The sequence below is a fragment of the Lactuca virosa genome, chromosome 4, assembly GCF_052849685.1.
Source record: "Lactuca virosa cultivar CGN04683 chromosome 4, Lactuca_virosa_CGN04683_v6, whole genome shotgun sequence".
Lineage (NCBI taxonomy): Eukaryota > Viridiplantae > Streptophyta > Magnoliopsida > Asterales > Asteraceae > Lactuca > Lactuca virosa.
In genome coordinates this window covers 493,270,584-493,333,864 of record NC_136429.1, presented here as the reverse complement: position 1 = coordinate 493,333,864, position 63,281 = coordinate 493,270,584, and the positions used below count along the sequence as shown (strand labels likewise).

General features: G+C 35.8%; 1 protein-coding gene and 2 long non-coding RNA genes across 4 annotated transcripts; 1 reads left to right on the top strand and 2 right to left on the bottom strand.

Annotated features, from left to right (window-relative positions):
* Window positions 1–42,577: 42,577 nt before the first annotated feature.
* Window positions 42,578–43,447, bottom strand: LOC145169388 (uncharacterized). The gene is made up of 3 exons (XR_013742463.1): window positions 43,274–43,447; window positions 42,785–43,162; window positions 42,578–42,673 (listed from the first exon to the last, which is right to left on the bottom strand). It is a non-coding gene; the product is annotated as an uncharacterized LOC145169388 (long non-coding RNA).
* A 2,521-nt stretch (window positions 43,448–45,968) lies between these two features.
* On the top strand, window positions 45,969–51,318 carry LOC145109308 (uncharacterized). 2 transcript variants are annotated; one of them, XR_013708928.1, is made up of 4 exons: window positions 45,969–47,483; window positions 47,848–48,038; window positions 50,539–50,619; window positions 51,127–51,318. It is a non-coding gene; the product is annotated as an uncharacterized LOC145109308 (long non-coding RNA). The 2 variants fall into 2 exon arrangements; XR_013708927.1 differs by having other exon boundaries at window positions 51,123–51,318.
* Window positions 51,319–52,409: 1,091 nt separating this feature from the next.
* LOC145106955 (uncharacterized) lies at window positions 52,410–53,607 on the bottom strand. The gene is made up of 4 exons (XM_079043866.1): window positions 53,584–53,607; window positions 53,468–53,530; window positions 53,309–53,351; window positions 52,410–52,636 (listed from the first exon to the last, which is right to left on the bottom strand). The coding sequence occupies exons 1-4, from the start codon at window positions 53,605–53,607 to the stop codon at window positions 52,410–52,412; spliced, it is 357 nt and encodes a 118-aa protein (XP_078899992.1).
* Window positions 53,608–63,281: the final 9,674 nt, after the last annotated feature.

The following is a 63,281-nucleotide window of genomic DNA, read 5'->3' as shown; positions in this document are numbered from 1 at the left end:
GATCCTACGTTAGAGCCACAACCAAACATGGAACAGGAAAGAAAGCATAGATCAAGAGTTCTCAGGCTATCCTACATGACCACAGACAGTCCTTACGACACTCCACTAGATGATAACCAGCAAGCACATATAACATACAGTTCTACAGATCACTACAGCAAAGCAACATACTCGATACCAGGATACAGATCTAAGGGATCACCACAACATATCAACATATTCGATATCAAGATACAGATCTAACAGATCACTACAGCCTAGCAGCATACTCGATACCAGGATACAAATCTAACATATCACTACAATATAGTAGCATACTAAGTATCAATAATCCAAGTAATGCATGACCGTATATACTCAGAGGTGAGATAGACATCCGGACAGGTGATCCTACTCTGGAACCACAACCAAACAAGGAACAGGTAAAAGAGCCTATATCAAGAGTCCTCACTCTATCCAACATGACTATATATAGTCCCTAAGGCATCCCTCTACTAACAGATAACCAAAACTAGTGGGTTGGCATTGGTGCCTTCGACCCACGGTTATAGTGAGGCAAAACTCACTTGAAATGAAGAAACCTGAGAACATTGTGATACGCTCCCTGATACACTACTTGCTCCCGTAGACCCACTAACATCATAACCATATAAAATCTTAATCACCAATCAAAACCCTCAAGTTTGACCTAAAGTCAAACTTGGTCAAAAAGTCAACGGTTAACAGAGTCAACAAAAATCAAAGTCCAAGGTTGGTTGAGTACGCCCTGCGTACCCAACTTACACCATGCATACATGGGACTGGTTAGTTCGCCCACCATATGAAAATTATGCCCAATGTACTCGAGTTGGTTCCATCCTTTCCATTAAGCACTTAATCCCTTAAGGACTTTTCACCCAAACTCAGATCTAGCCTTAAAACATTGTCTTAAGTCATAAAGTTTCCACCTTTATGACTTTCCATGGCTAGGGAAGGTCCAAAAGCTAAAATCCTAACTTATTAATCCATTAAGACATCACAACTCGCGTACGCCCAACGTACGAGGCTAACCCAAAAATCGTCATAACTTCAAACGGTCGTAACTTCTTCGTTTCAACTCCGTTTTCAATGTTCTTTATATCCATGGAAAGGTTTTAAAGTGGTCTAAAATATTATTTAAATATCTTGGACAAATAACTTCTCAAACAAAAATCCATATTTCATGTAAGAACTCGGCTTATGACTTTTTCGTTTTTACCTTTCGACCCAAAACACAATTTAAGGGTTAGATATCTTAACCATAATTACCTCCTTCCACATGGTCTAATATTTACCTCCTTAAGGCCCAAAGCTTTTACACAATCAAATTCTGGCCCATGGCCCTGAAATAAGAAACGACAGCAAATAGGATGTTACAATTATCACCCACTTGAATTAAATTTCGTCCTCAAAATCAGATTTCGTCCTCGAAATCAACTCTCGCTTCCATTTCATGATGAAACCCCTCACTTCAACCAAACTAACCGAGAACCCGCAGATTTGATTGGCTCGAAACCTCCTCGGCCAAACGTCGACATGCTAATCCCGCACATAAGTGCACCATCACGACGAGAACCAACTGTCACGTACCAAACTAGGTCATGCTCCTACTTGGCTCCAACAACCCTGCTAGGATATCTACTAACAACACTCAGGCTTAACCATGATCCACTAACCGAAAATGGCACTCGGACCTACCTCCGATCCACTAACCAACAACAACACTCGAGCCTACCCCTGATCCATTAACTAACAACAACACTCAGCCAATAAAGTTAACTGATCCTACCAGGTCTTCGGGTCATGACTCAGACCTGTAAGCCCCTATCAAACAAGAACAGACAAGGAATCCCTCATCACATCCCTCAACCTGGGCTCCTAACACCCTAAATTCTAAAGCATAAGCATGCCTTAGATATGATTCCACAACTAAAACTAATACAGCTTGAAGGGAAATCCAACAACTGACGATGATCTTGACATGAAACCGAAAGATTCAACAGCTACGTGGAAGTCTTGAACTTGGAGAAATCTGACTGAGAACCGAAACTTGGCACAAGGTCTTCCTGATACGAGGTTCCACTCTCCCCACTTGAAATATACTAGAATTTGACAACTTCACAGTCCTTTGGTTCCATACTACTTGATCCCAAATATTGATTTCCACATACACAGGAGAATCTAAACCCACACAACATTCAAAAATTCCATCACACATACAATCGTGGACAAGATAATTAATCCTGTCATGATAATAATTCAATTAAAACATATCAAACAAGGAAATTTCATTCAATTTATCATCCAAGGTTACAACCGAACTTCTAAACATAAACAGGAAGTACATATAAATACCAATACAACATCAATAGCTAAATAGAAGAACTGCTAAATCAAATATCGGTCTTCAAGACTCCGACTGTCCCATGACGACCATCGGGTAACTGCCAAGATAGGGGTTAGGGATTTAACACCTCATCGAAAACGAGAAAAGGACAACAAGCTCTGATGTAGCCTTCCTAGCCGGAATGGAAACAAACTCACACACTTCTCCTGAAATCTCTACCAAAATGGCCTTCCTCGCCACACTTGTGACATACAAAAGATCTGCACCTCCCTTTAGCTGATCCTGAACTCTGGCCGGCGGACTTGAACCGCTTTGCTATAGGCTGGGCTGAACTAGAGCCTGACGTTGCTCCATTTCCTTGGTCTCTATCTCAATCTCTCTCCTCCTCGCGACACCCTGACGCTCAGCGAGGGTACTGTATCGCTGGGTGGACAAACTGCCGAATATCTGTCTGGAGCATACTCAAGTACCGAGTCATCTGAGCCTACTCATAGGCAGCAAACTCAGGGCAGAAGAGAGCGCTCTCCATAAACATATTGGTGATCTATGTCACTGTCTCAGTAGTCTGCCTCAAATCTAAATACTCCTGAGCCAACCTCTTCCTCTCCAATAAGGGAACATACCTCGCATGGAACATCTCCGAGAACTACTCCCAGGTAACAACATCTCTCTGCTCAGAAGTGTAAGCACTAGTCCCCAATCTCCACCAATCCTTTGCCCCCACCCTGAGAAGGTTCAGGGTGCACTTAACCTTCTGTTCAGCAAGGCAAGAGCATGTGAAGAAAAAACCCTCCACATAAGACAACCATCTTATCGCTACAATCGGGTCCCCTACCCCCATCAAACTCTGGGGGCTTCGTATTGCCGAAGTCCCGGTATTGGAAAGATCTCTCCCCTCGAATCCTTGTCGCAGAAACTGCCGTGGTGGCTACAACAACAACAATATCCAAAAGAGCAGCGTACCGATCATCAAAAATCTCAATCATGGTGGTCTTGATAGACCCAAACATCTCTAACATAGACCTTCGAACAGCAGCATCCACCTTAGTGGTGACGATCTCCCGATTCTGATCATTAGTTAACCTTGGCCTATCCTGGCCACTCGCTCTAGACCCGGAACCAGATCCTCTGGAAAACACCATACTGAAAATAAACCAGAATATATTAGAATGCCACGTTACACATTGCTACAATCACAAGACTAGACTCAATTCCTCAGTATTTGTGATTCCTTGCTACGCGTACGGGTCCTGTGCTTTCAGTAGTACGGGCCCATACTACCCTTCCACACCTACCCGTATTTGTTTCAAGGATCATCACAACCGCCCAACACAAATACCACAACTAGGATATGCATACATCTTATCCTCACTCTCTCGTGGGTGGCTAAACACTACACATCTGGTTGGCTACTCACGCATATACTCAGCCATGAAACTTCTACCAACCCTGCAACACTCGTGTATGCTAATCATACATAACACTGGATCCTATAGATAGTTGAATACTTGATTCTACCATAAGCCCGCAACCAAATAAAGAATAGGAAATAAGACAAAACCAAACATTCTCAGGCAATAAAGTCTTAGTTATGTATGACTACGATGCATACACTAAGCAACTATAGTAATGATGTCAATTTCATACAAGAGGCACTCCTAGGCTATCAGGCATCATACATCATGCAATTCTATCATGCAATTCCTAAAGATCCCTAGCCTATCACTAGCATGATGTTCTATCATAAACATCATATCAACAAAATGAAGAAATCAACACATATAACAAGTATGGGTATTTTGGGAACCACTCTCCTGTTCAAGATCTGGTTGACTATACACACCACATCTTCCTGTAAAACCAAAGTTAGATCAAGTTCCACGTTCTTGATCCCAAGCCAACAATCAAACAAGAACATGACAAGAGACTGAGCCCATGTCCTTAATCAAACACTTTTATTATACATAATTTATCAAAAACCTTTTGCAAAATCTCTTGGATCCTTGTTTGAGACTACACAAGTGTTCCTCCAATTTTCTCAAACCAGGACTCTGATACCAACTTGTTGTTGGATTAGTGTCTAAGCCCGTAACTATATTTGGTATGTACTTGACCCGGTTGTGCATGGTCTTTTTGGGTTGCCTTCACCAAAGCAACTTGATAGGATGATTTATGGAGAAAGAGGATTAATTATGATTTATTAATATATTATATGAATAATATATTTTAGGAGAAATCATATTTTTTAATTAATATTAGTCAAGAATTAATTAAGAATTAGTTTTGTGACTAAAAGACATTAATTAAACTTATGGGACTGGAATTGTAATTATAAGATAGTTGCAATTGGGCTATGGATCATCTTGGAACATAGGTTGGACGAATTCTATGGGAAGCCCATAAGGAATTCATCCAAGGGGTGTTCTAAAGGGAGTCCATGGGCTGCTTAGGGCCTAAGCAGTCAAATTAAGGTTTCCTAGCTGATAACCCTAATTGCCTCACTATATAAATACCCCTATAGCCCCAAAAACGAGTGGAACTCTTTTGGAAGAACCCTAGGACAATTTTGGTGCTTCTCCTCCTTCTCTTTAGTCATCCTCTTTCTTGTGGTGTTTGTAAGCCAATAGCGGAGTGACACTTGTGACTCTAAGCTCCAAAGACAAGAAGATTCAAGCAATTGAAGAAGAGGTAATCATCTAGATCTGTATTCTTATGTCTATTTCGAAATATATCACTAGATCTAGGGTTTGTAAGTCTTGGATGAATTGCATGTACAATAGAGAAACCTAGATCCAAGCTTTAGGGTTTGATTGAGCACATAGGATGTTCTTTTTGCTAAAAGCCATCAGTGGTATCAGAGCCATGATTGGTTTCGATTTTATTGATGCTTTGTGTTTCATTCATTCTTAGAAAATCGATTTTTTGCTCCTCTGACTGACAAACTCCTCGAGTCCCAAAGTGAACTCGTCGAGTAGGATGAACTCGGCGAGTCCCTATGGGAACTCGGCGAGTCATGCTGCCAGAAAGAGGAATTCTCGGGATTTCATGCCTATTTTGCTGTGGGATAATTGCCAAATCGTTTTTTATTGATAAATTACGAATTTTATTGATATTGGATGATTATCCTTACCAAAATAAAAGATAATTTCAAATTAATCAAATGTTTACTTCCTTATATGATAAATGTTATTTTTTTGGATTATTTGATCATTATCTTGCATGAAATTGAATTAGGTCATAATTAGATAATCACCAATTAATTGTTTAATTGCCTTATTTGTATTTTGATCTAATAGTTTTGAAAGGTTTCAAAACTTGCCCTCAAGTTTTGGAATTTAAATTTTTGATTAAAAAGTTTAATTTTGAAATATTTAAATTCTAAACCCTAATGATTTGAAATGTTTCAAAACTTGCCCTCAAGTTTTGGAATTTATTTTTAATTAAAAGTTTAATTTTAAAATGTTAAATTCTAAAACCTTAATTTTTGAAAAAGTTCAAATTGCACCCTTATGGTTTTATTAAATTAATTAAGTGTATAATTAAAAGAGAGTTAATAAATCCATAGTGATATGGTTTACATTTAATTAAATTAAAAGTGTAATTTATTAAATTAGACCACCTAGTATTTTAAAAGTGTAAAATACACCCTTATACTATATATAACATTAAAAGTCTAATATTATATATGTATAACTTAAACTGGTAGTCTTACCGTTAGTAGGCCTCATTCACGAAGCTGATCTATAAGGGGGGTATAAGGTTATGGCCTATAAAATGGTCGTTTAATGGGTGTCCACTCTCACCCACCACTTCCTTGATTGGTGGAGGGTCGTTAGCCAAACGGGTAGGATAGGGCAAACCCTTTCCATTAAAAGTATAATGAATTATAAAGTAACTAAATGTTTTTACAAAATTCCCAATCTTAGTTACTTTAGGCAAAAGTGAATTTGATGCAATTCCATGAAATTACACTTTGTACCCTTGCTAAGACGTTAGTGGAGCGTGTGTGGTTAACCGGCACACTAAATGGGTTCTAAGCAAAGCTAGCGAAGGGTGACTCGATGTTTGTCATAGTTCGGTGAAGCGTGTGTGGTTAACCGGCACATCGAATACGTGACTGTAACATTGGGGGAACCATGTAAGTTTGCATGGTTATTCACACCCTGTTTTGTGATCCTCGGCATCCCAGTCACAAATCGAGGGGCATATCGAGATTTAAACATGCCATTGAAAAGTTCAATGAATCTCAAAGGATCTAGGAGTTTTCAATACATTTAAAACTTAATCTTTTTTTTTCGTTTTTCATGGTGGAAAATTAGTGAATCGTCATTCACTTACCTTCAAATGTTCTGCAATTTGGGTTACGGCATCCCTCTCCCAAGTTGTAGAGTATTGTGTTGGGTCCTAGCCTTAATATCTCATTTGGGTGTTTTATTAAGGACTCAGTCAATCAACTAACTTGATTTTTCTACCGTTTTGTAGATGTCAAAGTATGACAACTATGGTCTTCCCAAATCCCATGGAACAAGCCTTCTATATGAAGATGATATTCCACGATTCGATCGAGGAACAAGAGATCATGCTTCACTTCCTCCACCTACTCCTATTGTTCTCCTTAACCCACAAGTTCAAAGGCTTGAAAAGTTCAAGCTCACTCAAGCCCTTTTGGCAAGTAAACATGAAGAAGGAAAGTCAATGTGTGCACACGTCTTAGAGATGAAGTCACACATTGATAGGTTAAGAATGTTGGGAGTCGTTGTCTGTGAGGAGCTGGCTGTTGACTGGGTTCTTCAGTCGCTTCCTAACTCATATAGTGAGTTCGTAAGAGAGTACTATATGATAGACCACGATGTGACCCTCATCGATCTCACCTATTTGCTTATTGATGTTGAATCATCAATGATTTGGCGCACTGGAGAAGTAAAGTTGATTGGTGGATCTACCTTCCAAACCTCTATGGACATAGGCAATGGCAACAAAAGGCATGCCATGGTCGAAAAGTTTGAGCATAAGAGAAAGGCAAAGTCTGAAGTAGTTCCGTGTGCTGTTCCAAAAGAGTCAATTTGCTTTTATTGCCAAGAGAAGGGGCATTGGAGACGAAGCTGCCCAATCTGCCTGAGAGATCTAAGAGATGGGAGAGTCAAGACGTTTGGCTCTACTTCAGGTAAAATCCACTATCTAACTCCATTAAGTTCCTATTCATTGATTCTTAATACATAATGTGATAAGATTACATTTGAATGTTTTGCAGGATCAGAGAAAAGAGAGGAAGCTTGATGGAAGAGCAAGATGAGTCTGATCACGAAGAAATGGATCACGATCGCATGGATTCGAAGATCAGATTTTGAGCTTAGAAAGTTATGATAGATTTGTTAGGAATATTTGATTACATAGTTTTTCAGTTGATGTTGCATTATAAGGACATGTTTTCCGCTGTTTTTTATGAATAAAATAAATTTTTTTGATTTGACTTATTTATATATATCCTTGCAATGAAATCGTTGTGAAAAATTGATGTTTGTGTATTTCTATAAATGGATGTGATTCTTAGTTATGTTATTTATGGAAGTGTCAAATTTCTCTAAGTAAGGAAAGATTCCCATCGCCCAAGTTTCAGTTGGACAGAAGCTTGGAATCATATGATTTGAATCATGTGATGTATGGAAATCTTGGTACTTAGGAAATTAAGACTAATTCCTTGATCACACAAGTATGTGAGTCAAGTGAAGGACTAAAGGACTAGAACACAAGGTTGTGCACTAGTCAAATCCACCACAAATAACAATAAGACTATTCGTCATAATTTACCAAAAGTCTAGTAAATGTGATTATACTTACAAGATTAAGTGTAATTCTGAATCATTGAAAAGTTTCAATGAATGGCAAAACGAATAAGAAGAATCAATGAAGGCAGAAAGATAAAAGGGTTCTCAAATCTAAGAAGAAGGGAGAGTACTTTTGTATTAGGTTTTATGATCGTCTTAATGATTAAGAACCATATCACAATTGATCCTCTAAGGACATCTTAGTGCACTAGTATGGCTAAGAAGAGGAATCGGAAATTGTTGAAATAGTTAAATGAAAAGGATGAGTCATACTTCGTTCCAAAAATCAAGTCTTAGAGTCGTACTCCAAGATTGTGAATTGAGTGACACATCTTAAGAAGTTCTAACACACTCATCAAATGTGAAGTAGAAAATTTGTTTTTCTTACTCTTGCACATTTGAAATTGGTAAATTGTGATGTCTTGGATAAGACAAAGACCAACTAATACCAATTGTGTGTAGTGTTTGTCTTGATAAGAATCCACACTAACTCTTGAATATATGTTTGTCAAGAAATGTTTTCTTGACAAGAGAATCTTATATGTCAAGAGGCCAGTGGGAGTCTAAATGATCTTGAAAAGTTTCAAGAACTAATCAAGAGTAAACCTATCATTAAACACTAGCACGCGACTTGAGGTTTGTAACCTATCGTGTTGACGTATTCTTGTTTCTGTGCCAATCCAGTTGAGTTGATTGTGCATATGAGTTCTACGAGTTCTCAATAGGCTGCATAAGGGCAAACACCTTGTTCAATGAAAGTACATTGACTGGAATAGGTGAACTGCTAAATAACTTGGAAGCAATGGTGGGACCCTTGATGGCAAGAAATTAAGAATGGACAAGTTTTGTCCATAAGAGTTTGAATTTGTCACAAACATTATCTTACGATTATGGTTATGGCAATTCACATGGATAGGAACACATACACTATAAAAATCTAAGTGTCATAAGGTTTCTCTCCTTCATGAAAATGATTGTGAGGAAACGCTTTCACTAAGAGAGATTTTAAGAAGATAGCGATTATGTAAATTGCATTCTCAAATTCGATTATGATTACGGCATCCCTTTTCGTAGTTCGAATTATGAGATTTGGCAATTGGTCTGAACATTTGGGACTTAGTAATATAAGTTCTGAATTAGTTTAGACACACATGTGAGCTGTCTGAGGAAATGTGTATGAGTTTGAGAAGCTTAGATAAAGGCTTATCGAAGCACATCGTATTGGAAATATGAACTTTGGATGTCAATAAGTATTGTCTTGTAGAAGTCCAACTATTTTCTGAATATGTGTCAAAGCTAGTGGGAGCATAAATGTTATGCTAGAATGGATATAATCATCATGTTAGTGGGAGCATGATTATTATTTAAGTATTGCAAGTTGGCAATATTAATTATAGAAAAACAAAAGTTTCACTTTGCAAAGTTGCAGGGGTTGAAAAGATGTTTTTGCTATAATTAAGGGAGAGAATGTTGTACTTCATTTCCAATCTAAAAGCTTAGATCGAGAAATTTTAATTGAATTTAGTCAAGGATATATTTATTATTTGCATTCTCAAAGTTCAATTATGATTATGGCATCCCTCTTCATAGTTCGAATTTTGAGAACACGGCAAATAGAAATATTATGGCAATATTATAGCAAGAAACTGGTAAAGTATCATGTTTTTCATTATGAATCGTATCCCACACACTTCGGGTATAGGATCGATTGCATATGCTGTAATATTCGATCGTTCTAAAATTTTCCAAATGCCTAGGGCATTTAGAGGGAAAAAGGGAATAGAACCGGATTTGACTAAAATAATTAAACAACTGTCAAGGACAATCTAAGGTTCGCCAAGGATTGGTCGCTTGTGGACAGTTGGATAAAATGTTAGAATCTAACATATTCTAGTAGTGGCGAGAATTTTGTTTTCTTACACTAATGGATTAGGAATTATGAAATGAGCATCATTGGAAATGTGTTCATTTGATCTATTTCACAAAGTAAGGACCATAGGTAAACATAGTGTGCATGATAAGAGCATGGGACAACTGTTGTTATAATTCAAGTAAGAAGTTGATTACCCGAAACAACAAATAGTGAGTAATCAATATGGTGATTAAATAAAATGTTTTATTTATTCTCAAAGGTTTGGGACCATATAGGACTAGTATTATTCTTGTGTTTCACTTTACATGTTTTGACTTCCCGAATAATAAGATTATTCAAACCCTCCACAGTCGCTCATTCTTTGGAAGTAGGTATGAAAGAAGACTGTCATGAATCTGACTGTAGATTGACTAAAGTGTTTTAGACATAGCAAAAGTTTGTTGCAGGGTTCATGAGTGTTGCTATAAGATTAGAGTATTGTATTAAACCCACGCTCACTTGGATCGCTTCATGGATTTTATCACGAGTGATTGGTGAGACGATAATATCTAGAATGGAGGAATATATGATCCCTTATCTAAAGGACAGGTTGCTGATAAGATCAGAGTTCGACAGCGTCTTTGAGAGCTACGATTGCTAATCGGATTGTACTTACATTATAGTTACTAGACTTATCCAAGTGGGAGACTGTTGGATTAGTATCTAAGCCCGTAACTATATTTGGTATGTACTTGACCCGGTTGTGCATGGTCTTTTTGGGTTGCCTTCACCAAAGCAACTTGATAGGATGATTTATGGAGAAAGAGGATTAATTATGATTTATTAATATATTATATGAATAATATATTAAAGGAGAAATCATATTGTTTAATTAATATTAGTCAAGAATTAATTAAGAATTAGTTTTGTGACTAAAAGACATTAATTAAACTTAGGGGACTGGAATTGTAATTATAAGATAGTTGCAATTGGGCTATGGATCATCTTGGAACATAGGTTGGACGAATTCTATGGGAAGCCCATAAGGAATTCATCCAAGGGGTGTTCTAAAGGGAGTCCATGGGCTGCTTAGGGCCTAAGCAGTCAAATTAGGGTTTCCTAGTTGATAACCCTAATTGCCTCACTATATAAAGACCCCTATAGCCCCAAAAACGAGTGGAACTCTTTTGGAAGAACCCTAGGATGATTTTGGTGCTTCTCCTCCTTCTCTTTAGTCATCCTCTTGCTTGTGGTGTTTGTAAGCCATTAGAGGAGTGACACTTGTGACTCTAAGCTCCAAAGACAAGAAGATTCAAGCCATTGAAGAAGAGGTAATCATCTAGATCTATATTCTTATGTCTATTTCGAAATATATCACTAGATCTAGGGTTTGTATGTCTTGGATGAATTGCATGTACAATAGAGAAACCTAGATCCAAGCTTTAGGGTTTGCATGAGCACATAAGATGTTCTTTTGGCTAAAACCCATCACTTGTAACGTCCATTTTCACAACCAAAAATTTTCATTTTATTTAAGTAAATCTTCCCAATTATAAATCTGTTATGGAGAAAACCGTTTATTCCAAATAAATTTATAAAAGTCAGAGTAATATTAAAGCGTGAAATCTTCATTGTTGCTAATGAATGTGAATAGTCACGCCTTCGCCTTCCCATGATGATCGATGATACCTAGAAGAATAAACAACTGGGTAAGCACAAAGCTTAGTGAGTTTCCCCCAATATACCCCATACGATAAACATACAATCATACATAACGGCCGCTCTTAGAGCCTTCGGCCTCTCAGGCCTTCAGTCTATTCGGTCAAGAAAACCAAGGTTTATTAGCCTACTGCCTCAACCCAACCGCCTCTCCCGAGCTTCTGTGCCTTCTTCTTACAGTCTGCCCACACCGACTATCTTGGCCTACAGCACAAAGCAGGACCGCCTCAACCCACTAGTACCATATATCGACATATAAACAATCAATGATCAACTAGGCACATAATACATGCAACCATCAATCATATAGCTCACTACCACCTACTAGTCCTCTTATAACATAAAATCTCGCTACCAACTAACCTCCATGAAATGCATAACCATAAGTAACCATAGGTGAAATAGCCATTCGAACAGATGATCCTACTCTAGAGCCACAACCAAACAAGGAACAGGCAATAAAGCATAGATCAAGAGTTCTCACACTATCCTACATGACCACAGACAGTCCTTACGGCACTCCACTAGATGATAACCAGCAAGCACATATAACATACAGTTCTATAGATCACTACAGCAAAGCAACATACTCGATACCAGGATACAGATCTAACGGATCACCACAACATAGCAGCATACTCGATAGCAGGGATTAGATCTAGCAGATCATTATAGCATGGCAACATACTCGATACCAGGATATAGATCTAACATATCACTACAACATAGAAACATACTAAATATCAACAATCCAAAGAATGCATGACCGTATATACTTAGAGGTGAGATAGACACCCAGACAGGTGATCCTACTTTCGAACCACAACCAAACAAGGAACAGGTAAAAGAGCCTAGATCAAGAGCCCTCAGTCTATCCTACATGACTATATACAGTCCCTAAGGCATCCCTTTACTAATAGATAACCAAAACTAGTGGTTCGATATTGGTCCCTTCGACCCACGGGCAGAGTGAGACGAAACTCACTTGAATGAAGAAACCCAAGAACATTGTGATACGCTCCTTGCTATACTGCTTGCTCCAGTAGATCCACTAACATTAGAACCATATAAAATCTTAGTCACCAATCAAAACCCTCAAGTTTGACCTAAAGTCAAACTTGGTCAAAAAGTTAACGGTCAACAGAGTCAACAAAAGTCAAAGTCCAAGGTTGGTTGAGTACGTCGTGCATACTCAACTTACACCCCACGTATATGGGATGTCTTAGTACGTCCAACATACAAAAATTACGCCCGGTGTACTCGATCTGGTTCCATCCTCTTCATTAAGCACTTAATCCCTTTAGGACTTTTCACCCAAACTAAGATCTAGCCTTAAAACATTGTCTTAAGTCATAAAGTTTCCACCTTTATGACTTCCCATGGCTAGGGAATGTCCAAAAGCTAAAAAACTAACTTATTAATCCATTAAGACATCACAACTCTTGCATGGAAGGGATATAAGGACCAAGATCACATTTTTATGGTTCCTAATAGCTCCATAATGGATAAAATTTCCTACTTTATCCATTAGAATGGTCCTAACAAACAAGATCTAGTCTTTAAGTCACATAGGGACCAAAAGTGTTTCTTTTTCAACTTATACCATTAAGTCCAAGTCTCCAACCATCATATCTGAATCAATATGATGTTTAGATGGATAAAATTTCCAACTTTATCCATAACAAGGTCACAAACTTCCATGATGTAAACTTTATGCACTTAAAGTTACCAAAAGCTCATAACACCCAAAACTAGCTAGATTTAACAATTCCATCATCAAGATTCAAAATTTATACGTCCAGAAGAAAGATCAAGGTGAAAAAGGTCTGGATCTACAAGCTCCAATTCAATCAACGCTTCTTCAATGAGTTCCTTCTTCCCCACGGTGCACCGAGAACACTCCAAAGCACATAAAAACACATTCTTTTTGCTCACAAGGCTCAAACTAGGATTAGGGTTTCAAGAGAGGGTGTTGGAGAGGTGGAGGCTAAGAATAGAGTGGGTTTGGGGAAGTTAATGAGCTTAAATAGGGCTCAAACCATGAAAATAGGGTTTGAGCACTGATCACGTACGCCCACCGTACTAGGGATTCCCTAGTACGTCCAATGTACTCCCCGTACGCCCAGCATATATGGTTAACCCAAAAATTGTCATAACTTCAAACGGTCGTAACTTCTTCATTTCAACTCCATTTTCAACATTCCTTATATCCATGGAAAGTTGTTGAAGAGCTCTACAATATTATCTAAATATCATGGTCTAAAAATGTAACACCCTATTTCGAATCGTTTCATAATTCGGGGCCATGACCCGAAGATCAATTATCATACGGCTTAGGGCCTTGAGGGAGAGAGAGATTTAGGACCTTTGGATGTGGGTAATGTAGATTAGGTGATATGAGAGTTCGGTTTGTGCTTTGGAGTCTATGGGTATAACCGTAAAGTGATAGTTCGGGCCTTTTACAAATTTTGAATTTAAGTTAGGAAAGTTTTAAGTCAAATCATAGTTGATAGGATTGTATAGCTTCTCATTACCTTTCAGTGGATATAAAGATCATAAAAAATGGAGTTTGAACGAAGAAGTTACGACTGTTTGAAGTTAGGCAGGTTTTGGGGATAAGTCTAGTACGTTGGGCGTACCTGGAGTACGCTTAGCGTACTAGGCATAAATGGAGTATGTTGGGTGTACCTAGAGTACGTTGGGTGTACCTGGAGTACGCTGGACGTACTAGGCATACATGGAGTATGTTGGGTGTACTAGGTATACGTGGAGTATGTTGGGTGTACGTGGAGTACATTAGGCGTACGCGATCAGTGCCCAAACCCTATTTTCATGGTTTGAGCCCTATTTAAGCTCCTTAACTTCCCCAAACCCATTCCATTCTCATCCTACACCTCTCCAACACCCTCCCTTGAAACCCTAACACTACTTTGAGCCTTGTGAGCAAAAAGAAGGCGTTTTTAAGTGCTTTGGAGTGTTCTTGGTGCATCTTGGAGAAGAAGGAGTTCATTGGAGAAGTGCTGGTTGCATTGGAGCTTGTAGATACAGACTTTTTTCACCTTGATCTATCTTCTAGATGTATAAAGTTTCAATTTTGATGACGTATTCGTTAGATCTAGCTAATTTTGGGTGTTATGAGCTTTTGGTCACTTTAGTGCGTAAAGTTTAGATCATGAAAGTTTGTTACCTTGTTATGGATAAATGTTGGAAACTTTATCCATCTAAACATCATATTGATTCAGATCTAAAATATTGAGACTTGGACTTAACGGATTAAGTTGGAAAAGATGCACTTTTGGTCCCTTTAGACTTAAAGACTAGATCTTGGTTTGTTGGACCATTCTAATGGATAAAGCTGGAAACTTTATCCATTATGGAGTTATTAGGAACCATAAAAATGGCGTCTTGATGGGTTTTGATGAGCCATGCAAGAGTTGGTACCCACATTATAGACTTAGATGGATAAAAACGGGTATTTGGTCCCATTAAGTCATGCAATGGAGTAAAGTTGCCAACTTTATGTATTAAGACTTCATTTAGCAGTAGATCTGAGGTCTGGGCATTGTGGGCTTAATGGATTAAGTCATTAGGATTGAGAAATGGGGACTGAACATTATGATGGGCATACTCCAGAGTACGTTGCGCGTACTGGGCTAAGCATGTGCATACTCAGCAGTTCTTGAATTTCGTTGACTTTTATGGTTTAGGCCATATTTGGACTATTAGGGTTTTGGGCTTTGTTGGGCCACTAGCCTTTCTGACTTTGGGCCATTGTATAGCTTTGGATCTTCTTGGATTTGGGCCTATATTGGACTTTAGGTGTCGTTTAGGAATTGGGCCACTATTGGGCTTTTAACGCCTTTATGCCTCAGTTATTGGGACAAGTAAGGGAAGTGTAAAATGGCCTTTTACCCTGGGTATTGGACAAATGAACTAGATTCCCGGTTATGTTTTATGGCCTAATTATTAATTGGGGTTTTATTTGATTGGTTAGCATGGGGATTCTCCGGTTCAGCGGCCCGAGCATCTGTTTGGCTGACAACAGACTGAGGTGAGATTACTCACTATACTATATGACACTAGGATATGTTATGTACTTGTAGTGTTTGTGACTCCTGTTGTATGTGTTATATGCCTATGTGCCTGTTTGTTGTATGTATGTGGGGTGAAATAGACCCGGTACGGCCTCGATCCGACGTACAAGTTGAAATAGACTCAGGGGTGAAAAAGATTCGGGGATGAAATTGAGTCGGTACGGCCTCGGGACGACACATGAGTTGAAATAGACTTGGAGGTGAAATAGACATCGGGGTGAAATAGACCTGACACAACCTTGAGCTGTCAGATATGTATGGTATGCGGTATTTTGGGGAACTCACTAAGCTTTGTGCTTACAGTTTATGTTTAAAATGTTTTCAGGTACTTCTGGTTCGAAAGGAAAGGGTCCGACATGACTATTGGATTAGGTGTCTAATCCCATAACTATAATTGGTATGAACTTGACCCGAGAGTAGCATGGTCCATTTCGGATTGCCTTCACCAGAACAATTTGACAGGATGGATATTTGAGAAAGAGGTTATTTGTGATTTATTAATATATTATAAGTATAATATATTAATTGAGAAATCATATTATTTAGTTAATATTGGTCAAGAATTAATTTGGAATTAATTTAGTGATCAAAAGAGATTAATTAAATTAAGGGGGCTGATTAAGTAAATCAGTAATAAATAGTTTGGGCCAATGATCCATGATTGATTAGTGATGGACTAAGTTTATGTGAGAGTCCATGAAGTGTTAGTCCATAAGGCTTATCATATGGATTATTGGATTAAAGGCCCAAAGAATGAATTAGGGTTTACAAGTTGAAACCCTAGGAATTCTACACTATATATATATATATATATATATATATATATATATATATATATATATATATATATATATATATATATATATATATATATTCCCTAAACCCTAAAATCGTGACTTGTGTATTCCATGATGAATATAACTGATTTTTGTGTGCTTAACCTCTCTCTCATTATCTTCCACTTGTTCATGTTGTTTGTGACTTGTTTGAGGCATCACACTTGAGGTGCTAAGCTCTTGAAATGCCAACAACTACAAGCTACAACTAAGAGGTATTCTTCTAACTAGTTTTATGATTCATGTACCAAATTTGTATGCTAGATAGGTTTCATGCTTTGGATAATTTATTTTTGTTGCATGTATAACTAGAGAAAACTTAGATCCAAAGCATTAGGGTTGTATGTGTACCATAGGAGTGTTATAGTACTTAAAACCCAACAGTGGTATCAAAGCCATGGGTAGTTTTATGTTATACAGATGCATTGTTTAATTGTTCAAAGTTGAAAAACCTGAAAAATTGTTGTCTGATTGTTGGACTCAACGAGTCCCATGAGTGGACTCGACGAGTTGGCTCACATGACCATAAACTCGACGAGTCCATAGCCTGACTCGACGAGTTGGATCATTAGATGGCAGATTTTTCGAGTTTTTGACCTGTTTTGGATTAGGATCATTACCACAAAATGTTTTGGCTCATAAAATTCGATTTTACTGATATGGTAATGATTGTCCCCATCCAATAACATGATGATTGTCACATTATAAGATAATTACTTGATTTTGTAAAAAACTAATTATTTGTAGAATTTGATATTATCTTGCCATATGAATTGAATTAGTTCAAATTAGTAAAAGATAAAACTATATGGTTATTTTATTAGTTTAAATTTTGAACTAAATGGCTTTGAAGAGTTTCATAACTTGCCCTCAAGTTATGGAACTTGGAAAGACTCTTTTTATGACTAAAGAGAGTTATAAAAACTTGCCATCAAGTTTTGGAACTCAAATTTTTTTAAGGAGTTACAAAATTTGCCATCAAGTTTGGAATTCAAGAGTTTTTGAAATAAGTTCTGGAATTTGAAAAGTTTAATTAAAAGGTTTTAATTTGAAATATTGAATTCTAAAACATCTAGTAATTGAAAGGTTTCAAAAAGGTGCATAACTTAAAAATTAATTAAATAGTTTTTAATTTTGAATTTTTATAACCTTGATGCTTTGAATAGTTCAATTACACATTATGGAATTTATTAAATTAATCAAAGTGTTTAATTAAAAGAGAATTAATAAATCCATAATCATATAGTTTAAAGTTAATTAAATTAAAAGTTTAATTGATTAATAGATTAAACCACCTAGTATTTTAAAAGTGTAAAATACACCCTTATACTATATAAAATTAAAAGTTTAATATATTATATATGTATAAGTAAAAAGTCAGTCTTACCGTTAGTAGGCCTCATTCACGAAGCTGGTCTATAAGGGGTGTTTAAGGAATCGGCCTGTAAAATGACCGTCATTGGTTATCCACTCTTACCCACCGCACCCTTGACTAGTGGAGGGTCGTTAGCCGAACGGGTAGGATAGGACACAAACTTCCATTAAAAGTATAATGAAAATATTAAGTAACTAAACCTTTTATAAATTCCCAATCTTAGTTACTTAGGAAAAATGTGAATTTGATGCTAACCCATGAAATTGCACATTGCACCTTATTAGTCGTTAGTGGAGCGTGTGTGGTTAACCGACACACTAATATGGGACTAATGAAGGATGGCAATGGGTAGCTTGTAGTTTGTCATAGATCAATGGAGCGTGTGTGGTTAACCGGCACATTGATTAGGTGATAAATGACTTCGAGAGTACCAAGCTAATTTGCATGGTTATTCACACCTTGTTTGTGATCCTCAGTATCCCAGTCACAAACTTGAAGGGCATAATCGAGACTAAACATGCCATTGAAAAAGTTTAATGAAACTCAAAGAATCTAGGAATTTCAATTCATTTAAAACCTAATGCTCTTTTTCGTTTTTCATGATGGAAATTAGTAAATCGTCATTTACCTACCTTCAAATATTTTACAATTGGATTACGGCATCCATCTTCCGAATTGTAGAATATTGTGTTGGGTCCTAACCTTAATATTTCATTTTGGGTGTTATATTAAGGACTTAAATCAACTAACTTAAATTTCTCCCCTTATAGAGATGTCTAGGTCAGACAACTATGGTCTGCCTTATCCTGTTGGAAAAAGTTTTCCACATGAAGATGATATTCCACAATATCATACTTCACTTCCTCCACCTCCTCCAATAATTCTCCCTGACCCACATGTTCGTCGACTTGAAAAGTTCAAGGTCACTCAAACCCTATTGGCAAGAAAACACGAAGATGGAAAGTCTGTATGTGCTCACGTCTTGGAGATGAAGTTGCATATAGACAGGCTGGGAATGTTGGGTGTCGTTTTCCCGAGGAAGTTGGCTGTTGACTTGGTTCTTCAGTCGCTCCCCGAGTCGTATGGCCAGTTTGTTAAAGACTGCTATATGACAGATCACGACGTGACCCTTATTGATCTTACATATTTGCTAATTGCTGCTGAATCTGTAATGATTTGGCGCACTGGTAAAACAAATATGATTGGAAGATCTGTTTCCTAAACTTCCATGGACATTGACAATGGAAACATTGGAAGTCCAGAAAATTCTTCCCAATGGAAAGGGAAAGACTAAGTCTGAGATTGTCCCGTGTGTCATTCCAAAAGAATCTGTTTGCTTCTATTGCCAAGAGAAGGGGCATTGGATGCGAAACTGCCGTATCTACCTGCAAGGTCAAAAAGTATGACTCTGCTTCAGATAAGTCCACTATCTAGCTCTATTAAGTTCCTATTTCTAGATTCTTAATAAATGATGTGATAAGATTACATTTTGATGTTTTGTAGGATCGACGAAGAGAAAGGAAGCTTAAAGAAAGAGCAGGCTGAGTTTGATCGCGAAGAGATGGATTTCGATCGCATGATTCCATGATCAGAATTGTGAGTTGCTACTTAAGAGTTATGATAGATTGCTTAGAAATATGTAGCAACATAGTTTTCATATGTACTTGCATTGTAAGGAAAGGTTTTCCGTGTTTATATAAATAAAGAAAAATTTTGATTTTATCTTATTTTATATTTCCTTGCAATGGCATTTGTGAAAATTGATGTTTGTATGTTTCTATTTTTAGCAATATGGATTTGATTCTTTCGTTTGTGGTAGTGTATAAATTTACCAAATAAGGAAAGATTCTCATCACCAAGTTTCAATTAGACAGAAACTTGGAATCATGCAACTTGTATTGTATGATGAATGAGAACCTTCGACTTTGGGAAATTAAGACTAATTCCTTGTTCACATATAGATGTGTGTCAAGTGAAGGACTAGGAGATCTAGTACACACTGTTGTGCACTGATCAGGTCCACCACAAAGAACAATAAGACTATTTGTCATGATTCACTAAAAGCTTAGTGAATATGATTATGCTTACAAGATTAAGTATAATTCTGGATCATTGAAAAAGTTTCAATGTATAGCAAAACGAATAAGAAGAATCAATTAGGCAGAAAGATAAAAGTCTCTCCAATATGAAAGGAAAGGAGAGTACTCGAGTATCATGTTTTATGATTACCTTAATGATTATGAAAACCATGTCAATTGATCCTCTAAGGACATCGTAGTGCATTTCCATGGCTAAGAAGAGGAATCGGGAATTGTTGAAATGGTTAAATAAAAAAAGGTGAATCATACTTCGTTCCAAAGTCAAGTCTTAGAGTTATACTCCAAGATTGTGGCTTGAGTGACATGTCCTAAGAAGGTTTATAACACATCATGAAATGTGGAGTAGAAAAGTTTTCTTAATCATGCACATTTGTAATTGGTGGTTGTGATGTCTTGGATAAGACAAAGACCAAATGAGACCAATTATATGAAGTTTCATTCTTGATAAGAATCCGCACTAACTCTTGAATATTTGTTTGTCAAGGAATGTTTCCTGAAAAGAGAATCTTATATGTTAAGAGGTAAGTGGGAGTCTTAAAGACCTTGAAAAGCTTCAAGAACAAATCAAGAAAAATCTATTGTTTATCATTAGCACACGACTTGAGGTTTGTAACCTATCGTGTTGACATATTCTTGTTTTGTGCCCATTCTAGTTAAAGTTGACTATGCATGTGAGTTTTATGAGTTCTCAATTGATTGCATAAGGTAAAGCACCTTGATCAGTGAAAGTTTAGTAATCAGTAAGGGTGAGCTGCTTAACAACTTGGAAGACATGGTAGGCCCTTGTGCTGCCAAGTGGCAAGAAATTAAGATTGAACAAGTTCATTCCATATGAGTTTGAATTTGTCATATACCTTATCTAATGACAATGGTTGGAAATGACAGTTTCACATGGATAGGAACACATACACCATAAAATCTAAGTGACATAAAGTTTCTCTCCAATTCATGAAAATGATTGTGAGGAAACGCTTTCACTAAGTAGATTTTACGGAGATAGCAGTTGTATTAATTGCGTTCTCAAATTCGATTATGATTACGACATCCCTCTTCATAGTTCGAATTGTGAGAAATGGCAAATAGTTTGAACATTCGGAACTTATTGTTGTAAGTTCTGAATAGTTTAGACACACATATGAGCTTTCTAATAAAAGGTGTATGAGATTAGATAAAGGCTTATCGAAGCATTTCGTATCAGAAATCTGAACTTTGGTATGAAAGTCAATAAGTATTGATTTCTAGAAGTCCATCTGATTTCTGAGTACATCTCAAAGCTAGTGGGAGCATAAGTGTTATGCTAGTCAGAATATAATTATCATGATAGTGGGAGCATGATTATTATGTGAAGTGTTGCAAGTTAGCAATACTAGTTATAGGAAACAAAGTTCTAGTTTGCAAAGTTGCAAAATTTGAAAAGTTGTTTCGCTATAGTAAGGGAGAGGATACTTATACTTTATTTCGAATCTAAAATTTTAGATTGAAGTATTAATCAAGCTTAGTCATGGATATAGGAATACCATGTTGAAATATTTCAACATTGGAAATTCTATATATGGAAATATTATAGCAAAAACTGGTCAGGTATCATGTCTTTATGTAAGACATTATGAATCGTGTTCCATATGCTTCGAGTATAGTATCGATTGCATATGCTATAATATTCACATGTTCTAATTTTCCAAAATTCCTAGGTCATTGAGAGGGAAAAGGGACCAGAACTGATTATGGATGAAAGTTATTAAACAACTGTTAAGGACAATCCAAGGTTCGCTAAGGATTGGTCACTTGTGGGCAGCAGGAAGTATAGTAATGGATGGACCATGTTGAAATTATTATGAATATACAAGATTCTATTTATAATGAATTATCATATGGCATATATGGAAGTGTTTCCATAATGGAAATTGGATATCAAGAATCTATGAGTAAGTTAGAAACTTTTATGCAAGAAGGATGTTCAAAGGAATGTACTTTGAATATGAGACTTCGTATCTATGGAATTGTCTTGTAACAATTTTCAATGGATGGTTTTGTAATTGGTAAAATCTTTGTGACTTGTGTACACAGTCGTTACGAAAGGATCACTGCATAAGCTTAGAATCTAACAGATTATAATAAGTGGCAAAGACTTGGTATTCTTACACTTGCGATAAGGATTTGGAATTGTGAAATGAGTGTCATTGGAAATGTTTACAATTGACCTTTTTCACAAAGTAAGGACCATAGGTAAACATGGTGCGCATGCTTGGAGCATGGTATGACTATGGTTTTAATTCAAGTATTAAGTTGATCAGTCGAAACATTATACAATGAATAATGTGTAATCGATATGGTGATTAAATTAAAGGTGTTTTATTTATATTCAAAAGTTTTGAGACCATATTGGATTATTTATTCTTTTGTTTCATTTCGCATGTTTTGACTTCCCAAATAATAAGATTATTCAAACCATCCACAGTCGATCATACTTTGGAAGTAGGTATTGTGGCAAGACTGTCATGAATCCGTTTGTAGACTGTCTAAGTGTTAGACATAACACAAGTTTGTTGCAGTATTCATGAGTACTCTTGTAATAAGATTTGAGTATTGGATTAAACCCACGCTCATCTAAATCACTTCATGGATTTTATCACGAGTGATTGTGAGACGATAATATCTTATATTCTTGAAACAGAGACATATGAGTTGTACTTTGCAAGTCGGTTGCACATTGATGATGGGTAAACGCACCAGTAACTTGGTGTTATAAAATGTATCGTTGTGTGTGATTTGATGAGTAAATAGAGCAAGCAGATGAGTCGAAGTTTATCCGTTCCTTTTGTTGGATTAATGTCTAAGTCCATAACTATAATTGGTAAGACTTGACCCGACCCGGCATGGTCCATTTGGGTTGCATGGCATCATGCATTTGGATAGACTATAATGAGAGAAATAACACTTAAGGTTGGTTAATATATTATAAGTTCTAATATATTAATAAGGTTATTTAATTAGTATTGATCAAGAATTAATTTGGAATTAATTAAGTGATCAAAAGGAAACTAATTAAATATATGGGTTGATTGTGTAAATCATTCATTCTTATATATGTGGGCTTGTGATCCAAGATTCCTTATGTTGGACTAAGTCCATGAGGTGACCCATGGATACTCCATGGAGGTTAAAATCCATGGAGCATAAGGAATGGGTAAAGTTATGAGTTACATGGTGTAACCCTAATAGCCACCATATAAAAGAATCCCATGACTCAAGAAATCGTGCACTAATGTGTGAGTGTGAGGGCTAGACGATTTCAAGGAGTGTTCAAGTTTCTCTCAAGTTATTCCAAGTGTATTTGGTGTTGTGTGAACCATTTGAGGTGTCACACTTGGGGCACTAGGCACTCAAGCTTCATGAAGACATTCTACATCAAAGAGGTATGTATTCTATCTTGTTATATTTATTATTTTGTATGCAAGATTAGGATAATACCTTGGATGTTCATAATTGTATGTATAATAGAGAAAACATAGATCCAAGATATTTAGGGTTGCATGTACACTTAGGAGTGTTAGAATGATCATAACCCAACAGTGGTATCAGAGCCTAGGCTTGTTTTCTTGTTATACTTGCAAAAGTAGCTGAAAAAATCGAGTTGGATGCATATATTCGATTGTTTTGGCTGGAATTGGACTAGGAACATTACCCTAAGATGTTTTTGGACTTATAAACTTGTTTTTGATGTGGTAATGTTCATGCTAATCCAATTTCTAAGATAATTGTCGTAATTTCAAGATTTGTATTAGTTTGTATGTTCATGCTAATTTCTTGAAGATTGATGATTTGAATTATCTTGTTCTTATGAGGTTCTTAGATTAATAGAAAAGTTGTGTGAAATAGTTGTTTTCAATCCATTTTAATCTAAGAGTTGATTCCAAAGTGTGTTTTTGTAACTTGTCCTCAAGTTATATGAAAAGTCACATTTAAGAATCATAAAACTCATAAAAGTTGGCAAAGGTTACAAAATGAAGAGTCTAGTTCTAATTAAATGGTTTTATGACTCCATAACTTGTCCTCAAGTTATGGAGGTTCAAGAGTCTCTTCATTAAATTAAAAAAAAAAAAGTGTAACCTTAATTAGTTCCATAAGTTACAATAAAAAAAGTTATTTTTTTTATTAATTAGTTTAAAGTAGTTTTAATTAAAACTACTTTAAACTCATAAGTTATGGAATTAATTAGTTTTGAATAGTTTCAAAACTTGCCCTCAAGTTTTGGAATTTGAAAAGTTTTCACTTATGAATACTTTAATTCCAAGTTAGCCCTTAGAATTTTAAAAGTTAAAATTCAACCCTTATACTTTATAATATTATAAGTTAATAATATTTATATATATGTATAAGAGTAAAGTCAGTCTTACTGTTAGTAGGCCTCATTCACGAAGCCGGTCTATAAGGGGGGTATAAGGTTACTGCCTATAAAATGGCAGTTTAATGGGTGTCCACTCTCACCCACTGCTTCCTTGACTGGTGGAGGGTCATTAGCCGAACGGGTAGGACAAGGACTATAATTCTCCTTTCATTAAAAGTATTAATGATAAATACTAAGTAACTAAACTCTTATTAATACCCAATCTTAGTTACTTAGGAAAATGTGAATTTGGTGCTAACCCATGAAATTACACTTTGCACTTTGCTTAAGTCGTTAGTGGAGCGTGTGTGGTTAACCGGCACACTAACCTGGACTTAACAAGGTAGGCAAAGGGTAACTTAATATTTATCATAGTATCGGTGGAGCGTGTGTGGTTAACCGGCACACTGATTAAGGGGTAAATATTAAGGGTACCAAGTATATTTGCATGGTTATTCACACCTTGTTTTGTGATCCTCGGCATCCCAGTCACAAAACCTGAAGGGCACACTCGAGATTGAAACATGCCTTTGAACAGTTCAATGAATCTCAAAGATCTAGGACTTTCAAATCCAATTAAAACCTAATAAATTATTTCGTTTTTCATGGTGGAAATTGGTGAATCGTCATTCACCTACCTTCAAATATTTTATAGCTTGGATTACGGCATCCCTCTTCTAAGTTATAAAATAGTTTGTTGGGTCCTAGCCTTAATATTTCATATTGGGTGTCATATTAAGGACTTTAAATCAACTATCTTGAATATCTCCCAAAAAGATGTCTGGTCTAAACATTTATGATCTTCCCAAATCTCTTGAAACAAGCTTTCCTAAATGAAGATGATGTCCCATGGATATCATACTTCTTTCACCTCCTCCAATTATTCTCCCTAACCCACAAGTTCCTAAAAAGTTTAAGGTCACTCAAGCCCTATTGGCAAGGCAAGGTCTAGGTGTGATCACATCTTGGAGATGTAGTCACATATTGACAAGCCGGGAGAGTTAGGTGTCAAAGTCTTGAGAAAGTTGGTGGCTCAACTACTTTCTAAGTCACATAGTGAGTTCTTTTGGGAATCCTATGAAACAGACTAAGAAAAGACCCTTAATGATCTTATCTATTTGCTAAGATCAACTTCCTAAAACGCTATGGACATTGACAATGATGACATTGGATATCCAGTAAAGCTCTCTCTTCCCAATGGAAAGGGATCGGCCATAGTCAACTCGGTTGACCCAATGGTAAAGAGAGAGGCGAAGTCTGAGATAGTCCCATTATCAAGGGTCCATAGGTAACTATTGCCAAAGGAAGAGGCATTGGTTACGAAGCTGCCAAATTTACCTAAGGATGTTAAAGTCAATAAGTTTGGTTCTACTTTAGGTAAAGTCCATTGTCTAACTCTATTAAGTACATGCTGATTCTGATCGCGAAGATGGATTTCAATCGCATGGTTCGGTGATCAGAATTTTGGGCTATTACTTAAGAGTTATGATATTTTATTGCTTAGGAATAGATAACAACAAGGTTTTCATATGGATTGTAAGGATAAGTTTTTCCGCAAAGTTTTAAAATAAAAGAAAAAGGTTTTGATTTTATTTATTTTAAGTATCCTTACAATGGCATTTGTGAAAAGTTGTTGCTTATAAGATTCCATTGATAGCAATATTGGAAAAATGGATTTGATTCTTTCGGTTGTGGTAGTGTCTAATATTACCAAATAAGGAAAGATTCTCATCACCCAAGGTTCAATTGGACCGAAACTTGGAATCATGCAAGTTGTATAGTATGATGAATGAGAACTTTCAGCTTGGAAAATTAAGACTAATTCCTTATGTGAATAAGGAAAGGACTAAGGGATCGAGTACACATTCTTGTGCACTGGTCAAGTCCACCACAAAAGATCAAGAAGACTATTCGTCATGATTTACTTAAGTTCAGTAAATATGGTTATACTTATAAGTTTAAGTATAAGTCTGTAGCATTGGAGAAGTTTCAATGTGAGACAGAACGAATAAGAAGAATCAAAGTATGGCAGAAAGATAAAAGTTTCTCAAATCTGAAAAGATGGGAGAGTACTTTAGTATCATGTTTATGATCATCTTAATGATTAAGATACCATATCACAATTGGTCCTCTAAAGTCATCTTAGTGCATTCTTATGACTAAGAAGAGGAGTCATGAATTGTTGAAATTGTTAAATCAAAAAGATGAGTCATACTTCGTTCCAAAACAATTTTTAGAGTCATACTCCAAGATTGTAACTTGAGTGACATATCTTAAAGAGGGTTTGTTAACACTAGTCAAATGTAAGAGTAAAAGGTTATCTACTCTTGTACATTTGAAATTGGTAAGTTGTGATGTTTTGGATATAACAGAGACCAACTTAGGCCAATTGTGTAAAGTGTTAGTCTTGATAAAGAATCCGCACTATCTCTTGAATATTTGACAAGGGAGTCTTATATGTCAAGAGGACAGTGGGAGTCTTAAAGCTCTTGAAAGTTTCAAGACTTAATCAAGAATAAAACCTAAAGTCCTTCACTAGCACACGACTTAAGGTTTATAACCTATCGTGTTGAAATTTTTGTGCCTATTCAAGTTGGCTTTGCATAGGAGTTCTGAGAGTTCTCAATTGGTTGCACAACTACTTGGAAGCAATGGCAGGCACCTGAGCTGCCAAATGGCAAGAATTTAAGATTGCACAAGTTTAATCAATATGAGTTTGGATTTGTCACTAACCTTGTCTTGTGATTATGGTTTTGACAAATTCACATGGATAAGAACACATACACTATTAAATCTAAGTGTCATAAGGTTTCTCTCCGATTCATGAAAATGATGGTGAGGAAACACTTTCACTAAGTAGATTTTAGCTAGATAGCAATTGTGATATTTGCATTCTCAAAGTCGTTAGTGGAGCGTGTGTGGTTTACCGGCACACTAACATGGACTTGTGAGAAGTGGCAAAGGTCTAAACAATTGAGACTATGATTACGGCATCCCTTTTCATAGTTCTAAAATTGTTTAGACACACATGTGAGCTATCTAAGAGAGGTGTATGATTTTGATAAAGTTTTATCAAAACAATCTAGTATCAGAAATCTGAACTTTGGTAAGAAAGTCAGCTGATTTCTGAGTACATGTCAAAGCTAGTGGGAGCATAAGTGTTATGCTAATAATCATCATGTTAGTGGGAGCATGATAATTATGACAAAGGTTGCAAGTTAGCAATGTTAATTATAGAAAACAAAAGTTTCAATTCGTGAGGTTGCAGGGGTTGAAAAAGTTGTTTTGCTATAATTAAGGGAGAGGAAATTATACTTCATTTCAATTCTAAAAGCTTAGATTGAGATTTTAGTCGTATTTAATCAAGGATATATATATGAATTTCATGTTGGAATGGCTCAACATAAGGAAATTCTATATATGGGTCCATTATTTGTGTTCTAAAATTCGATTATGATTACGACATCCCTTTTCATAATCTGAATTTTGAGAACTTGGCAAATTGAAATGGAAATATTATAGCAAAAGACTGGTTTAGTCTTTATGTGAGACATCATGAATCGTGTCCCATATGCTTCGGATATAGGATCGATTACATGTGCTATATTCATCCTTTCTAAAATTTTCCAAATGCCTGGGGCATTATGAAGGGAAAAGGTCTAGAATTGGATATGACTAAAATGATTAAGCAATTGTCGAGGACAATCTAAGGTTTACCAAAGATTGGTTGCTCAAGGACAGTTGGAAGTATAATGTTAATTCTGGAAGGACCATATTGACATAATCTGTAAGGAGGCAACTCTTGTTCAGAAGTGATAGTCAAAATGGAATATGGAAATGTTTCAAAGTTAGAAATTATTCAATCTGTGTAAGATTATGAAACTTAATGAAAGAAGGATGTTTCCAAGGAGCTGATCTCCTTTGGAATGCTCTGTAATGATTGTTGTCAAGTCTTTCTGACTTTGTGCATAATCATTAAGAGGATCAATGCATATAAGTTTAGAATCTAACAGATTTCAGTAAATGACATGAATTTGGAATTCTTGCATTTGCAGTAAGGATTTGGGACTGTGAAAAGAGGATCATTGGAGTGATGTTCAATTGATCTATTTTACAAAGTAAAGATCATAGACAAACATAGTATGCATACTTGGTGTATGGCATGACTAGTGTTTAGAAAACATAGTGTACATGCTTGGAGCATGGGACAACTATTGTTTTAAATTCAAGTATAAAGTTGATAAAACCGAAACAATGAATAATGAGTAATCAGTATGGTGATAAATAAAAGTGTTTATTTATATTCATAGGGTTTGATACCATATTCGATTCATTTATTCTTGTGTTTCACTTTGCATGTTTTGACTTCCAGAATAACTAAGTCGCTCTTCCTGAATGATTAAGTTATTCAAACCATCCACAGTCGGTCATATGTTGGAAGTAGATATGAATCAAGACTGTCATGGGTTGGTTTGTAGAGGTCCAAGTTGGTGGACAAAGTGGTGCTACAACACTCATGAGTGCTCATAAGTTCTGAGTATTGGATTCAACCCGCGCTCATTTGAATCACTTCATGGATTTTATCACGAGTGATCATGAGACGATAATATCTTATATTCTTCAAACCTAGAGATATGAGTTGTTACTATGAGTTGGTTATACATTGATTGCACGAAAACGCATTGGTAACTCGATGTTATAAAACGTGCCTTTGTGTATGATTCAACAAGTAGTAGAACAAGCCATATGAGTCGAATTTTATCCATTCCTTTTACCTTCGGGATAAAAACGATATCTGTGGGCCCCTCGATGATTTAAAGATGATACATGTGAGTGCTTGGCCAAGCCAGGACTGATTTGATTTGTTCAATCAGTCAGTCATCATGAATCGGAAATCGGGAAACAACAAATGGACAGAGAGAATGATTGATAATCCATGTCTCAGTCCATATGATATCTAGAATGGAGGAATATATGATCCCTTATCTAATGGACAAGTCATTGACAAAGGTCAGAGTTCATCGACAAGGTCAGAGTTCGACAGAAGCTTTTGAGAGCTACGATTGCTGATCGGTTCCTGAAGTCATACGCAATAATAGTTTTAGACTTATCCAAGTGGGAGACTGTTGGATTAATGTCTAAGTCCATAACTATAATTGGTAAGACTTGACCCGACCCGGCATGGTCCATTTGGGTTGCATGGCATCATGCATTTGGATAGACTATAATGAGAGAAATAACACTTAAGGTTGGTTAATATATTATAAGTTCTAATATATTAATAAGGTTATTTAATTAGTATTGATCAAGAATTAATTTGGAATTAATTAAGTGATCAAAAGGAAACTAATTAAATATATGGGTTGATTGTGTAAATCATTCATTCTTATATATGTGGGCTTGTGATCCAAGATTCCTTATGTTGGACTAAGTCCATGGGGTGACCCATGGATACTCCATGGATGTTAAAATCCATGGAGCATAAGGAATGGGTAAAGTTATGAGTTACATGGTGTAACCCTAATAGCCACCATATAAAAGAATCCCATGGCTCAAGAAATTGTGCACTAATGTGTGAGTGTGAGGGCTAGACGATTTCAAGGAGTGTTCAAGTTTCTCTCAAGTTATTCCAAGTGTATTTGGTGTTGTGTGAACCATTTGAGGTGTCACACTTGGGGCACTAGGCACTAAAGCTTCATGAAGACATTCTACATCAAAGAGGTATGTATTCTATCTTGTTATATTTATTATTTTGTATGTTAGATTAGGATAATACCTTGGATGTTCATAATTGTATGTATAATAGAGAAAACATAGATCCAAGGTATTTAGGGTTGCATGTACACTTAGGAGTGTTAGAATGCTCATAACCCAACACCTTTTACCCTGAGAGGGATAAAAGCGATATCCGTGGGCCCTTGATGATTTAGTGATGACAACTCTAAGCGCTTGGCCAAGCCTGGACTGATTTGATTTGTTTAATTAGTCGGTTGTCATAAATCAAAAATCGGGAAACAACACATGGTCAGATAGAATGATTATAATCCATGTCTCATGTCCATACGATATCTAAAATGGAGGAATATATGATCCCTTATCTAATGGATGTGTCATTGACTAGGTCAGAGTTCAACAGCGACTTTTGAGAGCTACGATTGCTAGTCGGGTTTTGAAGACATACTTGCAGTTATAGTTATTAGACTTATCCGAGTGGGAGACTATTGGATTAGGTGTCTAAGCTCGTAACTATAATTGGTATGTACTTGACCCGAGAGTAGCATGGTCCATTTCGGATTGCCTTCACCAGAACAATTTGATAGGATGGATATTTGAGAAAGAGGTTATTTGTGATTTATTAATATATTATAAGTATAATATATTAATTGAGAAATCATATTATTTAATTAATATTGCTCAAGAATTAATTTGGAATTAATTTAGTGATCAAAAGAGATTAATTAAATTAAGGGGACTGATTAAGTAAATCAGTAATACATAATTTGGGCCAATGATCCATGATTGATTAGTGATGGACTAAGTTTATGTGAGAGTCCATGAAGTGTTAGTCCATAAGGCTTATCATATGGATTATTGGATTAAAGGCCCAATGAATGAATTAGGGTTTACAAGTTGAAACCCTATGAATTCTACACTATATATGTATTCCCTAAACCGAAAAATCGTGACTTGTGTATTCCATGATGAATATAACCAATTTTTGTGTGCTTAACCTCTCTCTCATTATCTTTCACTTGTTCATGCTGTTTGTGACTTGTTTGAGGTATCACACTTGAGGTGTTAAGCTCTTGAAATGCCAACAACTACAAGCTACAAATAAGAGGTATTCTTCTAACTAGTTTTATGATTCATGTACCAAATTTGTATGCTAGATAGGTTCATAGTTCTCCTCTATGCACAAATTTGTTCATAGTTCTCCTCTATGCACAAATTTAGGGGGAGAATTAAAAATTTTAAAAATCAAACAAAAATCAGAAAATTAAAAATCCAAAAATAGTGTTATTTCTGTTTTATTTCCTTTTCAGAAAAATCAAAAATCCAAAAATATTTTTGTTTCTGTTTTATTTTTTTTAGAAAATATGAAAAATCCAAAAATATTGTGTGCTAAGTTTTCTTTTAGTTTTGTTTTTATCTCAAATTTTCTTTGTCTTGAAAAGTGAATTCAGATGTAGATGAGACTCATTGAGACTGTATCGAAAATTTCTGAGCCAAAGCTTCATCCGTGATTGTCGAAGAATTCTCATTCGAAGGAACAAGAAATGAAAATTACTCTTTCAACATTCAATCTTTTAACCTCAGAAGCAAGGTGAAGCTGACTTGAAGATTATGTGACAAGTTGCATTGAATCCTCCTCAATCTTTGTTGCTATCAATGTACCTACTGAAGTGATCCAGAAGATTCGTTCTCTCTGGTATTCCCTCTAAAGATTCTCAAGCTAAAAGCGCAGATTTTCAAGAATCCATACAAGAAGCCTCCACACCCAACATGCGTTCAAAGTCAAATTTTGAAGAAAATCCCATCTGTTCAAGATGAAGTCATTCACCTAGAAGATTCAGTTGTTTATCTTGAAGTTGTGAAGAAATAGAAGACAAAAAGCTGAAGCCAAGCTCCAAATGAAGATTGACAAGAAAAGTCGGCTACATTTTTAGGGAGAGTTTGTTGCGTCAAAGAAAAGAAAGCTATAAACCAAGGGGGAGATTGTTGGGTCAAAAATATGGTTTATACTTTACTTTTCTAGGCAATTGTAGTTTTTGGTCTAGGACCGAAAACAGCCTTGTGTTTACAGTTGTAAACGTGTTTACGGTTGTAAACGTGTTAACGGTTGTAAACGTGTTTGCGGTTGTAAACATGTTTGCAGTCTTTGTTCTCTATAAATAGTGTCAGTAGATGTCAAATGGAAGAGAGAGTTTACGGTCAAGTGTGTGCAAATCAAGGTGTTCAAGAGAGAGAACTAGTGTGTGTGTGTGTGAATCTTGTGCAAGGATTATCATTCATATTATCAATACATCATAGATTCATCAAGTTCTTCTTCTTCTTCTTCTCCATTTTATCTTGCATCATCCACTTGATTGGGATTCCGCACCATCAAGTGGATCTGATTGATACATCAAGCTAATTTTGGGACTTACAGTTGGTATCAAAGCTTGGATTGTATCAATCTCTTTGGCAAGATCTGGAGCGTTTTTGCACTTTTTCTTAAAGGATTTTGCGTTTTTGGATAGTTTTGACAAAATATTGGGGGTTTGTTCTTTGTGTTTTTCATAAAAATGGCTTTTTGATCGAGTTTTGGAGCTAAAAAGGTGAAAAAACCCTGTTTTTTGTCGTAATTTGCGAATGTCTGGCGGCGGTTTTCGGCCGGAAACACGTTTGCGGCTAGAGTTTGCAGCCGGAAACTCGTTTACGGCTAGGGTTTCACGTTTTCGGTCAGACCTCGGTTCTCACGGCGGCGGCCGAAATCTCGGATTAGGGTTCCTCGGCGTTTTCGGCTTCCGAAGAGTTCTTGGCCCATCTCGTTTGCGGTCCACGGATTATCGGCCCAACACTTCGGATCCAGCCTTCGCATTCGCGGCCAGCAGCGAATAAATCAAAAATCCGGTTTGTAGCAAGATTCGAACTTGGGTCACACACATCATCAACCTGCCGCCTTACCAATCCATCTAGCAAGCCTCATGTTATATTTCTTCCTGATATAATTCAAATATCGTATTTTCGGTCCAGTTTCGTAATTTTTACAATTTTAGCCCAAAAATCAATTTTTCAAATTTTAAAGTTTCATTTTCAACCCAAAGCTTTGACTTTTAATTTTTGACTTTCTAAATTGACTTTTGACCTTAAATTTTGACTTTGACTTTCAAAGTTTGACCTTTGACTTTAAACTTTGACTTTCTCGTTTAACTTTCAAGTTTTCAAGTTTAGCTTTTCGGTTTGACTTTTAAGTTTGATTTTTCAGTTTGACTTTTAATTTTGACTTTTTAAACTTGATTTTTAAGGTTGACTTTTGAGGTTTATAGTCAAAGGGCATTTTTGGTAAACAATGAGTTCCGCAAACATCCCGGTCAATGAAGTTTCATGTTCTCAATCTTGTGAAACTACGATTAAATTTCTTCGCGAACAAATCGATTTGCTAAAAAGGGAAAATGAGGACCTTAAATATGAAGGATATACATTTAGGAAATGTCAAAAACCCTTAAAAGCACAACTAGAGGCCAAAACAAAGGACTTTAGAAAAGTTCAAGAAGAATACAGTAATAAATGTGTGAATTATGATTATGTTAAGGGACAGCTTTCCAGTCTAACTGCCGAGCTTGACACATTGAAAAACAAATTTGAAAATGCAGATTTTAACTTCAAAAAGTTTGATATGTCAAGTGAGAAAGTTGAGACTATGATTGAGAAACAATTGAAATTTAAAGATAATCAAACTAATGGTCTAGGGTATTATAGTGTCCCACCTCCTTTCAATGACAACTATAACCCACTCCTTGAGACCAATGAGGAAGAAATTCCTACTCAGTTTGGCCCACTCCCTGAAAAAGCTTCAGCTAATACTGAACAATCTGGGCTGACTGAGAATATTAAGGTGAACATTTTTAATGATTCTGCTTCTTGTGCAGGTAAAGTAGCGGAAGATGAGAACAATGAGGACACTATTGAACAAACCAATGTCTCCTTGAACTCTGAATATGTTGCTTCTAACTCAGTTACTTCTAAACCTGCTGTTGGTAAATACATGCCACCAAAACAAGCGAAACAAAATGCCTACTGCAAGTGTGCTTGTGGGAACAATCAGAGACAAGGCAAGGGCGTGCTACCAGGGGCAAGCAGAAACAATTCTTACGTGAAGAAAAAGACATGTTTTCACTGTGGAACACCTAGACACATTGCTAGAAATTGTCCTAATCGTGCATACGTTCCCTATTACGCACAAGGATGGCGGAACGCGCCAAGATGGAGATACCCCAAAAGAAGCCCTTCAAGGTCACAATCACGCAATGGTGATTGGAACGCGCAAAAGGCCAAGAATCCAACTCCCAAGGTCAAGAAGGGAATGTCGGCCAAGAAGTCCAATTCAAGAGATGCTCCAGTGAAACCAAGACCGGTTAGGTCAAAGTCATCTCAGCGACTGACTTCAAGTTCAAAAGCAAGTACTAAGCCACCCATCCGATCGAACAAGAAATGGGTTAAACCCAACTACAGATAGGTACCAAAGGTTCATACTCCCAAATCTTCTAATGATCCTAACATTTCTTCATCTTCTATTTGTGATAAACAGGATATGTCATGGGAGAGAGTTCCTTACAAAGATGACAAAGGTCAACCCAGTTTCAAAATAGATTGGGTTCCAAATACCAACTAATCTCGCACTCTGTGCTGGAGCAGCTATGGAGGAATATCATCAGACTTCGGTTTGTTGATAGTAGCTGTTTCAAGCACATGGTAGGGGACATCTCTAAACTGCACAACACTCAGAACTTTAAGTGTGAGTATGTGTCCTTTACGGGAAAGGAAGAAGGAAAGGATCACAAATGGGGATAGTACTTAACGGCGTGAAGAATTTTTGAGTTTGCTTACTTCGTTCCAGAATTGAAACACAACTAAGGATGAATTTGTTGCTGCATTTGCTTGTTGTTATCAAGTCATCTGAATGCGTCTTCAATTGCTGAAATACGGTTTGAATTCTTTCGATACTCCTGAGTTTTATTCAAATGATTCGTTTCAAAGACTAATTTTATTTTTGTGTGTTTAAATTTGTGCATTTGTTTTCTTTCTTCCCCATGCACAAATCAAGGGGGAGAATTAGTGATAAAGGACAAGTCAAATTTCTTGACAACTTTGATCCCAAAAGTTTTCGTTTTGTTTTTTTTTTCGTTACATTTATTCATATTTTTTTATATGCACAAATTTAGGGGGTGAATTAAAAATTTTTAAAAAAAAAACATAAAATTCAAAAATCAAAAATATGTTTTATTCCTTTTTATTTCTTCTTGAGAAAAATCAAAAATCCAAAAATATCTTCATTGTTTTGAGTGTATTTTAATTTTTATTTTTATTTTTAGCTGCTTTCTCTGTGTGCTAAGTTTAGTTTTATTTTGTTTTTATCTCAAAATTCCGTTTGTCTTGAAATGTGAATTATTAAGAAGAAGAGACTCAAGGAGGTTGTATCGGAATATTCTGAGAAAGGAGAAGAGACTTGGAAAGGAATTGACGGTCATTTCACTTCACACTACTTTCACAAGGAATTGACGGAAAATTCATATGCGAGTGATAGACTCTTCCATATTGAGACGTATACCAGTCTTAATTGGAGTCTTCGCATCAAATGTTAATGATCAAAGGTCATTTTCACCGTGACCAATGTGAAACACCCAACCATTCTTCACCCATATCTAAAATTTTCTTCATCAAATCATTTCCATGTATTGGTACCCCTTGAGGTTCGAGTATAAAACAACTCGGCTGACAGTTGCCAAAAAGACTGTGTTTATGATCTTAGATGTCGTTGTGACCATGACTCTAAGTGAAACCTAAAATCCAAAACCATTTATTAATGAATTGACGGTGAACATTTTATATGTTCTAGATTTCACCCATGAATTGACGGATAATGGCTCATACCTGGTGTGACATTGTACAAAATGCCAGTCGGGCAGTTTCTTTTTAAGAATTGTCGTATCTAAGGAATTGAAAGTCTGAAACTGTACAAATTTTCAGATTGGTCTTGTCAGCTTTTTGTACCTAAGAACTGTCACGGCACCAGGGCGATTCACCCAACAGGGAAACGGGTATCGCTGAACGTCTCGCCAAGGGCCAAGTAACTCGTTAACTTGATAATTGTATTGAGATCTATGATCAAGGATATACAGAGGCTAACATCAAAACTAGCCAAGAGTAGTTCTCTGATACTCAACAAATCGCAGTGCGTTCCTTCGAGTTCACACAGATACTGCGAGAAGTCTCTTTCTGAGCCAAGGATTCATCCTTGAACAACTGTGGTGAGAAGGGTCTTTATGATTCGTTTTGTGATCCACAGAGACTTTTTAGTCATGGTTACTTCTCAAGACGCAACGGTGATCATTCAAGAACATTCATTCGAAGAAACTAGAAGTGAAGATGATCATTCAAGAACATTCATTCGAAGAAACTAGAAGTGAAGATAATTTTTCAACATTCAATGTTTTAACCCCAGAAGCAAGGTGAAGCTGACTTGAAGATTATGTGACAAGTTGCATTCAAGCCTCCTCAATCAATTTGCTGCTATCTATGTACCTGCTGAAGTGATCCAGAAGATTCGTTCTCTCTGATATTCTCTCTAAAGATTCTCAAGCTGAAAGCGCAGATTTTCAAGAATCCTTTCAAGAAGCCTCCACATCCAACGTGCGTTCAAAGTCAAATTTTGAAAAAAAGCCCAACTGTTCAAGATGAAGTCATTCACCTAGAAGATTCATTTGTTTATCTTGAAGTTGTGAAGAAATAGAAGACAAAAAGCTGAAGCCAAGCTCCAAATGAAGATTGACAAGAAAAGTCAACTACATTCTTAGGGGGGAGTATGTTGGGTCAAAGAAAAGAAAGCTATAAACCAATGAGAGATTGTTGGGTCAAAAATATGGTTTATACTTTGCTTTTCTAAGCATTTATTATTTTTAGTCTTGGACCGAAAATAATATTTAGTTTATTTGTAGCTTGGCTAGAATTGGGTTTGGGCCTTGAGTTTGCGGTCCATATATATATATATATATATATATATATATATATATATATATATATATATATATATATATATATATATATATATATATATATATATATATATATATACAGAGAGAGAGAGAGAGATAGGTTCAGGTGTTTAAAGTAATTATTGTGTTATCGTATGCATAAATGTGGGCCAATCAAAATTAAAAAAATAATAATAATTTAATAAATAAATAACGGTAATTTAGTAATATGATTAACAACTTCCAAAAATAATCCCTATAATCATGGTATTGACTTTTAACCCTAATTTCTCCAGGTTTTATATCTTTTTTTTTTGAAACGGCAACGTACTGCAATACCAATACCCCACCATCGCCCCTGACTTTCACCATCCTTCCAACGAAAAGATTCCGATTACGAACCCTAATCACTCTTCTGATCTACACTTCTTACTTCCTTTGATCCATCGATTTCTGTTCAAATCAATCAATCAACTTCTACCAATCAGGTTAGCTTACTCTCTTCTCTTTAGTCAGCATTTTTTTCTCTTCCGGTGATCCATTTTTTGTCCAGTTCGAGTTTCTCTGTTGGTTACGAGGTTTATTGCTTTACTTGTTTGATTGAATTATTTTTCTTTTGAGCTTCGTATTCAAGTGAATCGATGTTTGGTTAGATTCGATTTTTGATATAATGAAGTAACATGAAGCTTTGTTCGAGTTAATTTTCACTCAGGGTTTTTTCCTTCCGTTTTTGTTTGTTACAGGAATTGATAACTCAGCTTTATAATTCCAATTCAAGTGGAATTTGGGGTTTTTGAGTGATATGGAGATCATCGTGTTTCTTTCAAATGGTCTGATTGATGCAGCAAAGGGACTGATTCAAATGGTCTGATTCATATTTCAATTTATGTTTTTTTTTCTGATTTAACACTTCATTTATGTGGACAGTGCAGGATCTTGACAAGGTTGAATTCTGAAAAGGTATCAAGTATGTTTATGTAGATGATTCAATGGATTATATTGGTGAGATTCCAATTCTATTGGAATGGAATCACGTATTCCAATTCTGTTGGAATGGAATCACGAATTCCAATTCTGTTGGAATCACAGAAGTTGATGCTTGAAGAACGGACCACAAAATTGAAACGGACCACATTATTCTTTTAGAATGTATTAGTCGTTGTTAGATTTTGATGTTTTCTTTCCCGTTTTGAAAGTTTTTTTAGTTTTATTCTTTAACAATCAATGTAATTCTTAACAATTCTTACCCGTATTCTATAAGAAATAATGTATTTTTTGTTTTTATTCTTCAATTGATTGTTCAAGAATTTGTTATTCTACAAGAAGTTCTTAAAGTCATGATCAAGAAATAGGTTCAAGAATATTTTTATTATTTATGGTTCAAGAATATTTTTATTTTTGAGTAAATAATGAAATAAATAAACATATTCTGTCAGAATGTCCGAATTAAAATAGTTATAATTCATAAAATCGGATTTTTAAAATTAATAGAATCTATGATCCCTTAAAATATGCAATTTTCCTTTATTAAATCTATATTAATTGACTAAAATACATTTGTAATTAAATTAGATGATATTTTTCAATTACATTTAATTCAATAATATATATTAATCACTTTCTTAAAATAAGTAAAATTGATTGGCTCACAGTTATGCATACAATAACACAATAAGTACTTTGAATAGAATAACCTAGGCCTATATATATATATATATATATATATATATATATATATATATATATATATATATATATAGATAGATAGATATATATATATATATATATATATATATATATATATATAGATATATATATATATATATATATATATATATATATATATATATATATATATATATATATATATATTGTAACACCCATTAAATTCAAGCCAATTTAAAACTTTTTAAAACCAATAAGTTATTACAATTTGTTTTCAAAATAGTTTAAGCATCAGAGTATCTCCAGAATCAATCATGAAAATATGAGGAGGTGCACGATCACGCCTTCGCCTTCCCGCGATCATCAGAAATACCTGAAATAAAATCAACAACTGTAAGCCCGAAGCTTAGTGAGTTTCCCCAAAATACCAACGCCATACAAATATAACCATATCATATAACAAATACAGAACAACATGCATAATGAGTCATCAGCCTGACTGGACCGCCTCACAGGCCTTCAGTCTATCTGGACTGCTCTTCGAGCCTTCGGCACGTCTGGACCGCCACGCAGGGCCTACAGCCTATCCGGACCGCTCGTCGGGTATGTTGGCCTACAGCACAAAGCAGGACCGCCTCAACCCAACCCCCAATCAAAAAAACATGTGCACATAAATATCATACGCTAGCTCATTTCATATAACAGTCAAACCGATCTAACAGATCACCAATCATAGCAACATCCCAATAACCGGGATACAGACCTAACCGGTCACTAACATAGCATCATCCTATAACCAGGACAATCATGTGCACATAGACATCATATAACACTAGCATGTATATATATAACAGTCAAACTGATCTAACAGATCACAAAGCATAGCAACAATCCTATAACCAGGATATCGGCCTAACAGGTCACTAACATAGCATCATCCTATATACCAGGATACCGACCCAACCGGGTCACTAAAGCATATCATATCACCATCCTAACTACCAGGATATAAATCAGTATGCATAACATGCAATAATCCGCATATAATCCATAAAGGGCCGGCCTTGGTGCCTTAGACTCTGTTGATATAGTGAGGAGAACTCACCTGGCACTGTTGAAGTCCCGCCGATAAAACTCCAGCTGCTGGTTGACAGATTCCCGAACGGTCAACATCAAACAACACCCAATTAATAATTGGGTTCCAAGACCAAAGTCCAACTCACACACTAAAGGCTCAATAGTCAAGTAATGGGCCAAAGCCCAACATATGGCCCAATTTTCCAAATTGGGCCCACACCCTCATATGGGCCTTACCCTAAGCCCATCAACATATTCTAGTCCATATGATTATTCTTGGATGGCCCATTAATAATCTGATTACCAAAGCCCAAAGGAAAGGCGCAACACAAAGCCCAAGTGAAATTAGGGTTTCATATAAAATGACAATTAGGGTTAAGTGTTTCTCACTTAACCCATTAAGGACTTAATCCATTAAGTCTCTCACTTTACTAAATAAATCATATGGTGTGATTGGGCTTAATACACAATTCCATTCCAAGGGCCCAAATGTGGGTCCCGATAACTCCAAGCCCCTAATCCCAAAATTAGGGTTTCCACATGAAATGATGATTAGGGTTAAGTGTTTCTTACTTAACCCATTAAGGACTTAATCCATTAATTCCATTATTGCCTTAAGCTAATTTGTCAATGATCAATTGAGGTTCATTAGAATCATTAAGGTTTCACTAGGCCCATTAGTCATCTGTTTGGGCTTTTAGGTCCATTAAGCTTCATTGGGCCCATTAGGGTTTATTAAGCCCATTAAGCCTCATTGGGCCCATTAGGGTTTCTTAGTCCCTTGTCCAAGCATCCCAACGAGTCAAAACACCATCAAAGCACACCGCCACCCGACACGGCGGCCGGTGGCGGCAGGAGGCGGCAGCCACCACCCTACGGTGGTGGTTTTTCAGATTTCTTTTCATTATCCAAATTGCAATTACATTTTACAAGGCTAAAACTCAAGTAAACACACACCCACTCAATAAGATAATACACACAAGGCGGCACATGGCGGCAGCCACCACCTCACGGTGGTGGCAGTGGCGGTTCTCAATGGCAGTGGTTCCTTTGGCTTCCAACACGCATCAACACCACACACACCCATAAATACACCCACAGCCACCTCCCATGGTGGCTGGTGGCGGCGGAATAAGGCAGAAACGGGCGGCGTAGCGGTGTAAATAACGACAGTCACCATGGCTAGCCGCCATGGTGGTTCTTCTCAGTTGCCGGCCAACATCTCTATGGCAGGATCTCTAGTGGAAAAATCGCACCCACACCCTTGATCGGAAAAATAGTCCAACCACCCACCTGGTGGTTCTGGCAGCAGCAACACAAGCGACCGAGAGTGGCCGTACACAGCCCCGACATCGTCTTCAGCGGCTTCGCCCTTGTCAGCAGCACCAGCGGCAGCCATGGCTGGTGGTTCACGGTCTCTACTATGGAGAATACTCACGACATCGCTCCATCCCAACAACAACCCCACGATGCATCTTCTTCACAAATCCACGAGCTCAGCCACCCTTTCACGGCGGCAGAAAAGCATCCCCGGCGACAGCTCGGTCGGAAAGAGTGATGTAACAGTTGCGCCGCTGCTCTTGGTGGGATCTGCTCCGGCCATTCCAGACGTCATAATAAACAAGAGGAGGTTGGCTCCGGTGGTTTGGGACCCCAACGATGGAGTTTGCACCCGACGGCAGGGAGGGGCGTAGCGGCGCAAGAGATCGGAGATGAGAGGGTGGCGGCCGAAGGTGGTCACTTGTATGGGTGGCGGCTGCATAGCGAATAGGGTTAGGGTTTTAGGTTAGAGAAGGTGACGGGTGGGAGGTTATATACCCGCCTCTTAAAGAAATTTCCCCATATTAACAAGATTAGTCCCTCCATCCCCCAATTCTTTCAAAACTAATCCCAATTTAGACTTTTAACCTTGCCTCCTGAAACTCTTTACAATTCAAGTCCGAAATGTTACCGATCAGCCCTTCCCTCCACAACTATTCCCAACATAAGTCCAGAATTTACTTTTTAGCCCCCTACTTCTAAAATTCTTTGCAAAATAAATCCCAAAATTACACTTTAACCCTCGGAATTCAAAATTATATCATTTGGCTCCCTGAAACCAACACCCCATTAATTATTATACGATTTTGGGCTATAATAATATAATAAAATAATAAAATTACTTCTTGGGATTCCGGTTTATTATTTTAATTATTCTTCTTAAAACGGGATGTTATATATATATATATATATATATATATATATATATATATATATATATATATATATATATATATATATCAGGGTTGCATAAATCGCTCGACGTAGGCTAATCGGTGGACTGGGGTCAAGGGATTAATCGGCTAGGCGGGGATTAATCGGGGGACTAATCGGGAACCATTAATTATTAATAAAAATATTTAAAAAATAATAAATATAACATTAAACCTAAGAATATAACATTATAAATAAAAAATATATATTAAAATTTTAATAAATATAGCATTATAACATGAAACTATGATTAAAAAAACTCCTTTGCTATAAGAAGTTCATTGACATGAGGTTAGGGACTTGAAGGAGGCCATGCTGCAAGAAACCCTTTAAGCCTTTTACATAACTCACTGCTTAAAACATCTGGTGTGGTGCTTGAGAGATCAATAGAGCTGGAAAAATGGAAAAAGATATTCAATTTCAGACATTTGCAAAACCAATATGTGTTCTTGCTGCATACACATACACACATAAAACCAAGAATTGAGGGATGAAGAACTAACCTGCAATCCAATCTATGTTTTTGCTACATACACATACAGCCAAATACCACCAACTGCTCCATTCGTTTTTGCTCCAACCACCAAACACGTCCATTGACCACCTTCATGTTTGCATCTGTTCTGCACCATCACACTCCACCACTGTCGTACCATAAACAACCGAGAACTAGAACCAAACCACCTACATCTTCAATCCATGGTTCTTAATAACTTCACAGATGATCAAGGGACCAGAATTTTAGTCAAGAAATTACCCGAATCCAAATACCCTTCACTCAGGCAATTGATCGAACACTTGGTGGGCATATGTTTTCATACACAAAACATTTAGAGATTTTGGTCAAGAAATTACCCGAATCAAATACCCTTCTGCCTTACCTGTTACAACCAAGACAGAAATCCAACCAACAATTAAAAAAGATGAACAAACAACAAACGATTTTAGAAAGATGAAGAAAGAACAAACAATTTTAAAAAATCATTGCTTACCTGATGTTGCAGAAAGAACAAAGGATTTTAGAAAGAACAGACGATTTTAGAGGGTGTTCCAGTCTTCGTTTTCATTCCAAGTTGCGAATTTATCTAATGTTGCTGGAACTGCGACTGCGAAGGCGTGAAGTCGTGAACTGAAGCTTGGAAGGGGACTGCGACGTGTTGCTTGAAAGAGATGACGAACCGGCGGCCGGAGCTAAAGTCGACGCGTGAGAGGCCGGAGCTAAAGTCGAAAGAAGAAGCAGATGCGCCGATTTCCCTTTGTTCGTTCTCGTTCGTGGGTTGTGTCCAGAGAGGCAGAGAGAATCTCGATTTTTTTTACTGCATCGAATGAGAAATCGGAAGCAACCTTAGAAGCATTCGTTACATTTTGACAATTTTGCCCTTAAATTTTTTTAAAATTATGTTGACTTTCGTTGACCGATTTGGGCGCCTAGACCCGTCTAGACCCGCCTAGACCCGTCTTTGACCGACTTTGACCACGTCCGATTATATAGTCCGATTAGCTATAAACGTCGACGGTAGAGGACCGCCAAGCGCCTAGGCGCCGATTAATCGGCCGCCTAGGCCGATATTTACAACACTGATATATATATATATATATATATATATATATATATATATATATATATATATATATATATATATATATATATATATATATATATTAAGGGTGAGGAGTCAAGAGAGCATTCATTCATAATCATATTGTAGAGAGAGAAAGTTAGAGAGAAGAAGAGTGTGTGTGTGTGTGTGTGTGTGTGTGTGTGAATCTTGTGTAATGATCATCAATCTTATCATCAATACATCATAGATTCATCTTCTTCTTCTTCTCCTTCTTCTCCATTTGATCTTGCATCATCCACTTGATTGGCATTCCGCACCATCAAGTGGATCTGATTGATACATCAAGCAAAATTTGGGACTTACAGTAATTTACTCCATATTTTTTTGGTGGTCAACAAGTCAGTTTGTGAACAGCTCTTAGACCATCCGTTATACCCACCACTAACCACTATAGTGATGGGTGTCACATCATCACCACACTCCCTACCACTGACCATGGGATAGCTACCACTAAACACACCACTCCACCTCATTTTTTTATTTAAATTTAATTCAAAAATACATTAAAATACAATAAAACATATTTTTATTTAAATTTAATTCACAAACACAATAAAACATATTCTTTTTAAATTAGTTTTTTATTCAATGAAACAAAGATTACAGTAATTTAAAACACAACATAAAATATAAAAAAACATAATAATAAAAAAACATAAAAATGCAACCACAAACAACTTAAACTAGTTTTTAACCCTTATTTTTAATGACTAAATTTTGCGGACTCTCTCAATTTTCGCCAAGCTTTGACGTGTTTAAACGGTGTGTGTTTCGTGTCTTCATATTGGTGCATGGCCACAGCAAACAGGTCACCTTCGTCTACGTTGTTTATAACAAAGTTATAAATCCCATTAAATTCAAGGCATTTAACCCTCATGTCGCGAAACTTCAAACATATTTCATCAAGATTACGACTTTGACAACCCATTAAATTATGGAAAACGTTTCCAACTTTTACCCTAAAATTAGGAGGTATTTCTGGGTCTTCTGAAACAGCTACCCATGCTAATGCTAAGTTCTATTCTTCATTTTCTGACCAATTCATCCTTTTAGGAGCCATTGGTTTTGAATTTATCAAGAAAAAAAAGTGTGTGATTGTGAGAAGAAGAGAAAAGAATTGTTTGAGTAAAATGAATGAATATGTATGGTATTTATTAGGGGTGTGCGCGGTGCAGTTTAGAGCCAAAACCGCAAACCGCACCGCATATGCGGTTTGAATATTTTAGAAACCGCAAACCGCACCATAGATGTTCGAAACCGCATTATGCGGTGCGATTTGATGCGGGCGGTTTATGCGGTTTGGTTGCGGTTTGTGCGGTTTAATGAGTTGTTCAACATTAAATCTATCAAAAAACCAAAAAACTGACCCGGTTATAAAAATTGATTGCTTTCATTTTATAAAAACAAATACAATTTTCAAGTTAAATCGTTTTTAATAAATTGTGATTCATGCTACTATAGTTTTGTAAGTGTCATTGTTATTGCTTTATATTGCCGTTATAGTTGCTATATTCTTGTAAACCGTGAGATCTTCATCTAATATTGATTTAATGTTACGTTATAGATATTTGGTTATTGTAAGAAAATATATTTAAATACATCGTTTCTAAATCGTGATTTGAAATTATAACAAAGTAAAGAAAAAAAAGTATATATATAACATACGGCGCGGTGCGGTTTGAACCGCGGTTTTATAAATACAAACCGCAAACCACACCGCATAGTGCGGTTTGATAAAATGATGAACCGCAAACCGCACCACGAAATTCTAAACCGTATTATGCGGTGCAGTGCGGACGGTTTGTGCGGTTTTTTACACACCCCTAGTATTTATAGAAGAGGTTTAATGTTGTTTGAAAGGTAAAATTAAAAAAAAAAATTAACCCTAAATATGGTCGTTACTCAACAGCCAATCAAATTGGCCGTTTCCATTCGTTGTCCCGAGCACGACCACGAACCACTACGAGCCACTAGGATGGTGTATGCGGTCGTGGTTCGTGGCAACCTAGACCACGCACTCGTCCATTGCAACGCTATCGGGCGGCCTTATAATCTTTCATTGGATCGTTCCGTTTTGCATGTGGATTGTGCCGTTTTGGACAGTGTCCCATTTCGGACATGTGTTCTGCTCCGGTGCTTTCATCAGATTACTGTAATCCAATCAGGATTACCCCACTGCCTCAACTACTGCTTTGATACTCATCTCTACCGCTCTAATCCAATTGGGATTAGCCCCCCAAAAATCCCTTTCCGTTCTTCCCATCGCTCTTTCGTTGTAGTCACCCCGCTGATCCACTCAAGAAATGATTACTTCCGATGTTATTGGTTATTCTCCCCACTGGAAGCCTTCGATGCCCATTGCAGTCTCAGGCGCTCCTCTTTCTTGATTTCATAGATGGTCATTCCACCGCTTCTTCCGATCAGATTCTCGAACTCATTTCCGCTTTCAACAACTTCACTAACATCGGCTTGCGGGTTCCTTATGTTCACTATTATTGAAGTCCTCCGTTCCGTTTTTCCTCTAAGCGTCATCGTTATTTTTTCTCATTTAATCTTCGAATTTCCGTTTCTGTTAAGACAGATGGGCTAATCAATTGTAGCATATGGAGTTTGTAGCCAGTGTTTTCAGATCGTGTTTTTCGATCAGCTTGGCTTTGCTGGTGTCGCCGGAGCATAAGCACCGTCAGTTGGGTAAATTTTGTGAGAAGATGAACCTTCCTCCTCTTATTTATTTCTTATAGAACACGGAAATTTCCCCCTAACTCCCCCAATCTCAAAACTTTCTCCGATCCTCCACCAACGAAGAAGATCGAGTAGTTATTAATTGTTGGATTGACTTTTTCACGTGACGGAATAATCATCAATATATATATATTTTTTTTAATTTCTGTAATACATAGTTGTATTTGGGATGATTTAAAGCCAAGTTGGTGTCGTATAGAAGTGGAAGGAAAAAATAAATTGACTGGTTTTTTTTCCTAATAGACGAGCATAAAGGAATTCATTTTCTTTCTTTCCTTGAGCTCTCTACTGTCTTTGCTTACTGATATATTTGTATGGTTTTCTTAAAGAAGCTTTCAAGAATTGACTGACATTTGAAGGAGAGTTTCACTATGCACCCCAATTGGTCGATGAAATGCTTGAATCATGGTATGTTGATTTTCAGCCAAATTAACTAGGTCTATTATATAAAACCTTTAATCCATAAGTTTTTTATCTGATTGAATCTATTTTGGTCTAATTCTATATGGTGTTAGTGGGAATAAAACAAACTCAAATGTAGAAACTCGAAAATATCTATATTTTTAGAAGGGGTGTAAATAAGTCCAGTTATTCGTATGTGAAGTCGTTTTTTACCAATAAATTACTCCATGGTTTGCTATCTGTTGCAGGTATTCATTCCTCTCCCTTTTTGTGTCACGGTTTACAAGCATTATTTTTTATGTGTTTTACTTTTTTGGGGTAAACAATTCTTCTCTAAATTGTTATGTTTAACTATGTGTGTGTTTACAGGACCTCATAAGGGAGGACAATGAAATAGGGGACCCGAAAGATGAAGCCATTTGAAGATATTCAAATTGTAACGTGCTTTTTAAAGTTTAGTTATCCAAATATGAGTTCTTGGTAAATTTATTGATTGGTATAGTTTACTATATGAGAATTGAAGTGATAGCAACAAAGGCTACTTTAATTTTGCTTCTGTGAATTGATTTAGGTTAGTAATGGTTTTGAATAGGCAGCTAATTAGTAATATTCCATGCTTTTTGGTATGAAATTTTACTTATTTGACTTTTCTTTTTGGAAATTGAAATATGTTCTTCTAATTTTGTGATTTTTGTGTAGTACCTGATTGTTTTCTACTAATACTCTAAAATTGAATGGAATTGGATACAAACATAAATTTGTTGCCACAAATTTATGATAACTTCATCATTGTTTTTCAGAACATGGAGGGCCAATTCGAAATTTAGTCTCCTTCAATCCACTTGTGGGTAAAGGTTAGTTACTTGACGACGTTTGCTTTCCCATGGAAAGTGAGTTATGTAAATCTGTATTACAAAAGCCATGCCCTCATGCCTCTCCTGCATCAAGTTCACCACCATCTGCTCCATTACCCCAGCAAAGCCTAATGAATGTATGTCCAACACAACTGCATCCGTGAGTTATTATATATATATATATATATATATATATATATATATATATTGTTTTTATTAACTATTGTGTGCCAAAATACATAGATCTGGACCACCGGATGGAATAGAATCAAAGATCATGATCTGAGGGTCTATGATATTAGAATAGGATAACATGTATCATATAATCACACAAATTTCAGCATAAGGGTATTTTAGTCAATTAACCTATATTAAAAAAAAGGAAATTTTCGGATTTTTAGGGATAATTAATTCATTTATTTTTAAAATTTTGAATATTTTAAATTAATTCAAATTTAAAAATCTGATTTTATTCTGTCAGAATGATAGAATGTCAACCATAAACTAGGAAATATATTTTTCGATTTTATTCTGTCAGAATGACAGAATGTCAATCATAAACTAGTAAATATATTTTCGATTTATTCCTTTAGAATACACAAAATCGATTCTTGAATTAATAATATACCAAATAATTACATTGTATGATTGTAATTCATTGTATCATAACAACATTCTGAAAGAATAACAAGTGTAATTCTTAAAAAATAACAACATTCTTAAACAGTGAGTGTGATCAATCTTTAATTCATTCTTCAAGTTTTTCCCATCTAGTCTTCAAGACATTCTTCAAGCCATTTCTATCACAAATTCATTGTCAAATATTTTGTAGTGATACACTTGTAACAACTGCACATTAAACATATAAATAATTAACTACAATTCTATCAGAATACAACAATAATATTCTTATAGAATAAACTATTCTTGCATAATGATTTTGAATATTCTTAAAGAATTTGTATTATGCAAATGTTGGAGGACCATTCATAGTTTATCAACGAAAAAAAACTTGTTCTTTCATCTAAAAAGATAACCAAAAGATAAAAAGAATGAAGTATAGCCAAGAAGAGAACATGACATCTTCTTCAAAACCTAAACCCATAAAAAACTATGTAACTAGAATACTACTACTCAACCTTTAATTCTTTCAGAATTTTATAAATATAAAAAGCAATACGTATAGTTTAATCTAAAAGAATAATTCAAATAGAATTCACAAATTTTCGAGATCAAAATACTTTTTGAAATTGACTTTATGTATATTCTAAGAGAGTGGTCAACTAACATATTTAATAAAAACGTAAACAATATATTACAAAGAATGCATCCAAAAAGCTCAATACAATCAACAATGTTAAATTATTATCTAAAATATAATTTCAAAAGAACCCTGACAAGATGATTGTTATATGATTTTGTTAGAATATAACACACTGTACATATTATTATAATAAAATTATAAAATTGTTGCAGAATATTCTTAAAGAATGAAACATGTGTCTTCACTAAGAACACCATTTTGACATCTTGTGAATACAAATCAAATCATGATTGAACAACAAATGCAACTAAAAGGTAAAAACCGATAATCAGGGAACCAAAAAGAAAATCCAATTCGAGTAGACCTTAACCTAAAAAAAATACCTCATTTCTGAAAGATTGAACAATTTGAGCAGCAGCAAAAGGTAGCTTGTTACCATTGTAATAATATAAGTCTTTGACGACATGAAGTTGTAGAAGGATTAGCCCTCTTATTATCTATCTGAAAAGCCCCATCCTCTTCGTTCTCCCTCCAACTTAATCTATAACGTTGGGAAGAGGCAGGCAATGAGAAAACCACAGAAGGTAGAATCATATCACAGCAGATTTAGGGTTCTATCGGTGGTGGCGTTGACGACCTAAAATCCCCTGCTGCCTTTGTTTTCACCTCCTTTTGCAGACTCCACAACAGGCACCGAGCACCTCTTCACCGCCATCTGTTGTTGTTGCTTTTCCCTGGTTTTCTTGTTGTCGACAACGAGAAGAAGCAACCCCAATCAACAAATTAGGGCATAAATCTTCAGAATCCGACGTTTAGACCACGAAGCACCAGCCTTAAACTGGACCCTAGCCATCATCCTCAATCTGAAATCAATCATACAGAGACCTTTCGCTACTGATATCATTCTGATCATCAACATATGTAGACGAGGAAATAAATATTGCCTGAGCAGTCGTCTCATTTTTCTTTGCTGAAATAGGTAACGATGGAGAGCCGATGGAGGGAACGATGTTCGCCGGAGGAAGAGGCGATGTTCGATGCAGACGAAAAAGAGGGTGATATCTAGGGTTTTAAACTGATTTCCATTATTTAAAGGAGGCATTAAATGATTTATTATTTTTTACCATAATTAGATATACTAAGTTTACCATTATACCATTTTTTAATTTATTTAATGATTTATTATTTCCTGAATTCTCATTGGTGCATACATGCACACAATAGTTGCTAGAAACATTTGAACCTAAATATATATATATATATATATATATATATATATATATATATATATATAGTAAGTTAATGATTGATAATTGTTTTTATATTAGTTATTCAAATAATAGTTTGATTAATCATTAATTACTTGGTCACAGAGTATTAATGATTGCATAGCTGACTAAAAAATTTGGAAGATATCGGATTTTCAGTTGGTTTATTCAGTCTGATCCAAACAGGTATGTTGATTACATTCTTTAATGCTGTCATATAAATAAGACCTAATTACATTAAAAAAAAACATTATATTTTGGGCACTTTTGTCGTTTAACTACCATGAGCATTCATATTTGAATTTATATTCTAATATCCATATATCTCTAAATGTTACCAAGATTTCTAACTTTTCGTTACTTACAATTTTACAAATTTCAAAAATATGTTTTACAAGTTTTAGAATGTTTCATTTATAAGTATGCATGTATGATGTTAAAGAAATGGAATTCAGAAGGTCTAATCCGAATTTTCTTTTGTATAAAACTTTATTGACTTATTTGAAGAATGCTGAAAATGTTTTCTTTTTTGAAGCTAATGAGTTGATTAAAAGGATGTTGGATACAATGATTTTTTGTTTTCATCTAAAAGTGAATATGAGTTTCCAGGAACATGTTTTCAGTTTAAGGGAATTTTTGTATTTCCGAGTCACCGTTGATATGATTTTCTTTTTTCCTTGAATTTCAAGATAGAAGTGAAAGACCGGATAGAAGTTTGGAACATGCCTACAGACGATCTAATATAATTCATACCCCATAATAGCAATGTACTTGCACTTTTTTTTTTACAGAAACTAGCGATGCATCGTCCATGATAGCATGGTACTTATATTTGTTCGCACCTAACATAAACTGCTAATGATTGTGATATCTACTTCTACTTTACTTCGTTTTTAAGCCTCGTACTTACAGAATCAATCAATTATACCGTCTTAATTTCGTAACACAACAAACATCAACAAAAAGAATCTGACCCGTGCAACGCACGGAACTCTTCACTAGTTATAATACTTTCTTAAGTTGCGTATGAATCATCAATTTCGATGAGCTTTTTTTTAGACTCTCGTTGTAAATATAACAAAAATACATGTGTATTTTATGCTAATGACAAAATGATCTTTGATATTATATATCCATCGGCCCATAAACTAAAACAATTACAGTATGTACTTGTGGTGCATAATCTAAAGTTTGTTATTAAGAGATGAGTTATGTCATTGTCATAAAGTATAAGAGCATTATGCAACTTATACCACTAAATATTCAACACACACCCTTTGAGAAATTATGTTTTACACCAAGGTCCCTCATAAACAATCTACTTTCGAAACTTGCTATACACTTTCATAAAATCGAACAAAAACGAATTTACTAACTCAATTAAACTTCATCTAGTTGAAACAAAAGCTGCCTACATATCGGACAAGATAATTGTGAAAGAAGCCATTTATCTATACATTTAACATGAAACCAGTGTTTACACTTTGGCAAATTTCAAACTTTTTCACCGTTACTGAACACTCCAAGACAAATCGGAATTTTCATCTCCGACTGAATAAATCTTGTTATTCTATTGAACTATATAAAATCGTCACGTGCATTTTGCTTAAAATGTTGTAAAGTTAAATAAGTTAGCTAAATTATGTTATGGTAAGGTCATGAAGTCATTTTTGGTGGTGCAGAAACTCTTGATGTGCTTGAAAGTTTGGTTCTTGAGCTATTTTGCAAAGTCAAAAGCAGCTAAACATGTCCATATTCTTGATCTATCATGGACATTGTCATGTCTTCGAAAAGACTACACAAAGAAAGCAGAAGACTATGTGTAACATCTCATAGGGCAATAAGATAATAAATTTCCTTTCTATTAAAAAAATGTTAATCTAGTCAATCTATTAAATGCAATCTAATAAATTTGCTATGACTATGAATCTATGACACACTTTTGAAACATGTTTCATATGTTCTTTCAGACTCCCTCATAACTCTCCAACAGAAGAAATTCCCTTATTTCTCTCTATTAGCATCTTTAGAAACGCCATCTTTGTTTCGTGAGCCTCTGCAACCATAAAGTTCTCACGAGCTGTCTCGTTTTGGAAGACATTGTATGCTTCTAAATATCTCGATGAACCTTCTTCAAAACCTGGGAAAATCTTCACAATGTCCATGCACTCTTTTGTTGTTGGTGAGGCGTCGTAAGTTGCTTCTAAAACATTATCCAAGCTTTTAGGTTTAAGGGCATATTGGTCAATTATCAAAATATAAAGACTTTCTAATAAGTTAGGAGAGAGAAACTATTCAAAAATGGCTTATTAGATGTGTAGAAATTACTTTTTAAAAAATCTATCCAAAGTTCCAAACACTTCTTTTAGCTTATGGAGTCGGCAATAAGTTTAAAAAAAATTCACCCTCTTAGAAAAGAGTAAATTACACAAATGGTCCCTATGGTTTTGGGTAATTTGCACGCTTGATTCCTAACTTATTTTTTTAACTCGGAAAATCCCTACTGTTTGTTTTTGTTACACGTTTGGTCATTACTGTTTGTTTTTGTTACGCGCTTGGTCCCTGTCATACCTAAAAAGACTATTATTTAAACAGGGAAAAATGGTGGGGTAGATAAGGTAAAGGTGAGGGGTGGGGTTGAGGTTGGGGGTGTGTTTATTTAAATAAATTAAAAAATCAAGGGCAAAATAGTTTTTTTAGGTAAGACAGGGACCAAGCGTGTAACAAAAACAAACAGTAGGGACCTTCTGAGTTAAAAATATAAGTTAGGGACCAAACATGCAAATTACCCTAAACCATAGGGACCATTCGTGCAATTTACTCCTTAGAAAATTAGATTCCGACTTTAGACTTTTAACAGAAAACAAAACAATACCTTCGATCGAATGACTTATTTCTTCTTCCTCGTTTTGTGCTTCCTGTCAATAAATATATTCACATTATAAAATCATTACATGTATGTTGTTTTAACATAAAGGTCAAACGAAAATATCATTCACAAAATTCTCTCTGAATTATAAATGTCAAAACTAACATCCTGTTGTGTCTCTTCATCGACCTCCTCGAACATTGTTTCTTCCTCCTCATTTTGTGCTTCCTGTCAATAAATAAATTCACATTATAAAATCATTACATGTATGTTGTTTTAACATAAAGGTCAAACGAAAATATCATTCACAAAATTCTCTCTGAATTATAAATGTCAAAACTAACATTTGGTTGTGTCTCTTCATCGACCTCCTCGAACATTGTTTCTTCCTCCTCGTTTTGTGCTTCCTGTCAATAAATAAATTCACATTATAAAATCATTACATGTATGTTGTTTTAACATATACATATATAAACCAAGGTCAAGCGAAAATATCATTCACAAAATTCTCTCTGAATTATAAATGTCAAAACTAACATTCGGTTGTGTCTCTTCATCGACCTTCTCGAACAATGAATCCACATCTAAATATGAATCTGCATCTCCATCAACTTCATATACAGTGATCACACACAACACACAAACAAATTGATCAAGGAGTAAAACAACACCAAACGTCAATATTGAAATAAGAGATTCTAAGTTAGTAAAACATTTCAAAAAAAGAAGGATATCCAGGGTCATATAAACGTTCTCTAGTTGTGCTTCTGTAGAAGCTAACAATCCCATCTCTCAAATTGTGACAAATGGTGAAATCTTTGTCAAACACCCACTCCAGTGGTTTTTGGCGTCGCTTATATGGGTAAAGCTTTGCTATTTGAATTTTTTTGTGATCTACAATAATGTCCAACTCAACACACTCTTGTAGATCACCTTTAAATTCTCCTAACACAGCCTGAGTAAACAAAAAAAAACAGAAAACAAAAAAATTAGCTAGTTGTAAATGCAGCAAAATATCATATCCCTTTTCCAAAAGTTATAGGACCTAGAAAGGTAACAAACTTTTGTCTTTATCCACATTTAGGTAATCATGTTTTTTTCGTTCACATTTGACCATTGAACTTGTTTGACCTGTTCAAAATAGGGTAATATGACCGGTAATTACGGTAATATTATCCTATTATGAACAGGTCAAACAAGTTTATTGGTCAAATGTATACGAAAAAAACATGGTTACCTAAATACGGACAAAAACCAAAGTTTCTTACCCGTTTTGGTAATATTGGACAAGAACCGTCTTAGGGATTGTGTGCCTTGGGATCAGGCTCCGACAGTTAATGAACAATTAGGTTAGGCTTGATCTAACCCAATTTAGTCTCGGCTAGTCATGGGTTAAGTTGTGTTGCTCGGTCTTTAAAACACATACAACCTAACCCCTTAAGGGTATACAACCTAACCCCTAACTAGCTGTGCCTAAACTGGGTTGGCCCAAGACTTAACCATCTCCTCATACACAAGACCGGACAACCCAATTTCATTTCACATCAATGGATCTTATGACTACTTGCCCTTAACATAAAGAACCCAATATTACCAAAATAGGTAAGGAACTTTGGTTTTTGTCCAAATTTAGGTAATCATGTTTTTTTCGTACACATTTGACCAGTAAACTTGTTTGACATGTTCATAATAAGGTAATGTTACCGCTAATTACCGGTCATATTACCATATTTTGAACAGGTCAAACAAGTTCAATGGTCAAATGTGAATGAAAAAAAACATGGTTACCTAAATGTGGACAAAGACCAAAGTTCGTTACCTTTCTAGGTCATTAACCAAAAGTTATACATACATACTTGTAAGATAATCAAATATCGCCCTCTAAGCTTCACTTTACAGAATTCACCGTTTTTGACATTAGCAACTGCATCAATATTGAATGTAATGTAACCTTAAACACCAATGAATATATGGCCAAACAAAATGAGTCAGAAACAACCTCCCCAAGCATAAAGACGATAATAGATTAAAAATAACATACATACAGATGAAACATAAACAAATAAAGCTTGTGACAAGAAAAGGATAAATATCACAAAGTGAAGATTTGCATGACTAGATAGTGTAGATAATGAAAGAGAAACGAAGAGTTAATTCTTACTCCAGAACTTCATTGTTGCCGAGGGAGGCACAGAGATTCGTGTTAGGGTTTGAGAAAAACGAACACGGAAGTCGAACTATTAATATAAACAGTAGGGATTTGGGCTTTCTGAATTTGGCCACATAATTTTCACTTCTTGACAGTTTTAGTCCCTTGCATTGATAAAGTGAGATATCGGTACTTCATTGGTTTGAATCGTACGTGTTTGCTTTTGGATCTTCACCATTTTCTGTGAGAATTGTCGCCAACACCTCTTGTCTCCTCCTTCTCAAGCCTCAAATCGATTTCATTGCATCTCAGTTCTTATCAAGGTATCGAGATTTTTATTCACGTTGACATGCTTCCAAACTCCCAATCGAGAATCGTCAATCCATTTTGCACATTAAGAAAATAAATATATATCCTCTTCGACTATACATTGATTTCTTTGCTTCAATCAAAGTCTGAAATTTGAAAGTCTGAATCTTTGATTATTGGAGTGATGACTTTTGCTCAGGAAGCAGTTGTGGCTGACACAACAGAAACCTACTATTCCACCATTATGAAGCTCTACTACTGAGTGTGAGGAGATCCCTATTGAAAGTATGTATGGATTTTGATTTCATTAGAGATAAAAGTTGTCTTGCAATATCCATTTGAGAGTTTGATTCTTCGTGTAATTTTGTTGTTTTTTGTATGATTTTTAAATGGATTTTGGCTTTTAGACGTTTTAGGTCAATTTCTCCAAATCGGCTACTTTCTCCTTATTGTTTTCTCTACTTTAGTTGTTCGTGCTCATGGTAACGCTTTTAACTTTTTTATGTTATATGCCTCATTTTGTTGTTATAACATGGTATTAAAGGGCATTAAAGACATTTGTAACCTTACATTATAACCTTTTAGCTTTTAATTGTCACTAAAAGGATTTGAAAACAAAAATGCAGTCTTTATTTGTGTTCTGTAAAATAAACTTCATTTTTAACAGGTTATTGTATCACTACAAATGCTTTAAATTACATTGATGATTTTGTTCAAGCCAAAGGTACTCGTTTTTCTTCTTCTTCATGTTCTTAATGCCCCTTATGCAAATATGAGAAATTATTATGAAATTGTTGTCATTACGGTATGTTGTTGATGTTTTTAGAAAACGGTAATTATGAAAATACGAAAAATTATCATGAAATTGCTTTCATTTCACCAATCCAGGCAATTTAGAAAAATAGGAAATTATTTTGGAATTGTTGTCATTGCACACACACACTGTATTTATTGGTGATGTTTTTTTTTAAAGTGTAAATTTTGGAAATATGAAATTGTTGTCATTATACTTGCATCACAAGAAATATGTAGGGGTCTTCTTGAAATTTAACTGCTGATTTTTTAATTGTCTGAAAAAGAAAAAAGCTTTCACTTAAATTTTTATCAGAATCTTAAATTTTTAATTATTGTTTCGAGAGTTTTTCAGCTTTTCTGTGATAAAATGGACTATCATTAGTAATTGAGAAGCAAAGTATTAAAAAATAACGCCTCATCAATGAGAATACTAATTGCTCTTATAATGGATTTAGATTTATTTAAATTTCATGAGCAACATTTTTTTTTGTGCTTATGTTGCTTTTGAGAGTTCTCAATTTTTATTTTTTCATGTTTAATCGTTACTAAGAGTTACATATGTCCATAACTATAATTTTTGGAGGACAAGTTTAAGCAAACACTGTGAATGGCTAAGTTGCAAGCCTTAAATTTATTTAAAGTTTAAGGTGTTAGTTTGTTTTTTCTAAAAAACCATTTCTGACCATTTATTGTTACGCCGCACAGCACACGCGCATCATTTGTCCTTCGCAGTTGTTTGTTTTTTAGAAGACTTCTAACTTAAAAACTGTTGTGCGTGTGCTGCATGGCGCAACACTTGACCATCTGCTTCAAACATCTTCACACCTTACTTTAACTTATTGCAGTAGTCTGCAGAGGTTAAAAAACAAACAAATTTTTTATTATATGATGCAGCCGTTTGGTCCCCCTCTTCTGCTACAGAGGATTGCAGAGGTGATCCGCAGACTTCAGACATTTTCGCTTCGAAAAAACAAACGACACCTAAGATTCATGTGTCCATTCAAGGACAAGTGTTGTTCTTTTATTTGTTCATATTTTTAAGTCATTTGATGAATAGTTTATTTTATTTCGTCCTAATAAGAATTTACTTAAAAAAAATTCACACTCATTTGATGAATTTGACATGCGTTAAGTGTAAATATATTAGTCGTTAGTTTAGTCTGTTAAATTTATTTTATTTCATCATAATAAGCCTTTCCTTGAAGACCAAAAACATACTCATTTGATAAATCTAACCTTTGTTAAGTCTTGACAACATCTTTCTGATTTAAAAAATATTGTTAGTCATATATTTATCTTTATAAAACTTATAAAAACAGTCATTCAAATCAATATAGTTCATGATAAATCATCTATCTTGAACCAAATTCATTTAAAACTGCCAACAAATTATCATCATATGGTATTTAATGGATTAGTTAATTGAAATATTTTCACTACATAACACAACTTTTCAACTTATGCCAATTAGTTCATTATTTAATCAAAATAATTTCCCTATAAACATTATTTTCATTTTAGGTTACTTACACTTGTTTTTTTTCTCTTTTTGGTTTGTGTTATCTAGAGTCCATCAAAATGGAAAAGAAGATAAACATAGAGGGAGTTACAAAGCAAAAAGATTACTAGTGACTTAACATATTATATACGTAAGTATATGGTTTATTTGTGTGTAACCTTCCAATACTAATATCAAGTTATAATATTGTATTGTTATTATTTCGACTTCCTTTTCCTTTCATTTTTTTTTAAATTCACAAAAAAGAAAAAGTTTATGATTATACACTTAGAGTGAAAAGAAAAGAATGATATATTTTCAAGAAGGTTACAATTTGTTTTATGTAAGATTGTGATATATTTTGTTGTATACATCACTTTTAATTAGCTATTTGTCATAATTTTCTAAGTACATTACTAGTTTTTGTTTATGATGGAACTCCATTAATGTCTTGAATTTTCTTTACATCATGATAATCACCATCAATACAAAAAAAAAATATGTTATTTTCATTTTTCTAGCATCCAAAATCTTTTTCCGTGTCGATTATACTTTACTAGCTCATGAAATACTTCAAGAAAGAGTGTTTATATGTAATAATAAAAGAAGCGATATGACCATTCTAAATTCTATGAACATATATGATATTTTAGGGAAAAAAACACATTCTTTTAAAAAAACATTTGTTGGAACTTCGTAAAGAATTATTCATACTTATACTAATCTAAAATAGGTTATTTGTTTTTTAATATTAAGTGTTATATTTTTTTACCATCTTATAAGATACAAACGGCCAATGCATCATATTCACAATATGGGTGTACTGCATATTATTATAAATGAAAGTACAATGTTATAGTTGACTAAACTGTAAACTAAAGAACATCTTTTCTGCATATTTATGTTTGTATATGTATTTGTTTTTTCTTTTGTTATTCCCGCATAAGATTTGTACATTCAAGAAATAGCATTGTACTTATATTAAATTGATTTTGCTTTGGTATCGGTGTTACCCTAATAGGGCAATTTAGGCATAATATTTACTTTTGAATATATGATTTTTATAAAAGCATTATTATGTATTTTGTTATGTCTATATTAGTTAATAGCAATGTACTTACGATGTTTATGTGTCCTTTGTGTGTTATTGTTTTACGGAAAATCAATCCAACTAAAAATTAATAAATATCACATTGACAACAAAGGAGCAGTAAAGCCCTAACATATTTTAAGTTATAGAATACGCTATTGAACACCATCACATACCTATAAAAATATACTTATTATCACTTTCTTGAAAATACTACTTTTGACATAATATTACCCAATAAGTTCATAAATTTTAGTACATGGTTATTAAGTAAACTAAAACGTAAAGCACAACGATTGTTTGTGTTTATTTAGTAAACTAAAACGTAAAGCACAACGACTGTTTGTGTTTATTCAAGTAAACGCTTTTATCAATGGCCAAATTTTATCGTTAGTCAATTTATTGGTTTATTCAATCGATACTACCTAATCCTTAACCACCGCATATAAAGCTCAATCATATGACAAAAGCTGGAACCAACTTGATGTTGCCTACAAATTGGAAGGTAAAAAAGAGGGGCTTTCGTCAAGTTATATAAAATCTTGGGGTGTAAATGCAAATAAGGTAAAACTCGGGATTCCTAATTGGTGTTTACTTTAGGGTTTAGGTCATTTTTAGTTATTTAACTGTAACATCCCGTTTAAAATAGAATAATTAAATAATAGACCCGGAACCCCGAGAAGTAATTTTATTATTCTTTTTAGATTATTACACCCAAAAACAAATAATAATTATCGGAATGTTAGTTTCGGGGGTTAAAGGGTAATCTCGGGATTTATTTTGCAAGGATTTTAGAAGTCAGGGAGTGTTTGGTATTATTTGGGCTTTATATGTAAGGATTTATGGAAGCAGGGGCTGCTTGGAAAATATCTCGGACTTGATTGTAAGGATTTTCAGAAGGAAGGGTTTAGATGGTAAATTAAGGATTTAATTTGAAATAAAAACGGAAATGAAGGGCTGATAGTGTTATTATGGAAATAAGTTTTAAGGGAGCTGGTATATAACGTTGACAACCGGTGAACCCTAACCCTAAAAGTCCATTCCCAGCCGCCAACTTCACCACCCTTTCCACCCTTATCCCTCCAGCTGCCATTACCCCTTCTTCCTCCAATCTCCGGCGTCGCAGCTCCCTTTTCTGTCGAAGTCGCATCCACATCTGCCGGCAAAGGAGGGTTCAACGAGTCGAGATCTTGGCGACGGGGCTATGAGGAGTGAACGAGCGAAGTTGCAGCCATCGCCGCCTAGTTGATGTCGGCCGCCATAGCCGCTGTCGCCGTTTCTGTCGTTGCTGGATTTGAAGACCGTCGGTGGGATGTTGTCCAGTCGGAATTGAAGGGAAGCAAGTCGTAGCAACCTACGCCGCTTCCTCCTCGTCTGTGAAACCGGAGAAACGAGACCATGGTGAGCCACCGTTGTGTCGCCGCTGCCCGTTTCCGTGGAAGACAAAATGGCTACCGGCTTCCCGTGAATAGTTTGTTGGAGGTGTCAGTTGTGTTCGTGTGTTGCTGTTACACTGGAGCCCTGACCACCGCCATGACCGCCGTCTGCTGCCACTCTCCGACGCCACCAGCCACCGTGAAAGGTGGTTGTGTGCGTGTTCTGCCACGAGTTTAGGTGTGTGTGTTGATGTATTATGTAGCATGTATCGTTGGCCGGATTTTGCTGGAAAAGTCACCGCCACCACCTCGCGGTGGTGGCTGCCGCCACTTGCCACCGTCGGCCACCACAAGGTGGTTATGTGTGTGTGTGTGTGGTAGTTAGTATGTGTGTGTGTGTGTTACTTTTGGTTTTTCCATTGTAAATTGTAACAAAAAACTGGAATAATGAGAAAGAAACCCTAACCACCACCGTAAGGTGGTGGCTGCCGCCACCGGCCGCCGTGTCGGGTGGCGGTATGCCTTGTTTGCGTTTTGACCTCGTTTGGGGGATGTTTGTACAATATGGGACCAATGAAACCCTAATGGGCCCAAAGAAACCCTAGTGGGCCCAATGGAACCCTAAGGGGCCAATAAGGACAATGTGATCTGAAAGCCCAACCAATGGACTAATGGGCTAGTACTGGGTTGGAAAACCCTAATTAGGGTTTGGAAAACCCTAAATGTGGGAATTGTTTGGGACACACACGAGAATTAATTATTAAACCTAAAATAATAATTAATAATCATTGGAAAACTAACTTAAGGCAAGAATAGACTTAATGGATTAAGTCCTTAATGGATTAAGTCCTTAATGGGTTAAGTAAGAAACACTTAACCCTAATCATCATTTCATGAAAAAATCCTAATTTCACTTGGACTTTGTGTTGGGCCTTTCCTATTGAGCTTTGGTGATTGGACTATTAATGGGCTTTCCAAGAATAAGTAAATGGACTAAATAATTGTATGGGCTTTAGGATAAGGCCCATGTGAGAGTCTTGGGCCTAATTTAGAAAATTGGGCCATAAATGGGCCATAATTGGGCCTTTATGATTATGTGATATTGGGCCATGGGAATTAGATTGGAATAATTGGATGGACCTTAAGAAAAGACCATGTAGAGGTGTGGGCCCAATTTGGAAAATTGGGACATATGTTGGGCTTTGACCCATTACTTAACTTTTGGGTCTTTTGGAGTGTGAGTTGGACCGTGGGCTTGGAACCCAATTATTAATTGGGTATTGTTTGATGTTGACAGTTCGGGAAGCTGTCAACCAGCAGCTGGAGTTTTATATGCAGGACTTCAGGTGAGTTCTCCTCACTATACTGACAGGGTCTACGACACTAGGTCGGTCCCTTTGGATTATTATCCTGCATTTAGTATGTTGTTATACATTTGTGATCTGCTAGATTTGTACCCTGGTAGTTAGGGTGTTGTTATGCTGTTATGATCTGTTAGATCGGTACCCTGGTAATCAGGGTGTTGTTATGCTGTTATGATCTGTTAGATCGGTACCCTGGTAGTTAGGGTGATGATATGTTGTTATGATCTGTTAGATCGGTACCCTGATAGTTAGGGTGTTGTTATGCTGTTATGATCTGTTAGATCGGTATCATGGTAGATAAGATGATGCTATGCTTAGCAGTTTGTATGATTTGTGCTTATTGTTTGATTATGTGTTGTACGTATGTCGACATTGTGGTTGGGTTGGGTTGAGGCGGTCCTGCTTTGTGTTGTAGGCCAACATACCCGGCGAGCGGTCCGTATAGGCTGTAGGCCCTTCGAGGCGGTCCAGTCATGCCGAAGGCTCGGGAGCGGTCCAAATAGGGTGTAGGCCCTGAGAGGCGGTCCAGTCAGGCTGAAGGCTCATTATGCATGTTGTTTTGTATTTGCTGATATGATATGAGTATGGTTATATGAGGTTGGTATTTTGGGGGAACTCACTAAGCTTTATGGCTTACAGTTTCAGTTTATTGTTTCAGGTACATCAGATGATCGCAGGAAGGCAAAGGCATGATCGTATAGCTCCTCATATTTCATGGTTTTATGATTTGATTTTGGGGATACTCTGATGTTTAAACTATTTTGAAAACAAACTGTAATCACTTAATGGTTTTAAATGTATTTAAAAGTTTTAAATTGGTTTGATTTTTATGGGTGTTACAAGTTGGTATCAGAGCCTTGGTTTGAGTGAATTGGAGGAACACTCGTGTGAATCCAGTCTCAAATCAAGGAAAGGATTTTAAAATGATTTTTAAATGGTTTTCAAAATAAGTAAAGGAGGATGCAGGGTGTACGATCATCCGAAGCCAGTAAGTATACCCCAAAATACCATACAATTATTTGATTATGTGATATGTTAAAACAGCATGCTAGTGCTAGGCTAGGGATCTTCAGGAATTGCATGCTAGAATTGTCTGATTACATGATGCCTGCTAGCCTATGGTTTCCTTATTATGAGATTGACATCATTACTGTTGTTGCTTAGTGTATGCATCACGGTTATACATAATTAAGATCTTATAGCCTGAGAATGTTTGATTTGGCCTTATGTTCTGTTCTTGTTTGATTGGGAGCTTAGGGTAGGATTGGATATTCAAAAGTCTATAGGGTCCAGCGTTATGTATGGCTAGCATACACTAGTGCTGCAGGGTTGGTGGAAGTTTCATTGATGGGTGGGTAGTGAGAGGCCGGGAGGCCAGTTATGAGATATTTAGCATTC

Coding starts and splice junctions, on each gene's coding strand:
- LOC145106955 (XM_079043866.1), bottom strand. CDS start 53,607: ATGATATTTTCGTTTGACCTTTAT. Junction 53,531..53,583: donor TATTTTCGTTTGACCTTTAT/GTTAAAACAACA, acceptor ATTTATTGACAG/GAAGCACAAAATGAGGAGGA. Junction 52,637..53,308: donor AATAAGTCATTCGATCGAAG/GTATTGTTTTGT, acceptor ATAATGTTTTAG/AAGCAACTTACGACGCCTCA.